The following is a 50,975-nucleotide window of genomic DNA, read 5'->3' as shown; positions in this document are numbered from 1 at the left end:
GGGAAACTAACCCCTGCTTAAATACTTCATGAAAGCATAGCCAGGTGGATACATACTTTGTCTAGGAAGAAGAATTGCTTTTGAATACCCATCATACGCAGCCTACAGGAAGCCCACACTCAAGCCATGAGAATTAGTACCAGACCGGCAGCAGGTTGCAGTATTGATGTCCATGTTTAAAAGGAAAAAAAACCCCAGCCAAATAAAAAACCCCAACCCCACAATGCAGAGCTCTTTGCTAGCCACCCTGGAAATGCAGATAACTTTAACTTGCACTCATTTGGTACTTAGGAAACCTCAGCACATTTCACAAGTGTAGGAGGGCATCTTTTGCTTGTCTTTTACAGAGGCCAAAGTGCAGATATTTCTTCATTACATCAGGTAATTGCTTCAGGCCAGACAGTCAAAGACTGCAAGTCACAGAAACTCAACTTGATTATCACAGCAGTAAGAAGATGCATGCTCAGTGCATGTAAATATGGAATTTGGATAGGGGATATTGGAAAAATACATCATATTCCAAGTTCAGGTAATCAGAAGTCATTGATGTCAAAATTTTCTGCCACTTCGATGATGCAGTAATGAATTTTTCCCCCTTAGACATACCAACCTCTTAGACACTTTGTAATTACTGACTTTAAAGTTGATTTTTTTTCAGGAATTTAAAATAGGAATGCACTTGCATTTCACATGTACTGGAGAAACTGTGAGATGCCTTCCCAAGAGCACAGAAATATCTTCCAGTGTCTTCTTTTAAGTTTGTGTCCTGTCTGCTTAAGTTGGGTCCCATGATAGAATCTTAGTAAGGCACAAAGAAGAGCAGATGTTCAAGCACACAAAATTATCCTTCTTCCCATCAGAGAAATAAAGGTTCTGATGACACCTGGTGGCTCCACAGGGACTAGGCCAACACCAACCGCCCCCTGCTGCAGCTCTTGTATTCTTGTATGTGAAAACACAGGACAAATAAATTTCTGAGAATGAAAACGTTCTGCTGCTGTGAATTAGACAATAACAGGAAACAAGGTTGGAAGTGATTTTAAAAGATCATTTACTCCATCCTGTGGAATAAAGTAGGATTCATGCTACTTCCATCATACCTCAGGCATGATTATTTTACCTGTTATCAAAAATTAATACTACTCCTCTGGACACACTTTTACAGTGTTTCATCATTTTTGCACTCACTATAAAAGCTTCCATAGTAAGATGTCCTATTAACACTCAATTATAATTTTGTGTGTTCAAGGACAATTAGACAGCAGTTGACTGTGAAGTTTAAAATATGAAGGAGGTATTTCAGCCCTGCATTATGAAATACTACAGCTTTACTGCTTTGTCCATCTTGTACAGTAACACACCCATGCAACCCCAGGTGAGACACAGGGATACATACCTTCCAAAGATGCCTTCACTACAGGAAGCCTCCCATATAAACACTTGCACAGGCCTAGTTCTCTACAAAAAGGGTCAGACTTACAAACAGTGTGGAGCCATCAGAGTGCTTGCATCCTGCTGATTTCAATTATAATGTGCAGTCTTTGAGTGGGAGAAGCAGCAGCCACCTTGATGAATCATCTCGTTAACAAACTAAGTATATTCAAGAGACTGTATATAGAGCTGGTTTATAACTGTTAGAGCATCTTAGTTTATGTCTTAGGAGTCATTTCACAGTGAAACTTCAGAAGAAATACACATCCTTCGAAATAATCTCTGTATATCTCCTGCACTACTCCTGGGACACTGGTATTTTGTTTAGTTTAAGAAATGTGGAAGAGGTTAGATTACATTCAATGCAAAAATTTTCCTAAATTAACACTTTTTACCTTAATGTTTCCTTTTCTCATCAGACTCCAGCCTAGACAGTATTTCTGACTGACCTCAACTAGCTCCATCAAGACAGGTGTAAATATCCTGTGTCTGCCCTTGAGAAATGAAATGGGTAGCCACCAGCAGGAAAAGAAATTCACAGGGCCTTGAGTGAAATACATCTTTTGGTTATTGCCTTGTTTGAGCAAGACAAGAAACTGAGTTCCTAAAAAATCTCTTACTGGGAACCTTGTACAGATACGCTTAATTAACCCACCAGTTTCCTTCCTGGAACCTGATTTCTTAGTGCTGCAACCATGCTCATCGTATCTCATAGCCTACTTTGAAGCTCAGCTGTGGTTGAGTTACAAACATTGCTAAAATGGGGCACGGCCTGTAAAACAGAGGTATTACGTAAGCAAGGACTATGGCTTTGCTAAGCAGCTTGTAATTGGAAGGAACTACAGAGAGCACAGAGAACCTGAGCCCAAAAGAAACCAGTTATTAAGATGACTGATTGCTCCATAGTCACTGAAGTTTTCCTGAATGAGACTGGGGAAAACAAGTAAGAGGAAAAACATCCAATCCATTGAAGCAGAGGTGTTGCCAGCCTCACAAGAACTGCAAAAGGAAGAAACCAGCCTGTAACACAAATCCTCTGAATTCTGGAACAAGCAGCTGAGCCTGCCCCTGCAGCATCCACCCCCACGTACTCAAGAGTCTCAGGGCCTTTTGACAGATTGCTGAGAACTTGGACTGCATAATCACTGTTGAGTTTTGCAGAGTTGTATATGCATACAAACCCACTTGTCTATTAGAGAATAGACAGTATTTAGCTCAACTGCTGACATACCAGTTGCCTATTGCCCAGTCTCAGCACTGTGATGGCACAGGTGCCCAGCAGAGATGCAACTGGGCAGCAACACGCCTGTATTCCCCTTCCTTGTTCTGGTCTCAGGGGTGGTTTAGTCTTAAATTTTGTCAGTGTGACACGCTGGCAGTCCTCTCCCAGTAAATCCCTCTGCGAATATGTATAGTTTAGCAGAGCGTTACCCATATGCTGTGTGGTGTTCTACTGCTCATAAAGCTGAATGCAAGGGGCAACCGACAATATAAACAGTAGTTGGTGGGAGGAATACGTTACTCCTAATAGTGTGTGGAGGGTACTCTAAGCAAGGTGTTACCCAGCATAAAAAACGTGCAAGGGCTTTGTGAGTAACTACAGAGAAAGACAATTCCCTCAGATCTCTGTACGCAGATAATACATTTCATAGCAGCCTCCTTATTCTTCCAGATGATGGACTTTTTGTAGTCCAGAAAAGATTTAACCGAGACATTCAAAGATTTTAAGATTTCTTCAAACCCTTATTTTCACTATTAACAAGTCATCTACAAACAACACTTTTTGAATATTAAATATCAATATTGTTGGATCTTAACTCAGGCAGGGCTTCCAGTGGTGACCATGCAAGCCAGGGTCCTGGTGCAAGGCCCAGGAAGAGGTTTGATTGCTATTGTCATTGAAAATAAAATTGCTAATTTTTGCTGAGCACAAAAAATGGATATGGTTTTGTATAGGTCAGGTTTTCTTTGTACTGTCTTCTTGGGCCACAACCACAGTACCACAGTCTCCAGAAGACACACAGATTGAGAACGACATCTTAGTAATGCACTTTCATTTAACCATATCAGATACAAATTTCTTCCCTATAATGAGAAAACATTTGAATTTCAAATCCAACTGAATTAACCACAAATAAATATAGCCTATGAAGTAGCAAAAAGAAATAAATGTCCAGTCATCTGGACAGAGAACCGAAGTTCTGGAACATTCACAGTAGAGCTTTGTATGTTTAGGGAATACAGTCCATGATGTTAGGGCAGAGCCTCCTAACTACTCGTAGTCTCATAAGACTAACTCTGACTTCCATTCATATGTTCTTTAACACAATACCTACACTTGGGGCTACCATGACCAGGCTTGTTTCTAAAAGGAAGAATATTTTAAAAGAATTTAAAACAAAGAAAAATTTAGGTACCTAGAGCCACTGTTCCCACTGCTGAACTTAAGAGCACAAGACCCACAGTTGCCCTCCAGTAATGTGTCCTTGCAATGGTGGATACAAACCTGATCAGACCACAGAGGGGTTATGTTCAGGTCTTAAGCACCTTCCAATCAAATCTTGCACTTTGTAAGCAAGCGGTGTTGTTACTTTTGTAGAAGCAATATTTATCACCAACAAACAAAAGCCTTTTTGCACTGAGTACTGGATACCCAAGTCCTTCATGGGCTTTTTAAAATGCCACCCTTTCCTCTCACAAAGCTTCCACTTAGACTGACTATAGTAATCTTTTTTTTTTTTTTCAGTTCAGTTGAAAAACAGAGACTCGTTCCCTTATCTCAAATTATAAGGCCAAATCATTTTTTTTTACAATCCAAATCAGAATTAAATGTCCTGTTTCATTTGGCAGTATTTTAAAAAGTGATTTAGGAGCACGAGGGTAATGTAGGGAGTTCCATGTTTATATTTTATTTGGAATTAGGCCAGTTATCAAAATAGTGAAGAGTTTAGATCATGCACACACTACAGAAATTGCTGAGTAAACTACCTGTCTTAGGGAATGTGCATTCCCAACTAATAGTGGGCATACTGATATGTTACTGAATAGCTGGTGTGTTCTTGAAACAGGGAGTGGAGCCCTGGTCTTTCCTCTAAAGAAATGGATGAATTGCAGAGCAAGGTAGCTGACAACATCCCTAAAAATGTTCTGTACCTTTTCCTTCCCTTCCTTGTGTTCCCCCCTGCCACAGTGAATAGTGACCTACTCTTTTACGAGAAAGGGCATTTTAAGCAGGATTGGATACTGCTTCCACCACTGAGTAGCTCAGAGCCTGTCTGTAAAATAATTCTCATGGGTGACCGAATGTGTGGGACCAAATCCTACTGGGGTGCCGAAGGGCTGGATGCAAAGAGTGTACTGTTCTCCCGTTTCTCATGAAAGACATAACATATTTACTGGAATATAACCCTCCCTCATTGTGCCATTTATGGGAAACACAATACTTCGTGTTTATAAAGCAGTTAATTTGTAACAGACAAAACCAGATTATCACTGTTTGGAAGAGCAAATATTTGTTGAAGAACTTCTATATGGGACAGACACCTTCATCTTGTTTTGAAACGTAGTTGATTGAGAAAAGTTGCAGAGCAGCTACCTAATAGGTAAGACAAGATTTATATTAAGCATTTAAATTGTAAAGGGATGGATTATTATATTTTTATGTATATATATTTACACAAAATGTTATATATTTATCAGCTGTTCTCTACATGCGATGTTTTAAATTATTCTAGATCTTAATCAGCATTTTAATATATTTTTTCTCTTGCTCTAATGCCTTTAAAAGAAAAACACATTTGAGCAAGAAACCTCTCTCCTTGATATCTGAGACTAGTAGAAACAAGCATTTCTTAAAATGGAATGTTCACTTTGCTCTAATACTTAGTATGTTTACTAATGAACTGTCTACACTATGCATAAAGTGAGTTCTCTAAAATTAGCTTCACTCAGGTCTAAAATACAAGTGTATAATGTGCAAAAATATCACTTTATTGTTTCCAGAACTGTTTTTCCTGGGCTTAAGGGACATGCTTTATTTCTAACTGTTAGAAAAAGTAAACAATAAAACTGCTGTAATGTTAACTTTAATTTTTCGTAATCTCAGATTCGCAGTGAATGCTTAATGCAATTGTGAGGTTCTTATTCCTGTGATGTCCATAAGACCCACATCAGTAGCATTTGTATATACCTGAAGATGCAGGACTCTTCTAAGTGCTGAATGGTCTGGAATGTGCCTGTAAACAAGGGCTTCTGCATTTCTCCCGTCCTCTCAGCATGAAACCTATTTGCTTTAGGAAGGCAGAGTCCTCTGGAAGGCAGCTCACTGCTTTCCACATTCAGTCCCTTCACATGTGCTGGGGGGATCTGGTGGTCTGCCTGAGCTGTGTACTGTCCCAGACCTCTCAGAGAGAGATGCAACAGTGATGTCTGCCAAACACAACACTGTCAGATGTGGCACAGGAATTGCACCATGCCCAGAAAAGATGATGAAGAGCTGGTGCTCTACAATGTCTCATGAGCAGAAAGGCCTGATGCTCTTTTAGAGAGACTGCTGCTGTTGCAGAAAGCCCTTTCTCCATGACTGAATATGATCAAAAGCAAAAATTTGCAATCCCTGCCTCTTTGATAGAGCTGACTCTGCAGTGTGCAAGGATACCTCTTTGAAGCAGGGATGACTCCCAGGGGAAAGAACTCCTTCTTGGCTGCCAGGGCAGGCACAGCACTGTGGCAGGAATAGTAGTCAGTGCCTGTGTTACTTCCCACAGAAGTGGGTCACTACATAAGGAGCAGAAATGCCTAGTAGTTACTGTAATAGCTCTTAACAGCAGTGCTTGCAGTTGGGAGAGTAAATATCCCAACCATGCAGAACTCACATGCATTGTTTGGCCAGCAAGGCAGCAGCTGAAGTCAAGTCATCCCCTTCTCTATTCCAGTCCTGTAAAATCGGGGTACTGGGAACCTCACTGAAAATCAAGCAAGAATTAACGGGAAAGAAAAATAAAGCAAAAAGCATTCACAACCACAGAACGCTGCATATTTTACTCTGTTTCCTGCCATGCACTCAAGGGGAGACATAACATTCAGGGATTTCAGTGCCTCCCGATTAAGTCATTACAGCCCATCTGTGTTGCACCAAGTACAGAACGTGATCTATTATCTCAAAAGAAAATAGCACACCACCTGACTGCCAAAAGCACCCTGTGACTTGGCACCCAAATGTCTTAGGGCTTACATCAACATACCTTTTCAGGACTAACTCCCACAGCCTGAATCAGGCAACTGTGAAATTCAGCTGAACTCAGAATAAACACCAATCAAATAAAACCAACTTTCGCATGCGCCAAGTCACAAATTATACAATGACTGTAATTTGCTGTTACAGATCCTTAAAGTAAAAGGAGTAGTTAATAGTTGCCATGTGTTTTCTAGATTATTGAATCACTTACTACTTTAATGATGGGCTGTATAATCCATCTTTTCATCTCATTTATCTATTTGCATGCCACTGCTAGACAAAAAGATTCTGTGCAGGCTTGGTGGTCTTGAACACCCTGTTTAATTTACAATGAGAAAATGCATTTTTGAAGATTAAGGCCATTCAAAATTTTTCCATAAGGTGCAATGCAACACTGCTGTGTGGGAGAGAAGTTCGTATGTTGCTTTGATGGAAAGATGAATTATAAGCATATTTGCATTTTGTGCTTGAAAAATGTATTTGTGTGCGCAAATTTACACAAGCGATGTCTCAAGGCCAGGCTGGATGAGGCCTTGAGCAACCTGGTCTAGTGGGAGGTGTGTCTGTGCATGGCAATGGGGTTGGAACTAGGTGATCTTAAGGTCCTTTCCAACCCTAACCATTCTATGATTCTATGATGCTAAAGTTTGCCCAAGGCCTTCTGTAAGATGTGTACAGTCCTCTCCAAACATTTTATTGAGATGAGAGACCCTGTATTAACGTTGCTCAGAAATCAAAATTTGTGTAAAATATTGTAATTTTAAGCACAGAACAACTGTTTCATCCTTGTGCTATTTGACAACGATACTTGGTATTTTCAGAGATGATACTGACAAACCCGCTCCAGCATTTGCTGGACAGTAAAGGACAAAAGCACAGGGAATCCTTTGGCATGTGATCAGGAGAATGATCTTAAGAGAGTCATAAACAACCTATAGTAGAAAGGTGAAAAGTGAAATGAAATGCTGAAAGGCAAGCATGTAATTTCACCACATGCTGCCTAGAATTCTTGTGCTTATAGATTACAACAATTTTACAGGAGCAAAAGATGAGAAAGAGGTCCAACAAACCAGTTTTTAATCTTTGAACTGCATATTGTGACTTGAAAACTGTGTTTCATTTTGTAGAGGATTTGCAAGTTGGCAAGGGAAAAATCAGTGAAATATTTCTTATGTGAACCACCAATACCAGAAGATCATGACATATCTCTGGATTCACTTAATGATATTGAAAAGTTCTCTCTATCACTGATCTAAATTTGAACTTTCAGGTAACTACCAGATCTTAGGTTTAGAGTAATACACTGAAGATGCAGAAAGACTACCTTGCTATATCTATGACCTTTTTTTGCATTTTGAATAGAACAAACTAAAAAGTCATTACGGTGCCTTTTTTTTTCCTTTTCTTACTCCATTTTCTTTACTTAGGAAAAGAAAAGAGCTCACTACCAAATGTCAACATGAAAACAGGAATTTACCTACTTCTCTTAAGTGAACTATGTGTTGAAATCATCAAGGCTGGCATCAAACCCAACATTCCACAGAAGGAAGAAGAGAGTAATTTCTTGCAAAGAAATAAAAATGTCACTATTTCTGAAGAGTGGCATCATCATAAGAATACCTCTAAGGCTTTTGAAGACCGAGGTCTCGAAGAATTCACACTTTACAACTTCACTGAAAAGACTGCAAATTTTGGATTTAACCTATACAGAAAAATTGCAATGACACATGATAACAATGTAATCATCTCTCCTGTTTCTGTATCAGCTCTCATGACTGCATATATGCTGGCAGCCAAAGGGGAAACACACAGACAAATAGTAAAAGGGCTAAACCTTCATGCTTTGAAGGACAGAGTGGATCACCGTCATTTACCAGCTTTGTTTAAACAACTGAAAGATAATATCACAATGAATGAAGAACTTCTCCTTGTGCAAGGTACTCTTTCTTTTATCCAAAAGGACTTCAGACTCAAGGAATCTTTTCTCAATTTATCCAAGCAGTACTTTGACATGGAATTCCTGAGAGTGGACTTTGAAAACTTTACACAGGCGAAATTTGTCATAAATCAAAACATTAACAAACGGACCAAAGGAAAAATCCCAGAGCTTTTTGAAGAGTTTGACCGCCATAATAAACTGCTACTTGTGGACTACATTGTCTTTAAAGGTAACTGGTTTTTTATTTTGCAAAATTTACTAAAAGAATCAGGACTCTAACTTCAGCTACATTAGGCAAATTTAGATGTCCTGTTTGCTCTATGTCTCCATCTAAATTTAGTTTCTTCTATTACATTTATTTAATAGGAAATTATTTTTCATGATAGGGAACCACAATTCTTCTTTGCTTTCTTATACATACATACATACATATGTATATGTATGCATGTACATACATAAACATACAACAGAATCTGAAAGAGAACAAAAAGCCCTGCAACAAACAATTTCAATCCACCTCCAAATGATCCCTCCTTATGACTGAAAAGGATGTTTAATGTTTATTCACTAAAATTAAAACGCCTTAATCATGATAGTCTTTTGAATGCTGAATACTGGACATAAAATAATTGACTGATTTTACATCGTACACAAAATCATGGGGGAAAAAATAATTATCTATTTCAGTCAAGAATCTTTTTCCCCAGATGAACCAAAGTATCCCATTATATTACCTTACAGGTCAAGGGAAAGAAATACCTGTATAGGATAGCGACTGTTCTGTGGAGAGGACCTCTACTTCCAAATATCTTATGCTCCTTTTCCTGTTGTTGGGGTTTTCCTGACCACTGGTTTAGAAGATAGATAAACAACTCCAAAAGGACATCCTGGTAATGACAGGGAGCCATAGCCCATCATTTACTCTGAAACAGCCATACAGAAGCCAGAGATACCCAGTTAGTAAAAAACAAAGAGAAAGAGCTACGGTGACAAAGGGGACAAGAGGAACCCACAGTCACAGCCACTACTCCAGTCCAAAGTACTCAGCAGATGCCATCCATGAAAACCCCACTAAAATAAATACACACATCAGAACAAAGAAAATTGCCATACAACCTCCCTATGGACTAAGTTTATTCTTTTGTATTTACAAAAGTGCAGTTTGTCCAGTGCCAAGGTTACTTTCCCTAGCAGAAAGTCAGAGAGAAGAGGTAGATGGCTATGGCTACATTTGAAAGCAACAGCAGAGATCAGAATCATTAGTATAGAAGAGGTCACATTTCCGTGCACCTTACAAGTCAGTGCACTACTGCATCCCCATCCAAAATATTGCATAATTAATTTAACGACAGGATGTTGAACAGCTGGTGGAGAATTTCGGAGAAGGTGACAAGTTAATAAAAGATGGACGATCATATGGCATTTAATAGACAAAAATGCTATCAGTTCTGAACTTGAGTGGCAACTAATCAACCTTAGGAAAAGATTTCTCTTATTTACCTGCAAATGAAAGAGCTTATTTTGTGTATTACTTCTTTTTCCTGCTGTAAAATAATTAAAGCACATACACTAAATATACTGCAGCTGTTACCCACTTATCCCAGACACAACTGACATCCACTTCAACTAGATAGAGAAAATATCCTCTACTTTTTTTTTAATTGTTTCTGAACATTTTTCTGAACAAGTCTGAATGCACAGAATTATTTATTTTTTTTCCCTAGGCAAGTGGGTTTATCCATTTAATTCAAAATTCACAGAAATGGAGACTTTCCACATAAACAAATATAGAAGTGTACAGGTACCCATGATGTTCAAGTCAGATAAACTTAATTCAACTTTTGATGAGAACTTAAGATGCACTGTGATAAAGATACCCTACAGAGGGAAAGCCCACATGCTGATTGTCATCCCAGAAAAGGAGGGAGACTACATTTCACTCGAAGACCATTTGACTATAGGGCTTGTGGAATCCTGGCTGGGAAACATGAAACCCAGGTATTGCTTTAAAACTCATTGCCCATAATATCTTTTACGTCTATCACAACAAAGCAACAAAGCACAACAAGGAACTTTTTTGGGTTTTTTTTTCCAAACAGGAAAATGGATATTTCATTTCCAAAGTTCAAACTGGAGCAAAAATACAAAATGAAGAAGTTACTTCATGCTCTTGGAATTAAAAATCTTTTTACACGTTCAGCAGATCTCAGTCATCTCACAGATCAAGGATATGTAGCAGTTTCACAGGTAAACCTTCCAAAATTATTTGCTATTTGGACTATAATAGCACATAAATGCCCCAGCCAAGAGACTATGTCATATACATTTACAGGGACACTAACACGAAAGGATCTCATCTGCCAAATATATGCAATCCACACACCTTAATCAGTATAGTTCTCGCTTCAAGCATGAGGTGTGCATAAGTGGCAGTTATATTTCATATGCATTCAATATAAAGTTAACCCATCACAGGAGAAATGCTCTGCCTCAAGAAGGTTGGCAAGGAATGAGTACAATTAAACAAAAACTGTGAGGCAGAAAGACATCGAAAATGACAGTCAAATAGGAAAAACCAGAGCGAGGGAGGGAGGGAGTGAGTGAAGGAAAGAAAGAAGAAAGTGAGGGAAGCAGGCAGGAAGGAAGGAAAGAAGGGAAAGAAGAAGGGAAAGAAGGAGGAAGGGAGGGAGGCACTGTCCTTTCAGGTATTTGTACCCTATCAAAAAGAAACCTTCTAAGCTACTGCCGACACTGTTGCAAGTCTCCCTACGCTAAATCCTTACAGAAGCCTTTGTGATCTGCCAAAACTGTTAGTAGGTGGTATGATAAAACTTCTATACAACTTTCAAAACACTAAACCCTGAACTTGAGTTTTTCAAAATTTTGCTGATTTAACAAAATAACCTTTCCGGTAAAACATAACATCCTAACAATAACTATTTAACAAATAAAATTGCAGAAAATTTCAGTTTGTATAAACTTTTTCACTTTTGGGAAACACAACAATCTGCAGCACTTGTCTCCCTTTCTCTTAATCATACAACTATTTCATGCTGATTGCCAGCAGTTAACTCTCTTAAGTTATGAAAAAATCACACCTGAAAAAGTACTTGCTGATATTCGAAGCAATGTATTCATCAGCTACAAAGTGCCAGAGGAGCATCCTGTCCCTGTGAACGATGTTATCCAGCTTCATTATTTAAGAATGTTTAGCAAAGAGCTCAACACTGGTGAAGTCCTTCAATCAATCGTTTTCACATAAGTCACTCCTAGAACTAGAAGACTGGATGTTGGGAATGCACTAGCTGCCTAAGCAGTTCACCAATTCTGATCCAAATATAGAGGCAGTACTCACAGACACATGCAAGCTGAAAGAACAAAAATGGAAAAGAATCACACTCTGCCAAGCTGCAATTTCAATGGGGAGGGAAGATCCTCAGGCCAATGCAGGATTGTAGCTCATTGCTTTATATATTTAGCTCATGCTATGAAATATACAAATTAAAAATATAGGGGGGAAAAGCCAAGATTGGTGAATTTGCCTAAGCTCTTACAAAATCAACTGTGAATGGCACATCCAGCCAGTCAGTTTATGTGACTGATGAAAACAGACTTCGCACTTTTGAGAAACTCTCCCTTGTTAGGTGTCAAAGAGGAACACTATACAAATGCAATGGTTGCTTCATGCTACCAGCTGCAAGAACAAAACCTCTATGCTGAGAAATGTAGAAAAGCACATTAGCATCCACACTGTAATTGTGGCCATGGTGGCTGTACTATCCCCTCAGCTGCTGAAGTAGTCTGCACAAGAGTCTACCAGTCTAGCAGACAGAGCTAGATTGCACAGGCCTGCTCCGTTTAATCCTTAATAAAAGGTGCCTTGCACTTGGAAAAACATTTGTCATGTTAATATTTCTTTCTGTCACATACCTTATTTCTAAATTGCATTTCAGGTTGTCCAAAAAGCAGTAATTGAAGTAGATGAAGAAGGAACTGAAGCCACAGCAGCTAGTGGGTCAGAAATAACCGCATTCACAGTGCCTCCTGTCATCAAAGTGGACCGGCCATTTCTTTTTATGATTTTTGAAGAAACTTTTAAAACATTACTGTTCATTGGCAGGTTAGTTGATCCAACAGAAATGTAAATAAAGGAAGCAGTTTCCTTACTGGGCTTTTTTCCATTTGTTGTGGTCTAACCCCCGCTGACAACTATGTACCATGCAGCAACTTGATCACTCCCTCTCGTCCCCCTAGTGTGACGAGGAGGAGAACTGGAAAAAAGTAAAACCCATGCACTGAGAGAAGAACAGTTTAATACTTGAAATAAAATATAATAATTTTAATGAAAAGGGAGGTAACAAAAAGAGAGCAAAAGGAATAAAACCCAAGAAAAGAAAGTGATGCACAATACAATTGCTCACCACCTGCTGACCAATGCACAGCCTGATCCAAGCAGCCCTTCCTGGCCACCCCTTGTATATATACTGGGCATGACGTGCTGTGCTATGGAATACCCCTTTGGCTACTTTGGGTCAGGTGTCTGTCTCTGCTCCCTCCCGGCTTCTTGTGCAAACCATGAGAGACTGAGAAGTCATTGACCAAGATAAGCGCTACTCAGCAGCAACTATACATCAGCGTGTTATCAGCACTGTTCACAGACTAAAGCCAAAACACAGCACTGCACCAGCTACTGGGAAGAAAATTAACTCCATCCCAGCTGAAACCAGGACAGTGTTTTATTAATTTACATTATTATTCTAAAAAGACAGTGAAATATGAAAATATGAAACCCTATTTTGTTTCTCCAGCTAGCAACAGGTCATCCTATTTATATTAATGCCCAAGCAACAAGCTAAATTCACTAACGCCCAAAGTGGCAAAAATGTGTTTTGTTAAATGCAAATAAAAAAAAAAAAAGTGAAATTAAAAAAAAACAAAAACAAAAGCCAAACACGAAACTGAACTTTCAAAATATTCAGGAAGCTCATTCCCAAACACTGCAGGCTTGATATTCCTGAATATTATTTTCTGTTTCAATGAGACTTAAGAACCTACTGACCTCAGTGTTAGCAGAATTTTGCCATTTACAAAAACGGAAGGAAGATCAAGCCCTAAAAGAGAATTTACAGCTTTTGCCCAGAGATTTTATTATTGCCGAAATTACAGTGAGTCTATCATGAAGCCTGCAGTGCCTTGGAGTCTGACCTCTTTCAAAGTGTTTATTCAGAGTACCAAAGCACCTCATTTTCCCAGGGTACATGATGTGCCTGCTTTTAAAATATGCTTTCTATTAAAGACAAAATAATTCTGAAAAATAGCTTAGCAATTCTGAACATGTAAAATCTGGATCTGGACTGCTTCATAACACCAAGCTGGACCTCTCCTAAAACCAGAATTTCTGCATGTATTACCGTCTAGATATCAGGGTGAACTACAAAACAGGACTCTATGCCTGAACTAAGACAGGCTTTAGTAGGAACAACCTCTGTGGAGTTCCAAAAAAAGTGGAATAGATTTATTCACAGAGTTGATCCTAAAATCCAAAAGGTGCTGCAAAAATGTTTCAGAAAAATATTTCTATGATCAAGATACAATTCACTCTATTCAAGTACTACAGTGATTCCAAACAAACAGCAAGATCTTTAACATTTAGTAAATTTTTATTAGCACCAGAATCGTATATATTAAGCATGGAAAAACAAAAGAAGCTGCTTCTAGCTAAATATAACTTATATATAACTTAAAGACCTAACCATTACTCTACTTGCTCATACAGCCTTCACAAATAGCTGCCCAAAAGGGGCATAGGAGTTTTCAGAATCATTTGACACAGAAGCTTTAAAGGTGTCTATCAGTAAACATACACAGAGAGATGCATCTGCAAGAGAAGATACAAAAGATACATTACAGGGTAAAGCTGATAAACATCTCTAAAAATCACATCAGTTACCACTAGAGGTCTACCCACAGCAACCCAGACACTGGTGCAAACCACTCGCGAAAGGATTTAGCAGGCAGATTCTGGTATCCGACTAAAACACAAAGGTGCATCTAACCTAACTCCACATTGCAGTATAAATGTACCAGGAAAGAAAAAGAATCACTCATTTCTGCCTCTAAGCCACCCAGTCAGCACTGTAGAGTTGACCTACAGCTGTTATCTGAGTTGCAGGAAAAAACAGTGCTACAAAGGGTTCAGAAGTATTGGTGCTGTCCAACAGAAGTAACCCAGAAGTAAGCAGCCCCAGAAAAGACTGCTGCGATGGAGGTTTGTAGTGTGACAGACTTAGGAAAGTATACAGAAGACACCGGGAGCATTGTGCAAGGAAGATGTGCAGACCAAAAGATGTCTAAATAAAGCAATTAGAGATTATATAGCAGGAATTTAATACACAATAGGGTTATTGAGTGGAGTATGTGTTATCAGCACTAAATGAATTAATCAGTTAAAAATGACAGACATGACAGCCAATAAGAAACAAAAGACAGACTGTATTAGAACTCATTACATGCTTATTAAGGGGAGAAATAGCTTGGATTCAAGTTTCTGAACTTACTGGATGTTCTGCATTGCTCTAGTAAAGGCATTGGAGGGTTAAGCACAGTCCTGTTCTGCAGCTGGGTACTGCTAATCTGAGTTTGTTCCCTGGCAGCAGTCAGACTGAACAGATTGAGCAGTCTCCTGCCGCCCATGGGTGAGCAGCTGTAGCTGGGATGTTAGTTGTCCCTGGGGAACTGGGAGTATCTGTTTTTATTAATGAAACAAAAGCAGAACCTAGGAGGAGCCAGTATAGGTCATCTGTGTATCTGTACCAATATTGAATGTTAAACATCACAGTACTTGAAGAAGCCTTTAAAGAAATCTGTGATTTACAAGATCCTATGCCAGGCTACAGAACAAACTGAAAACCTGAGTTTTTCTACAGAATCCAAACAATGTCTGTAACTTAACAGAGAATACTCCTATATCCAACTGCTGTCTAAGAAGCTTAGGAATTCAGACAGCGAAACACTGCTAAATCCAAAGACACATTTTGTACTTCACACAAGACAGCATACATCCAGTGCTGTTATTATTTAAAATAAATACCTTCTATAGGTAAATGTTTTTATTTTAATTATAAAAGATGCCCTGAGAGTTGGGATTTTTTTCAAGAACATGCATGTACAGCATTGTCCTAGGTTTTATTTTGAGTAAATCATCATTCATATTTTTACATTATAAAAAGTAATCACACACGCATATGCATTCACAGATCAGATCACCTTTATCATACACCAATACATTTTAAAAACCACGTATTTCTGATATCTATATATTTATGCTGCTTCCATTCTGAAATAGAGAAGCTGACAATAGCTTCATAGGCTCTCTCTTTAGTATTGGCATAAATAGAACTCTTCAAAATAGAATTGCATGTTTTCCCACAGGCAAATTTTGATAGAAACATTAGCATTAATACAAACAAATGCAGATGACATCACTGAAGCATGATAGCTTGCAATAGCAGCTGATTAAAAACTAGTTTCATCATTATAAATTATTCAAGTGAAAATACAATCTGAAATACTAAAAATTAAACCAGGTATTTATACAACAAAACTTATGAAATAGAACTTTTTTTATATCATCTGAAGACATCTGCTTTTAGATTGCTTTCAAACTTACACAGTATTTTTATGAACTTTACTTAGTACTTGTAAAAACATTACCTCCAAATTCACAGCATAATGCTACTAAAGCTTATGATATGGACGGATCAATGGTTCTGGACTTTGGTCTTAAATTAGGTTTGAATATTCCTTAAAATGCGGGATTACTTTTTCATATTTATTACAATTCCTTCTATTACTTGCATAAACCATGGGTGATAATAATTGCTAAAATTGTAAATAAGCCAATTAATTAATGGATATGTATATTCTAAATCCAAGAATTTGAACTACAAAGGCGTAATTGAAGAAAACAAAATCCTCTCTTTAGCTGCAGCAGATTAAGAGCACATAGCTGAAGTTATATTTCATAACATTTCACTACAACATTAGAATTCTGTAACCGTTACATTATTTACTGGAGCCTATTTTACATCTTGGGATTTTATTTCAAAGATAAAAAGTTTTAACATTGCAAGATGCATTTTATTCATTCCAGGCATTAGAGAGTCCGTCTGCTGCTCCCACCTTATCGCACCAGAATGCTGCTTCCATCACTCTCTGGTTCCCTTTCTTTTCTGTCAGAAGATCTTAAGAGTTTGATTTTCTGGATTTTCTTCATACAAAAGAAGAAACACACATAATATGTTTTTGCTATATTATTAAATAACATAACATAAACTGCTTTTGTGTGTAACATTTTACTATAACTCTTAGCTGCTATACTTTCAAAATTACTAGCTGCTCTCCTGTACCTACTGAAAAAGCCAAATGGACACATTCTGAGGGCTTTCTTCACAAGAAGGGTATAATTTTCTCCATTAAGCTTTCTACAGAAGGTTGTGCAGAGATCCTTCTAAGTAAGATGTTAAGATAGTCCAAGTAGTCTACTGGTGGCTACAAATAATGCCAGAAGTCTCCAGCTTAACCCAGAAAAGCCTGGGGAAAGTGGAGACGGGCAAGAGAAAGAAACTTCGACCTCATTACAGTGTTATTCCTAGATCTTCTGCTAACCATGTTAATTGGCAATTTCCAATTTTTCATAGACTCAATTTTTAATCTTTAAATATACTGTTCTCAACTTCACAGAATTGTAGCTATGTCAATTACCAACTTGTTTTTATTGGTCAGAAATATGTCAAAGAATGGGGCTTAATTTTTAGAACTCTATGGAAATATTAATTTGTATCAATATTTTACAGTATCATTTACAAACAACACAATATATTGTTCTGTTTCACATTTTTTAAATTGCTGATGAAACCTATCATGATAATGTATCAGTGTCAGAATACCTACTAGCTTCATCTGAGAAATGGGACCCAAATCACATGCCAGACCCACTGGACCTCGTAAATGTTAGCATCTTAAATAGCAGGATGAAAACATGATTAGAAGCTTTAAGTAACCAACTCAAAGTGTAGTAGATCAGTGGCAGAACTACTTCATTTTGTGCTCAACTTCCTAAGCAATCATATGATTGGATGAAAGACACTACTTTAAAATACTTATGCATATAATGCTTACTACATGGTCACACACCAGTGTGGATGTCTTGAAGGTCAGTTGTGGACAACTTAGAAAATACTGACTTCAATTAATTATTATGAAATTGATTTCTATGCAACAATAAATCTACTCCCACTTTTTACAGGATGGACAACTTGTACCCCTCATTCTTCAATGATACTGACTTTTTTATTAATATGTGTATATTTAGTACTAGGGCTGATTTTCTGAATGAAAGAAAGGTAAAAGAGGTAGAGATAAACATGCCTGTAGTCAACAAGGCTATGTGGATGAACGCATTGAACACCAACTATTCCTGTATCTGTATCTCTTTATATCTCCTTATAGAGCTGCTGCATTTTCTTATGAAAACAATTAAGTATTGGTCTACATTACAAAAGAGAAATTGAATCTACAGTGCAGCAGACATTCTGCTAACTTGAGAGACACATTTTTCCATAAGAACAAAGAACATTAAAACTCTTATTCAGAACTAAATGTAAGTCATCCTAAGCCTGCTCTTCTTTCTCCAGAAATGTTTTTCTTCCCCTAGTATGTTCTCTTGGATTTTGACACTATGCAGTTTAGGGACTTTGTGAACTAGAGCATCCAGTTCATGGTGTTTGATCAGATACCTACTTTCAAGTAGTCTGCTAAGGTATTCACCAATGTACCTTAACGGTACACTGAGACTTGAAGCCAGATCTCTTACATTCCACTCTTCTGCCTGAAGACAAAGGTACAAACTGCTCTGTGTGAGTTTTTTTCTGTCCCTTTGTATTCAAGCAAAAGATATCAGTTTTATTTAAGTGACAGACAGAAAAGTCTTTGCTTTGTGAGTATTAATCCATTTATTTTCCCCGAAATTTTGTGAGACAGATGTGTAATTGGAAATTCTGCAATGGCTGCTAAAAAATTTATAACATTAGAACTAATTTTCTGGTTTAAATAGAGGGAACAGAAGTATACACTGATTAGAGTGAAAGCACACGGGATTTTGACCACACCTAGTTTTTGAAAATATTTAGCACTGTATGTCATTTTATGTACTCAAGATACACGTCCCATTTACACTATGGATAGCTGAAAATGTAAGCATGTCTACTAATCTGTGGAGTTTGAAATCATGTGCTGCGAAATTAGTGACCACCTGTAACAAGTCTGAAGTACTGTGAGTTAATAAACACATTAGAGTCTGGCCAGGGCAGGGAGAGAGTGCTATTTTAATTGGCACTTTAAAGTACTTCTGCTGTGAAACCACTGGCTCAACAGAAACAGTCCACCTTCATTCACTACTTATCTTCCAACCTTTTCTACAAAGAAAATCCAGTTTTAAAAACAATAGGTCATTCTGCAAGCTTGATTTCATTCCAGAACACATTTATCTTGTACAGTGAAGGTGGTAAAATTGCAGCAGAAAATCACTATGTAATCACACATCAAAAGACTGTGTATCATAATATAATGTATACAAGTAGTTGAATGCAAGCTGTTCAAAGAACAACTCCTTATATTTGTTAAACTTTTGAGTGTTTTATTTTACAATTTGGGAATTTTATTAACTTGTATCTCTGAGTAAAAGTGGTGACAGGGGGAGTGTTTTGGTCTGTTTTTTAAAGGAACCTGAAAAGCCCAGAAAGGACCACTCGAGGTATCACTTTCACTATTGTTTTCTCTTTATACCTGGCAAACCAGTGTAAAGTGTTTCCTCTTTCCTGTCTGGTGTAGACTCAGTATTTCAGCTCCATTATCTTTGAGGCAAGTTATAACCTCACATCCTGGACTCTTCTTTCATTCTTGGTCTCTCATACCTACTCAGACTTCCAAGGCCCCTGCTTGAATTTCCCCATATTCTTCAGCTTCCAGTTCTAGTTCCTCTTACATTTAAGTCTACTTTCCCAAACAAACCTGCATTTCTTGAAATAGCTGGCTCCTTTCCACTCTCCATTCTGACTTGGCTAACAAATCAAATCTCCAATAGCAAAGAAAAATCTCAGTTTGAGCACCCAAAATTACAGCCAGTCCAATGACAGCAATTTAGAACTACAATTTATAGTGTAAAAGGAATATGAAGGGAACTCACTCCTAGAGTCTACAGATATTTGGCTAAGTAAGTACACATCACAGCGAACTTCTAGGACTTACAGTTTTATCACAGGAGCAAACAAATTCATCTTTGATTTTATTCTTGCAAAATGTTGAACAGTTTAGGGTGACATTTAAAGAAAACCAGCCTGAGGGACATGCGTAGCATCGAAATTTTTTTACCTAAATGATTAAGGTAAGGCAAAGGCAGCAGCCTTAATAACAAGTAGCAGTACCAGTTCAACATAACTCTCAAACACATAAAAATGTAGAAGTACATAATAAGGAAAAGGAAAAATTAAATCATCTAACAATTCATATATTCTATTTCTCCAACTACAGGCAGCTGAATCACTGTGAATGTAGTTACTACACATCAAATGCAATAGCCTCCACTTTGTCGCATTCCACCCTCCCTATAACGTTCCAGCTGAATGCAAACATGTGCAGATGAAACAATGTGAAAGACTAATTAAAAGGGAATGCAATCTTAAAAACTCTTGCAATTGCACACCTCACATTTCTACCCTGCTATTTTAGTATTTCAAAATCTGGGTGCAGAAGTATCATAAATACAGGTTTAATTTCACATGGGTCTCTTCAGTTTCCTTTGAAAAATGTTACCCAGTAAACTTGATTTAAACTCTTGTCAACCACTTACATGCTCATCTTTCGGGACTGACTCTCCTTATTTCCATTGCTCTTCTGGTCAGTTGAGTTAAATAAGTTGCGAGAAGAAGAACTGGAAGGGAAGGCAACATTCCCACTATTACCACTAGAATGAGTCCGGAATGAATCATCTGAAATAGAGAGTTGCAGTTCAGACAAAGGATTTTGTCTGAAAAACATACACAGAGAGTAAACAGAATGAGCTGTTTTTCCTGTGGCAATTGTGGCATATTTCCTATGGCAATAATGCAAAAGTTTAACTTTCTGGAACAGAATGGTTTCACCTTAACATTTCTTCTTCTTTTATGGAAAAATGCTAAATAAAAATAATTAGAAGACACAATTTGGAAGATAAGATTAATACATATCATGCATGAAAACAGTGGAATTTAATTGGCTAATCTTTAGGTGCTTAAAATGTATCTAATCCAAGCTAATTGTCTAGTGTCTATTGGTACTGAATGGAAAAAAGACAGGTTCCTCCAGGAAGACACTAATCTCATTCTATCCTTTAATGATCCATACTCTTAAACAGCAAATGCAGAGAGGGGCACTTCCAGACAGCAGTTTCTCTCCCCTAATTCAAGAGAAGGTACACATAATAACCCTTTCCTCGTGTAAAATGGATGGAGGCAAATTGCAAACCCAACCTTTTTACAACATCCAAAATATCAAGAAATGTACATCTCATTTACTTTTACTACATTTAAATACAACTTTATACCTACATGTAACAAAAACAAACGAAACAAAAACCAAGCAAACAAAAAAAAAAAAACAACCCAAAAAAAGCAAAGCAAAACTGCAACAAAAAACCCCAAAAAGTAGAGTAACTAGGCTAGCATTTAACTGGCCAAACGTATTGGATATCTATTATTCTATGTTCTTTAGCAGAATGGTATCTTACAGTATGCCTGGTAAATGGAGCATATGTGGGGCCCACATATTCAGCACCCCTACAAAAAAACTAATATAAAACATAATAGAATAACCTACTTACCAGTAAAGGATAACATACAATTCTTTCCCACTCCTGAAGATGTATATCCTGTAGCAGAGCTTTTACTTAAAAAAATAAAAAATAAAAAAAAATCAAAACCAAACTGCTTATTATAGAAAAATGTCTCTCTCAATTGTACCATCCCACTCTTTACATAATATTGGAGGTTATTTCAGAGTTTATATGAAAAACTTAAATGAGAAAGTGATGCTGAAATTTCTTTAGATTTAGCAGTTCATATCGAAACTTGTTTTAATATATGATAAAAGGTGACATATTAACTTGAAAGGAATACATAACAAATGAGTAGGATACAGCATGCCTTAAAGTGATATATCTTCCTTCAGTTCAAAACTGCATGCCTTAATTAAACAGGCTGAAAATTAAGGTCACAATTCAGTGAGCACATCACTATTTTCACAGAGTCATGGGCATATAATTTCAGAACAGTTGCCTATGGGGTAAGGAATGAAGTTAATAAAGATACTTAGGACACTTGTCTAAGGTGCTGTATTTTGGATGTAGCGCTTGAGTACTGAAAGACTGGCTTCGAACCAACTTCGATTTTTTGTCTTCTTTGCCTAAAATTATAAGTAGCAAAATTTTTTAACATAGATATAATTGCATTTCCCCAGTAATTAAAATCACTTTTTAATATAATTTTCTGTCAGCTTATGCTAACTGAAGGAACTGATTTAAATACTTCAATAACAATAAATAAACTTTATGTCATTTATACACTAAAGATTAAACTAAAACTAAAAAACATAGAAAACATTCAGTTCTAGGAATGGAATCATTTCCTACGTGTGGTAGATTAAACTAGCTCACAAATCCCAATAGCAGCTTTGCTGGGTTTTAACCTGCTGATGTGACACCAAAATATTCAAGAAGAGTTTTTAAGAGTTCTTACCTGCTGATGTAGCAGAAGAGCTTCCAGGAATAGACAGTGTGATACTTTTTGCCAAAACTGATGATGTTTTACTGTCTCTGCCTAAAAAAAATCCAAGTATAAATACCCCTCTCTTAAGCTTAACTTAAAAAAAGAAAGAGGACATAACATATCACAGCCCTGGGGTAAACAGCAATACCAAATCCATTGCTACTGCTACTTCAGAAATACCACAGAGAAGTACTTACATTACATGCCAAAATTAAAAATACCAGTGAACTACACCTGTCATGTGTTTTATTAATAAAGCCAGAAGTGTTCCCTCTAATATAATGAGGCCAGTGTTTATAAGTATCTTTAGAAATATACAGAAAAAAAGGTTTATTGCCACTTTCTAAAACTCTATTTACTGTATAAAATGTTTTTTCTCTGCACCTTTCTCTTACTTTTGCAGAAGAGCAATGCATGCACAAACAAAATGTACACAAATAAACAAACTTACGCTTCTTTTCAAATATTTTGTTATTAATATTTGTAGATCTTCCTTCATTTTGCTGCTTCTCTTTTTCTAATTGTTCCTAAAAAAACAGATAATTTTCTTAGATATTCCTCAAAAAAAAAAAATTGTGTTTCCAACTGGGAATTGCTTCCAAATCACCAAAATAACAGTCAATTCCTACTCTCTCCAACTTTTTCTACAGCCCCAAGTGAATATCTTGATAACCAATTAAATAGAACAAAATTAAATCAGGGTACATATCCTATATAAAAGTCACACCAAAAAAATGTTGACTGCAATTATGGAGGAACCTCAGAGTTGAGGTCCAGATTTATAACTTATTATTAAAATTATACCTGGCCTTTTTTTTTTTTTTAATTAAAAAGATACAGAAATCTGCTACCCAGATACTCTGATAATAGACCTAGCAATATTTTTAGGTTAAGCATACAATTCAATGAAAATGTTTTTCTCAAATGGTAAGGTGTTTCACATATGTTAAACTTTTCAAAGGTCTAAAATTAACATCTGCATTTGATAAGCCTTTATGAAAACAAAACCAAGTATTACAATTGTTCAGGTTTAAGGAATTTCTTTGCCTTTCTGTAATATTAGCTAGCCTTAGAACCTTTTGAGAGTACATTCATAGACAGAAGACAGTGTTAATACAGCTACATCAATAATTTCAAAAGCCAATACTTGCTTCAGGATTGTTGTTGAATAGATACCACTCCACCTTTAAAAAGCTATTCAATGTTAGCTTATTTTCTGTACTATGTTAATAATAAAAGTGCCAAGTGAACTGTAATTGTCCTACTCTATTTTTTTAATTTCATTCTAATTACTACCCAAGTTAAAAAAAGAAAAAAAAAATAATTCAGGTCAAGGTTGCTGGAATATAGTTTCTATTAAGTCAGTTACTAAAATTAAGAAAACATATTAACATATTCAGTATTAAAATCTGTAGCAGTCAGATATATTTATGTAGGTTCACTGGGTCCTTGTCTATTTGTGACTGCAACATAGAATCATAGAATAGTTAGGGTTGGAAAGGACCTTAAGATCACCTTGTTCCAAACCCCTGCAATGGGCCGAGACACCTCACACTAGAGCAAAACTCTGTCCAACCTGGCCTTGAACGCTGTCAGGATGTCACAATTTACTGTCTGCATCTCCAGTTACTCAAAAGCATAGGTCTCACAGACAATGCTTAATGAGACCTTTGTGATACAGAAGGTATGCCCATTTCAATGGGATGTATCATGAAAATACAGGTGCTCTTCTAAAGCCTAGCTGCAGAAATAGGGTAAAAATTGTTATTATACAATAAACAATAATGAAGAGCATACCAGAGGCTATTTTACCACGGCCCCAACTGCTTTCACTATGAAAACATTTATTTTATCTACCTAAAGACTGCTAAAGCTAAGTTCAAGTCTTTGAATATATGTATGCAGGTCCTGATAACAAAACTCGAAACTTTGCTACCGAAGAGAAGGCCTGCAGTACCTATTGACATCAAAGTGGGCCAGAAATGTAGGCTCTGTAGAATCACAAAGAGGAAAAAGTGGGTTTTGGACAGTCTTGAATCTGTTCTGGTTCACTACAGAGCAGCTTCATTACCTCAAGTCAGAGAAACCATGCGAATGAAACTCAGTTTCTTCTAAATCCTATCAGCTTGTTAGCTTCTCCCACCTCAGGCTGGAGAAGAGGTAGCAGAGCAGAGTACTGTAGTAATCTCATCTAGGCTTTGTGAAAACATAGTAGGCTATGTAGGGAAGTGCCTGCTGCAGCTTTCACTTACAGACATGACTAAGGATAAATAGTTTTGTAAGTTGCAAAACCGTTCTGCAGACATCTTTTCCAAATCCTAAGTAACTTGCAGCACCTTTCACTCTATATAACCTGCACTAAATCTCCCTCCTGACAGGCAGCAGATATCAGTGGCCTTTTTTCTGATTAACAGGAAAGCTTGCAACACACAGAGCCTTCTTCAGCTTCCTTGGCACAAAAGTTAGGACATTCATTGCTTTGCCTATTGAAGCTGTCTGTCAATTCTGAGGTGTTTCATTATTCGATTTATTATGTTATACATGCATAACAAATTGCTAAGCTCCCTCAAACAGATTTCAAAAAGGTGTGCTGAAGGGCTTGGATTTTAGAACTATCAAGGCATCACACATGAGTATTTTTCAAGAAATTACAGTTTTCCTTTCTAATTGATACAGCAAAATTTAGGTAGTACAGAAAAGGAAGTTACATGTTACTTATGTCTCAACCCTATTGTAAATTGTAAAATGAAACCACACACAGATTATGAACCTACAAGATGTCTCCATAATGTGCACTTCCACTACCTTAAAATTATTGCCTCATTAAAATTTAGCTACAAACTATTAAAAAAAGGACAGATTGTACTCATAAGATAATACCATTTCCAAAAGAAGATGTTCTTGTCTCTCTTTTTCTTGATCCAATAAATCATTTTCGTAAAATCTTTTCTGAAACTTCAAAATAAAATCAATAAAAATAAAAAATCACTACATGAAAATGGGAATTAAACGTACGTTGTAAGTATTAAAGTTACTAAGTACTTACAGCATCTACAGAGATCTCCATTCTGTCCAATTCTAACACTGTCTATAATGAAAATCAAAACATGATTGTTACTCAGCAGCATGCCACACTTTAAACTAAAAAACTGTCCAGCTAAGCAGCTTAGAATAGTCATATTCAAAATTAAACACACCTTTTCTTCATAAACATTTGAAGCCTATGCTTGCATTTTTTTTTATAAATGCAATTAAAAACTGTCAGAGCCCTGCTGAGACTCATGAAGAAGACTAATAATTGACAGACTATCTATTTAGAATTCAAAATACACTCAAGAAAAGCACAGAAGCATGAACGGCTGGAGCATGGAACTAGGAACCGAGACTATAAAAACAATTCAGGAATCTGTGAATAAGCCAGGATGCCCCATGCAGGTGTTCACCCAATCTCTCCTGCAGACTGGCCCTATAAGGAAGCCACCTACTTTAGCTACTTCGTGGCTCCCTTTAAACTATGCATGGGCATCCCTTTAAGATGTACTTTTTCATGACTATTCACATTACAAAGACATTTGTAACATTTCAAAATCACATGAATCCTTTATCTGTATATTGTAAATATATAGATCAACAAGATATCTCTACCTCGAAGACTTGATCATTTTTACTAGGGTCAATATTTAATCCTATCTTTAGTCATCTGTTGTTTTTTTCACAAACGGTCATTGAGCTAGTGCTGGATCCCAGTCACTACAAAATAACTGCAGTATTAGTAACCAAGGAAACAGCAACTCTCAAATTTGACAGAATGCATTACACTACATCTTCTCTTAATTGTCCAAAATTACATGACAGACAATAAAATTCTTTAGTCTCCTGTTCTTACATTAAGAGAATCAACAGAAAGAATAACGTTGATAATCTTTTAACAATAACCCCAAAACAAAATGCTGCTGGAAAATAAAAATGCTTACTCTTTTTACAATAGTCAAGACATCTTTGTCTTTCTCTTGACACAGAAGTTTCCTTATACATAACTCTAACTGCTGAAGTAAATGTTTATCAGCGGGTATCTTCAGAGTCGATTTAACTTTTGGCAACAAATAGCATAGCTTCATTCTAAAAAAAAAGAAAAAAGTATATATTCATCTTTTCATGCAGACGTTTAATAAACATTATTAATTTTTGTACTACATGCTAGCATTTGACATAAAATAGTTAGCAGGTTTGATTTTTCAGAAAATTATTGTTGCTTATGTATTGCTTCCAGATACACTATAACATTTTCAAAAACTCCATAGATCAGGAAAACAGTCCTGAAAGTCAATAAAGATTTCTTTTGGGGTTTCTTTCAGTTCTTATCATTTTTGGTTTGGCTGAGTTTTTGGTTGGGTTTTTTTTGTTGTTGTTTCAGGTTTGAGGGTTTTGGGGGTTGGGTTTTGTTAATTTGGTTGGTTGGGTTTTAACCCAGAATAATAAGCATACCTCTAGATTTTCAAAATTATCTACACATCTAACTCTATCAGGTACCTAAATACACTGGAAATCTGGTTCATCAGTACCAAGCAGCCAAAGTCTCACCAAAACTTACGTAACTGCAGCTCCATACAACTGCAAGGATGATGGTAACTTTGTGATCAATAACATTCAAAAAGATTTTCTTACAAAAATTCATGTTACTGTTTTCACACATTCGAAACATTTTAATCTTCACAACTTCCATTACAGAGTTACGCCACTCTGTGTTTGTTTTAAAATCATGAGCTAACAAATACGTCTGACTTCTAAACTTCTGTCCACTATAGATGGTGCATCCTTTCTGTAAAAAGTGTTAGGGAACAATCCAGAAAAGAATTATGAGAAAATTAATTTTCATGTCAGATAAGGGATGGCAAGTTATTTCAAGTTTCCATTAAATTTTAATATTGTATCAATAGCACTTTTAATTAAAATGTTTGTTAAAAGCAAAAAAATGCATAACATACCAAATTCCCTTATATTTTTCTATTCTTCAATTTAACAATGAAGTACAAAACTTTTACATAAGGTAAAACTATGCTAACTTGTTAAGCTCAGACTACTGAAAGAATTGCTCGTGTGATTTACTTTGCATATAAAGAGATTGAAATGGATGGAAAATAATGGAAACTGTGAAGTTATATTTCTCTCTCTATATCCATGAAACAGCAAATTATTTTCTTCTCACCTACTGTTGGCTTCTCTGCCTCACTGTTCCTTTCGCTCCCAAAACCTGACATTTTTGATGAGTCCCTCCAACACTCAGACTGACCTACTTACATGGTTTTCCAACATCATTCCCATAGTGCCCTACACCTTTAATATTGGTCACCGTGAAGGCTCTGTACATTTTTACTCAAGTCCCATTATTTAAGCAAGACATGAAACCTGTAGCAATATTTCTAAATATAGCATTTAAAGTTTTTATTTCCTGTCCACTGCTGCATACTTTTTGTACAGTACCTCACATTTGCCACTGGATCATGTGTAAGTTCAAGCACAGGTAGAAAGAAGTATTTACAGAAGAATGATTTTGAAAACAGTTCCATAATGAATTCACACGTATCTAAAAACCGAAGTCTGTTCCAATAACTTTTTCCTTGGCCCAGTTCTGAAAAACAACAATGCACAGATATTACCTATTAAGTTTTCAATGTCAGACAGGTAACATTTCAAAGGTTAACCTAACATTTCAAAGATGATAATCACACTCATCACAAGACACGCTTTCTCAGACTATCTCAATTCTTTATTTCAGTGAAAACCTAGCCTTCTGAATACTATGACCATACCTGTCAGTGAGCATTGTTTTTCAGAAATACAATTGGTCTCTCTAACAATTTGAAAAAGCAAAAATACTAACTGAACTGGCTACTGTGTTGAACAAAGCCCTGTATGACATTCAAACCATGTCACTGGTGTATCAAAATTACTGTGTAAACTTTAAGGATTGCTAATGGGACCTATTCAAACTTCTAACCTAGCTTTAAAACACATAGCATAGACCAGAAAGTCACCTTAGGTGACTAACTTGTTCATAAATTAATCTCTGAGAAGATTTATTCAGCACTTCTTATGCTGAAGCCTCTAGAGAATTTTATTTCTACAGAGGAACTCTGTTTTGTATATTGTAGAACTTTCAGCTAAGCAATTTTGCATTCAAGAAGTAGGGCTGGAGGGGTCCTGGCATATTATCAATTTCCCACATTGCCTCTTTCCCAATTCATTTGCACAAATTTCAGATATTCCTTGCATACGCGCAATATGTTTTGCCTGGTGATAATATGAGCAACTGAATGTCTTTTAAGTGTAATCCCTCCAGTGAAGGCAGGAAGTTACACTGAATAAATATAACTATATATAGAAATAGATCTTCAGTCAAGACTAACTGGCATCTCTAAGTAATCGTGGAAAAATTATCTTACGTTCAATCAGTTTCTGAATAACCTCATGCCTCTGTTCTTGTTTGCGATTATAACGCAAATAAACGCAGAGAGTTCGAGCAGCTGCTTTTTGGACTGGTAGGACATTCTTGAAAGAAATAAAGAGAACACAATTAAACATACCAAAGAAATATGAATAAAAATGTCTAAAAATTCTAGAAGTAGAAAAAAATAGCTTAAAAAGTGCCTAACTTCATAAATTTTTAAATAATTGGCATAATGTAATGGAGAATTAGGAAGTTTGGCCAGTTCATGGAACACCTACTTCTTTATCCCTTCTGCCTAAGCTGTTTATTCAACTATTTCTTAAATGCCTTGAAGTATTCCATGTTTGGAAGGTGCCTTCTATATTACAGGTGTTAGAAAATAAATCTCTTACAACGAACATTCACTTTCAGAATAAAGTGTTCTTTCATAAAGAATGAAACACAATGTGAAATAACATATGGAATCAGGAAAAGGTGTATCTGAGAGGAAAAAGTTTTGATTTACCCAGAAACAAATTGATAATGAGCACAAGGAGAGAAAAGAACTCTCAGGTGGGAGGAAAAACATGAAAACCTGTCAATCCAAATTTTGCTCCTCAAATTAGGGGCAAGTTCTCAAAGCAATTTCCCAGTCTTATATTAAAAAAACCACAGCCTGATATACCATATGCAATGAGAAACAGTACTTTAAGATAATTTAAAAAGTACTACACATAGCAAATATCTGGTGACTAAATAGCATAAACAAACAAAAAACAACGGGAAAGAGACAGGTGGGCTCACATTTGTCAAAATGATTGTCAACATTCTGTGAAGAAAACGGTAATAAATCTGATCACTTGATATGATATGAGGGAGACATGCATATTTTTGTAGTAACTTCTCATGAGTTCTCCATTTCAAAGAAGTTGCTGCTCTCTGTTCTGCTGTTGTTAATGCAGTAATCAAGTCAGGAATAGCCAATAACTAGAAATAAAAATATAAACATTAAAATAATTTTACATGTTCTAGCTGTATGTCATGTTACCATGCTTAAAAAGTACATCATATTAATGCAGCAGGTGAAAATATTTTTAAGAGGTCAGTTAATTCCTCTCCCCAGACAGGATCAGCTACACTGTGTCCACTTCCAGCAGCTGTTAGTCTAACTTGGTTTTATAATAATGTAATGATTGGGTTTATATAATCTCCCCTCAGCAGTAAATTCCATTTTACTACTCAAAAAGCTATTCTAGTACTTAACTAAATTAACTTTCATTTCCAGCCCCTTCTCCTGACAAAGAAAAACTGATAACTGTACCCTTTTACAGGTATGAAAGACCATCTTTTTCAAACCAAATAAATCCCTTTTTCCTTCTAGCCTCTTGATCTTTGTAGTTATTGTTCTCAGCTCCCTAACTGATTTTAGTAGGAGTTATACACCTTTTCTCAGTGGGAAGCAAAGACTTTGTAGCAGCCAAGCTAAAGTCTCTTTAGCACTAAGCAACATGAAACAGAGTGCCACATTTGACATTGCACTTGTTATATGTTATATAGATTTACAGCAGTAAACATTTGAAAAGTTCACATTTTAAATTCCACTCTCAACTCTTCTCCACACAAGAAAATAAATTTATTCATTTCTTATATTGTTGGAATATCTCAATTTCTCCATATATTTAGGAAGTATGCTCAAAACAGCATCTTGAAGCAGGAGATGATCTTTTATGTTCCATTTTACAGGTGAGGATTGACTGAATAAACCATCATCCAGAGCCACACACAATTAAATTAGTGAAGTTGGGAGCTGACTATAGATCTCCTAAATCCTATTTCAGTGCCTTTCTTCAGCAAATAGGCTTTCTTCTAGCAGAAACTGTGTCTGAAAATGCAACCACTGGCAGTTGCCACATAAATATTAAAAAAATTATAATAATAAAAGTTCTGTGCTAGCTGTCATTCCTTTAGCATGAAACCAACTTATGTTTTAACTTAATTATTGTATTTCAAAATTTTATTTATTTCAGCAAATCTGTGGCTAATTAGAAAAAGAACATGGATGAACATTATGATATCAAGTCTTTCACAATTATTTTTATTATTAAGTTTATAAAGTCAAAGAACAATCAAAAAACTACAGAAACTTTATATCTCACCAAAGCAGAAACTAATAACAAAATCATATTCATACCATTTATGTCTGAACAACTTTGCTACTACCTTCATTTAGAAATCAAATTAAAAAAACATGAGAATACTCACCTTGTTCTCTGATCCACTGTTTTCTCCTACATTAGTCATTAGTTCAAGGATTTCAGGGAGGTGACCTGCCAGGGCATCTAGCACCTATTTAAAAAAGGCTGCATAAATGAGTTCTGTAAATTAACTTGACTCAATTTTTATCTCTCACCAACATACCCCCAGTGACATCTCTTATGGTATTTTTCTTTCATATCCATCTTAACAAAAAAGAATGAGATGCAACATATTTGCTTTGATGAGGACTGGGATTTAAAATTGATGTTTTAATGTAGTTAAATAATGTTTTAATGTAGTAAGTAATACAAGTACTATAAGTTAAAAGTTTAGGAAAACAAGCTGTAGTTTTGATTTATATGAATACCACAGTCAATACTTTCTACGCTATTCACAGCACACAATATTTTAAAACCAACATTCATTCTTAAACAAAAGAGCCTTGACAAAAACAAAGAAATGGGGTTTTTTTATATTTGTTAGCTGAATCTTAAAAGCAACTTTTCCTGCTATAAGAAAAACTGCAGTTGATAAATTAAAACAGAATGTATACCCTATATTAATAGAATAGCCCTACTTTCAAATGTTGTAATGCTTAAAAATAGACTAGGGAAGTACATAATTAAATATTTTTGTCACCAATTCTGACTGAGGTAGTAAATAAGATAAAGCACCAAATATTTTTTATTATAGGTATCAAAACATGGAATTTTTCAGAATCACCAGCTGCTTCTGAGTCTCAACTTTCAGGTGTTCAACTTGAGAAATCTTTAAAGATGGGTCAGAATTTCATAAACTGTAAGTAGATGTCCTATGAGCACTATTAATTCCCTTGAAAATGTCTAAAAAGGGTACCAAAAGAGAACCTGAAAGCAAAAGAAAATGATGATTTTATCTCAATAAATTTTTGTCTTTTTTCTAGTCCTAAAAGGTCTCTCTATGTCATCTGTAATCAAGCTATGTGATTCACGTTTATGCAGGTTGAAACTGAGGTACACTAAGCTATCCCGTAAATACTCACAGATTCTGTACCAGAGCTTGGACTGAAACTCTTTCTATAAATCTTTATCTTTGAACCATACACAACTTCTTAATCTCCCCTTCAACTGGAGAAATTAAAATAAAACAAAGCAAAAACCTTGAACACTATCAAGGATTATTTTAACACAGTATCAAATCCAAATATTTCCATAGAATTTATAAGGTAATAAATAATATAGCAATTAAAACAATTTAGAATATTTTTAAAAGCTAATAAATTCAGTGTGGGTTTAACAAATTCAAACACCTTCCTATTTTCATCCTTTTTTATTCACAGAACGCTGTCATCTTTATGAAGCATCTCTGAAACAGAAGTAAAAGCTGTCGATCCTTTCAAACTGCTACTCTACTGTCTTATTGAAGAGTTATTAAACATCAAGATAATCTGCCTCATTGTAACAAGGAAAATAAAATTCCAATAAAAGTATGTTACCTCCAGTGACTCATCTTGCAATAGTGTAACCAGTTCTTTATGTATTGTATACACACCAGAATTTAAAAGCTTAGCCACCTAAAAATGACAGTAAAATAGCAAGGTGAAACATTCTCTAGTTTCATGCCACTACAACAATATGTGCTTACTCTACAGCAAGTATGAAGAAGGGATGAGGAACAATTATCAGACTACTAAAGTTGTGTGCTTTCCCACTTATCACATTAAAATATGCTAATATAAAGAATATGTGTCAAGAAACTGGCCTATTATCTAACCATCAAACATGCTTTTAAATTTAACACTATTTTACATCTACCAAAAAATTTTAAGACCACAAGGCTAGGAAAAAATCCTTCTGGCATATTCAAATGTTGTAGATCATGCTCCTTAGGAGAACTAACATTTCAGACTGCTACATAACTTACAGAAGATAAAACATAAAAACTGGTTTAGCCTATGCTGGATTTTAAGTTTCCCTAAACTTTCCATCTGAAGTTTTCAGTCCTCCTTTGGTTTTTTTGACTGTGATTCATAAACCACATATGAAATTCTAAAAACCACCCCCAGTCCATCTCCAGACTGTTAAAAGAGTTTTAACCCTTTTAACATAAGAAAACCTCGAGGAATAAGATTTTTGCGATACTGAATATTTAGATGATTATTTTTAATGATTTTATTTATATAAGCCAAGTGTAAATAAGAGCTTGCTCCTAATCAAGATGAAGCTTTAAGGAAATGTCTACAGTTTATTCATTTAAAAAAAAAAAAAAAAAGTCCACCTAGCAGTGAATATCATAAATTACCCATTTTTGGCTGTCACATGGTTGCCTAGTTATGGTGTTAAATTAAATCAACAAGCACCAAATGTACATTCAGACCAAGGTATAGTTTCACAGGCTTTTTAAAATCAGCTAACATACTGCATATTCAAGCAGTACCTTAAAAGTACTATACATCTAACACAAAATATTATGTAGAATTAGACGTTAATTTTACAATTTCAACAATTACCTTGGATTATCATTCCCTAAGACAAAGCATCAGTAGGTAACAAGAACTGGAAATATATCCATCTTTCTTATAATGGTGGGAAAAAAAAACTTTTAGGCATGTAGTAGTGATTTGAATGCTTTCAGCAAGCTTCTTAACTTACCAGTTTCCACAGGAACAGAATGGGATAAAAGGCTAGCTCAAAGACTGAAACACAAGGATTCTCAGTAAAACACTATGAAAACCTTGAAGATCTCCCTATATATGTTACTACAATCTGGAGAAAGTGCATTTTCTTTTCTGGAATCCACCCCACATAGCTAATAAAATCTATGCAGTTGTACGGTTTTTAACTTTCATGAAAATAATACAGTGTAACTTACACAAACTGAATGGAGTAATAAGAATACACATTCATTTATATCTGCATAGATTTCCAAGTAGTTTCATATTAAATTGAGCATTTAATTTAGATTTGACCCATATAAATATTCTCCACAGAATACTAGAATACACCAGCAAGCTCCACCATTTTAAAGGACGTTTTCAGGACCAGAAATGGCAAGTGCCTTTCTCTCATTTGTCTCATTGTTTTCTAATAGCATTGAAAAGCTTCAAATACTGTAATTGCTACAATTGCTTATGTTTGTAGTACTAGACCATTTTAAGTTCCTTTTAGGTTTTACTCCTTAAAAGTTCACCTAACAGGAGGCTCTTGTAGCCAAATGTCACACAACTTAGACTAATGTGTGTATATGGGCTATATATAGAGGTTAGAAGGGACTGCACAACTTTGATAAACCGAACCTTTCAAAAAGTTATCTCAAGTCTTTTTATTTTGGTTGAACAGTTATAAATGTAAGCTTAAAGAAGAAAACAACTTAAAATAAAAATATGTAGCTACTAACAAAGAACCATTGTAGACTTACTTCATAGAAGCTTAAGGCCATAGTATATCTGACGGGAACTTCAGGGTCATGACAAAGGCAGAAGAATATAGAATATAGTTCTAAATGGAAATTCTTTGGGTCCACAAAAACAATCATGGCCTGTGAAAAGATAAAGTCTTCTATTAACTGCATAACTAAAGGGCCACACTATCAGATCAAAACACTGCGCTACAACCAGAAAAACACTTGCGAGGTAACAGGTTGTGATTTTATAAGAAGTGTAGCATTTTTGATGGCTGTGCCAAAACACAGGCACCAGACAAACTCTGGAGTTGAGAACTAAACTGGATTTACATATCTTCCAGACATGCTGCAGGCTTTATTTCTGATGACACAGATTAAAACCACAAGATACAGAACATTAGTTCTATAAGTATTGCTAACTTTTCCATACACTAGCCGAAGGTGCAACTGGAGACTTCAAAAACAACAAACATTTTAGCAAGCAGCAAAGCAAGCATCTGAATTTCAACATAGTTTTTTGTGAACATACATCGGTTTTGCTCAAATAAACCAACAGATGTCTACCTACATAAAAGGTGCTTGTCTTTAAAAGGCAGAATAAAAATAAATGTCTACTGGCTCATTACAAACATATTTTCTTTTAATATAAATACAGAATGTCACAATACAAAGTAGATTTACAGAAACACAAGTAGTATGTTTAAAGACCTCACTTTAACTTGAAAAGACTTTCTGTATTCAGGCAGAAACATGACTGAAATATTAATCTAACCATTCAGATTCAACCTTCAACTCCCTAGAATGCCATGACATACAGCAAATGTGAAAACGTAGCTTTGAATTGTTTGAAATGGGGGACTTCTGTTTCACAGCCAGCCTTTGTGCTAAAGGTTTGAAGAAAATGTATAAGAAAGAGTGAGACCAGTAACTTCTTAGAACAGCAACACTCAGTCAAAACTTGTCGATAATTTTCTGAGGCTGTGTAAAAAGGAACCTTTCCTGGTAACTCTTTTGGACAACCTCTACTTTAAGCCATTAACTTGAACCTTCCAGGAAAGAGCTAGAATCTAGCTAAAAATGTACTATTTGAAAATAACTTCTCTATCACTCATGCAGTCCCTATTTAGTAAACTATATGCACAACACAAATTATTTAACTTTAATGACACTTACTGGAAAATTGTAAGCACAGTTCTTCCTGACCAAAATATGCTTCTTTTCCTGTTCCAGATTTTGAAGTTGTAGTTGATTATCACTGTGCCCATTTTCTTGCTGTAAACCCAGTGTGGAAAGCTTCTTATAAAATTCAAAAAACCGTAAGTGCTGTTCAGGAGTAAAAATGCCTCCAAAAAAAAAACCAACAAAAAAAACTTTACTTTTCTCATTAAAAATGCTATTAATAACATCCCAAAACAAAACTCATTTACAAATCTATCAAATATGTAAATTCTTATTCCTCCTCCCCCCACCTTGAGTCTACCAGAGTATCACCAGTACACATTATACAGAAAAAGTGATTACAGAAAAAACACAGCTAACTATAACAGTGAATCTTCATTTCTGTTTACGTAATTCTTGTAATACTCAGAACTTTATGGAACTCAGTCACAGGAAGAATGCCTGCAGAAAGTTGAAAAATTAGGCCATTTTGCAACAGATAATAGAGATATAAAAGTAGAAAACACTGAACAAACCAGAATGCAACTAGAAAAATTACTTCAAAAATTACAGTTAATTTTATTAGTACATTAGTAATAAGAGAACAATCAAGGAAAGGATCAGTACAATTAACTGTGACAAAGATTCAAGCTTTAAGCAGAGAAAGAGTAGGTCAGTGAATACTTGAGAGGTTTTCAAAATGTGCAGGGTCAGACATGCTTCATTCCAGTGTTCAGAAGTATTTAAAGTACTAGCTGCTGTAATCTTAACTAAGTGAGATACCAGAATGGACAAAGGCTGAAGTGGTACTGACATTTAATCATTGGAGAGGGGAAGGACAAGCCATATCATTACAGATCAGTCAGATTACTTTCATTTTTTTTAAAAAATTGGAATAAAAAAATCAAAAATCTACTGGTAAATACTGAAAAGAAAACAAGTAAATGAGTAGCAGCCAACATGGCAAAAGCAAAACTTGTCAAAATAATTCCATTTCCTTTTATGACTGGACAGCTGGACCTGTGAATACAAAGAGGCAGCAAAGGTCATGTTTTTCACAAGCAATATTAGGGATTGGTAAAGAGAGATGGAAAATTATAAAGATGCTGCAAAATTGTTTGGAAAAACAGTTAATAGAAAGTTACCTACGGTTCATTGACAAGAACTGGCAACTGTATAAAGAAAAGTCTATCCTTGTTCTGCTACTATTCAGTATTTTCATTCGGTTTCTTGGATGCTGGATCAGAAACTTATTCAATATCCTGACAACACCTAGGAGGGAGACTGATTGTTCTTCAAAAGGTAGAGATCAAACTGATCTCCAAACATTGGACATATGGTCTTAAAAATTTAGACTATTATTCCAGTAGGACAGAGACAAGGTACCATGCTTGGGCAGATCTACATCACCTGCATGAGGCCAGGAAAGAGAAAGAGTAACTAGATATCAGATATATTAAGGTAAAAGTCTTCATAGGCTGCATTTGAACAAATACTGTCAAACTATTGCAAACTGTTAAAACAAGAAAAAGGCAGTTTTTCACACTGAAAAACTTAAACAGCAATATAGCCTCAAGACACATGAAGCAAGCCTTTCACTTTGTTCAGTTCTCCTAAGGCATAATACTTCAAGAAAAATACGAACTTGCCAGACAGAGATCAGAGGTGAAGAGAGATCAGTAATTAAAGTCCTTAAACTCAGAGAAAATAAAACTGGGAAGACACAATAAAACCAGGATGGACTGTCTTAGCTCTGTGTTTCTGTAAATAAGTTTGACACTGTGGAACAACCCTTTCGAGTCATTTGTAGTGAAGCAACAGTCACTTTGATAGTCTAACATATCAGAAAGGATCATTATAAAGATCTGTAAGAAGGCTCAAAGGGTTTAATAGTCTAGGGTGATAATGTAGAATGTAAAACCATAATTCTGTGCTGTCCCGCTCCAGGTAAGCTCTGTGTAGAGGGTACGCGGTGAGCAGAATGATCAAGGAAAGATCTGCCATGCTCAAGTAAAAACCACAGAAATTATGGACACAAATTTGGTCTCAGCTGCAGCTAGGAATCCACAAGCCATTAGGTCTTCTTTCTCCCCTGAAGTTCCTTAAGGGCCATGCTCTCTACTATGCCTCAAAAAGGTTATCAATCACAGATGTAACTATACACATTTTACATCACACCATGTTTTCAAAGGTTTCTAGTTTCAAAAATTCAGTCATCCAAAAAGGGATTAAAATAATCAGTCAAACCAATAAACACAAACCACTGTGTTACCATCTCTGACCTTGTCTGGTAAAAAAACCCTCTGCCCCTGTCTAAACATACATGCACAAAACCCCCCAAACAATGAAGAAATGGACACCCAAAGAGGAAATTCATAAAATCCAGTATTTATGCAATAGATGATTTCAGACTTTACTTTTGTATTTCCTTTTAGAACTATAATTTCATTTGAAATATTCAAATCTGGGTATTTTCCAAGTCTTCCAATTCTCCAATCTTTACTCATTTTTAAGATTTAGAAATAAACAAATAAATAAATCAATCGTACCATATAATCCATTACATAGTTTCCCTAAATGGAAAGATAAAGAAACTAGGATAGATTCATCTGCTTTGAAGGATTTTTCACAGAATGATTTCACTAAGGGAAGCACAGTTTGACTCCTATCATCTGGAAAAAAAAAAAAATTATGTTAGTCATTTGTCGACATCTAAAAAAAGAGCACAGAGAGAGGACTTCCACAATAAGTTACAAAATATCTCATTCAGTATTTCAGGATTATTTTTGGCAGACACACATTGGAAGTAGAAAGCAAGCAGTGAGAAGAATGATGAACATATTACTATAATGCAGGGCCTAAATTTTAATACTTACCTGTTTTATTTTTTGTTCGTTTGGATTTTAGGGAAAAGGCATCACTCAGTAAAGGATGAGACAGAGAATAAATGAACAGTCACTAACTTCACCATTCACCAAGAATACAGGGAGAGAAACAATACTTCAGTACTTCAACAGGAAGATTTCCTACAGTAGTAGGAATTCAGGGAGATCAAGACCAAACATGACTGTAAAATAAAAATCTGGATACATCAGAAGTGATTTTTTTCAATCTACTGAGAAGAGGAGGTTGAAAGTCTTTTGGTAAACAATACATTCACAGAGAAACAAAATAATTAAGGATGGAGGAAAGAAGTAAAATAATTTAGAAATTAAAGTCAAATCCAGGTACTCTGTGTCCTTCCTTACAAAATAGGCAGGTAAATATTCAAAGAAATTTATGTGGTTTGACTTGTTTTAAATAAGACCTTTGAATTTGTGTACAAATACATTTTAAAAGTTTTAAAGGGATTAGTATTTTTTTTAATGGAAAGATCAGCACCGACGTTCAGCACATAATTATGGCCAAACAAAATATTTACACTGACCTGAAGAAATATTTTGATATTGTGGGAAAGAAATTCTAGGATACAATTTTGGGTCATCTGCCTTCAAAATGTTCATTTTCTAGTTCAACCATGAAACCAAAAACTGCACAAAACAAAATTCTAGAAACACATTCATTATAAACCTGTAAATAAATAATCCCCAATTGCTTTCTCAAAGCTTTTTTCAATGGCTAAAAGCATCAGTCACAGTAATTGGGGCATGCAGAGGAAGGAGTGAAGACTGAGAGGTGCAAAGAGAAGCACAAACTTGATAGCACCAATGAAAAGGCTCAATAATTTGAAAATTAACCTACTATCATACTATTAATACAAGCAGTAACTGCTAAAACTTCATTTTTGGTGATGCTCCCCAAACCTATCTTATTTCTTTATGTACTTCTCCATATGGTTTATATGTAATCATGTTTTTTAGTAGTTCATCACCACGTTCCTCTACAGTAAATATTTGTTCCTCATTTATGTATCAGGAAGGAGTAGTAGTCAGTAAGACAGGAGTGGGAGTGGTGCAAAAGACAGAGTTAGTAATGAAGACAAACAACTGAAGTATTTAGAAAAAGACAATATAAAAGGCAAAGTGACAAATAATGAGCAGTGATCAACAATATAAAATATTTTTTTCATATACATTATAGCAGTGATCTATCATGTACTCTGCTGCTTTGGTACATTTCCAGTTGTAAAAAAACCCAGCAGAGAATACAACTGAAACTGAGCCAGAAAACGTGGCTGTTATTGTCTTTTACATCCCCCTGAAAAAATCTAGACAGAGCAGTCGAGTTGATTGGAGGACAAGGTACAGTGGTTACCCAGACCACTCCTATACTGCAGCAGCCACAATAGCTCTACTTAAAGTTTGTCCCAATCAGTGCTGAACTCAGCTTATGATGAGAACCTGAGAATCGTGTGTAGGTAACCACCACCACTATGCCAAAAGAACTGGATACAACAAAGAATTTCTCCTTCCTCACATGAAGACACAGACACTCACCCCTAGACCTGGAGAAGTATGAAATAGGCATGGTGATCACAGGAAAGATACAGAGCACTGAGAAAAAGACAAGCATTTACATTTTCTATTTTAAATAAAGAAGAGCATTAGAAGATACACACACTTCCTCATTGCAAAGGAGAGAGCTTTCAGTGCCCCATAGCCACAAGTTTAAAGGGATTTAAATAGTAACTGCTGACACTTAGTACCTCTAAAATTTATCAGTTCTGCACGCTACAGTTTATGAAACATAAGGAAATATTTTCTGTTCCAAAATTGACAAACGTATTTTACATATAACACTGGATGTTAAAACCTGCAAGGTTTACTGATACACACACAAATATCATATCATTGCCTACTCCAGGTTCTTCAACTCAGCAGACAGGCTGCAGTCTGTAGTTAGTTTTAGCTTTGCTTCAGTTAAGAGGCAAAAACAGCAAAAAAACTACAAGAAACAGCATCTGTTGAGCTAACATTTTGTATTGTGTATTGATAGTATTAACTAAATACTAACAACCCAATATTCCTATCAATTATACATTAATTTTACTTATTCCATTTAGTCACATTACATTAGAAACCTGGAATAAGGTAATGGATTTCATGGACAACTGGTTCACCTTCTTTAAAACTTACTATGTATAAAGCACTGCAAGACACTAAATACATGAAGCATAAAACAATAAACAACATAAAATCAGAAATGCCTGAAAAATGCAGACAGAAAAGAAAAACATTTAAATAAATTTGTAAGATGCATTAAAGCATTAAGAACTGGGCTAATAAGCCTATATTAAGTTCTTACCTGCATCAAACATATCAAGCAGGTTCACTAACGTCTCAAAAGCTGCAAGACGTACACTGCTACCCTCATCTCTTGCAAGTTCTACTAACTCAGGAAGCACCACAGTTTTTGTTAGTTCTGTCCTGCAAAGTGAGGCAAGAAGTCAAGAGAAAATTTCTAATGAAACAATATTGCCACAGCAAAACAGAATTCTATCTTGAAATAATCATTTAGGTATTTTTTGGGTAGTCAAGGAGGAAAAATTGACAAATTTGAAAGGAAATAAAAATGAAATAAAAACCTCCAGTCAATCTCAGGACATTTTTCTTTGTCAACCAAAGAAACGCGCAAATTTAAAATGCAAAACTTCACCATTATAAAGCATTCAAATTAGCTCAAAACAAATCAGAGAAAATGCAGTCTGAAAAAAAATCAATGGAGTCCAGCTACTTCACCATGTCACTAAAAAAACTATTCTGATCAAATATGCAGAAACTGCTCAGTGCAATGGTCCAAAGCCAAAAATTATTAAATATAATGCTGAAGTGTCTGGAAATCTTACTCTTCAAAGATGAGCCTGCTTTACAGAGGGTAAGCAACTACTGCTCAGAGAAAACATGGTTTCCCAACTAGTCCAAACACTGCCTCTTGGGCTTGTTTTGAAGTAGTAAAGAAAGGGTTCTGCTTGTCTGGTTTTGCCTTGGTAATTACTGCCACTGCCTGTGTGTGATGGTCCTGGCAACTTGAATCTACACACTGGCAGCAGATTATTGTTCCATAAACTCTGACTTAGAAATCAGAGTTTAATGAGAGAAATGATCAAGGAGGAGTGAAATACGCTTGACACAGAAACATTTACACAGTAAGGTGACTGGCATAATAAGTTCAAAAGAGATTTGCTTCTTGGAATAAAAGTATAGCTGTTGTAGAAGCTGCCAACCAGCATAATTTCCCATGTCTCAGCCTACAACCAATTCTTGATTGCTTTAAGAGATCAGAAAGATCTTTTTTGCAGACCTACTATCAACAAGAACTGGGAAGACATATCCAGTATTTCCACCTTTTTTCCATGGAAATGCAGACAGTACCTCAAATAAGATACCAAAGAAAATATAATGGGATTGAGCAATAATAAATAAGAAAAGAGGAAGGAAGGTGATTGAGACAGACAAGAACATACGGCCTAGGAATGGTCAGAGGAGAGAAGAATAAGAATACCTCCTGTTTTCACACCCAGAAATCGAGCTGGTGGGGGGAAATGACTACGGACATGACAAGAAATGAGGAGGAGGGAAGAAATGCTTATGCAAATATGTTTCTGGGGATTTCTGTTTTGGTGGCAACAAAAATCTTCAAACTAATATGACAGTTAGAACTACCCCTCCATTCAAAATTTGGTAGTTATGGCAAAAAAACCCTCACTCCCTGAAGTTAAACAGAACCCTTTCACTCATCTTTAATCTCCCATTAAACAGAAGTCAACTTTAAGATACATAAGGATACATGCATACAGTAAAAATAAATGCAAGCTCAAATTATTCAGTAATTCAATGTAGAAAAATGCGTGTTAAACTACCAGTTTTACAAATATCAACAATATTGACAAAAACTACCTTTATTCTCTACAGTCACAAGTTCTTTTAAATTCAAAGCCATTCAATACGGAAAATGTTAAAATTATTTACCATTCTAACCTATGCTTTGTTATAAAATTAAATAAGCACAAAACCAAATGAGTAACTTTACTGAGATGAGTAATATTGTGATTTCACATTATTCACATCCTCTGAACTTTCACAGGAGAAAGACATTGCAGAAGAGATGCCTACAGCATATATAAAAAATTATTTTGCATGCAATAAATACAAGTTTATCTAGGAACCTAGAAATTACTCTCCTGCATGACCTTACCACACCAAAGCTCAATTAAGAATACGCAGTAATGCTTAGTTCTTAGCATGAATATTCATTCCCTATATCTGAGTATGCTAAAACACTGCCTGAACATACATTTTTTCAGTATTACATGGCTGAGAGGTAAATCACATTGCTTCAAGAACTTCTGGTGGTTTCTTTTTTTCTTTTTTTTTGTTTGGGTTTTGGTTTGTTTTTTTTTAATAACTCAGAATCTAAATCACAACATAACTCTCCATTAAATAAATAAATAAATAAATAAACTGTTCCACAGCAACAGGAAAACATCTTTTCCATAAGCACCGGTACCAACAAGCTACAGTGCATATTTACCTTATCTTTCAAATTACATTTCAGTTTCAGCCTTATCTTGTATTTGTTCATAAATTCACATTTTAAAAAGCTAGAGGGACTCTTAAGATCTAATCTACCCCCGCTGTGTAACACAGGGCAGGGAAGCTTACTTGATCATTTCTTTAAGTCTGTAAGAGAAGTTACTGCTTTTTTTCTTCCTGACACAATAACAGGTAGAGACCTGGAATTCTAATATATTTGTTCATTCAGAGACCACCCCTGTGTGGGTAGTTAACATGTACCACTTATTAAAATAAAAGTTCCAGACTTTTTCTGTTCCTACATGTGCAATATTGAAACTCTTCCATTTTAGAGTAAAAGTTGACACTGAACTGAAATTCACTTACTAAACACATTCAGCATCTTTTCACAAATAACCACACACTAATTATTAGAAACTGCTAATACTTGCCATAATCCTCTTCCATTTTTAAGCAAGCACAATGACTTCAATGGATAATGACATGATTTCAAGAAGTGTAGATTAACTCATTATTTACAAAGAAAAATTGTTTGTATAGTTCAGCAATTTTGCTATCACAGAGAAATAAAACTTTGAAAATAGAAAAGAGCCAACCGCCAACTACTAATTCCTCAGAAAATATCTGTACACTCCAAATCCACTACCGAGTACACATGAATTAAGTTAGAAATCTTAAAAGGACCTTTTAGGTTACCATTAAATATTTTAAAGAAAGATTTTGCATTTAGAAGCTGTTACGAAGATTATACTCACCCTATTCCTTGAGCTATATGTTCCAGTTGCCGACATATGCAAGTTCTAACTTCATATTCCACGTCCTGGCACAATGATTTTACCAATGGAAGAATGTCTCTTTTAATACTAAAAATGTGAACACTTTTTATTAATTTATAGAACAAGAATATATAAATTTCACTCTGTAGTACTCAAATTTTACCCATATATTACTTCTGAAGAAAATTATATGGTACATCAGACATGTTTCTATACAGAAACAGCAAAAGGATTATTTATAGTCATCATAATTTGCTCACGTTCCATCTTTTTTTTTTAACTACAAAAATAGCAGGTGGGCTTAGAGATGCTGTCCTCATTTAATAACAATCTTCAGTAACATTTCTGAACAGCCACTGCAAGAATACAAAGAATTATACAAATGGAAGTGTAAATACCAATTAGTCTCTAATACCTCATCTTTGGTATACATGTATCACCAAGGAGATATTTGGGGGGAAAAAAATATAAAAAGAATTTAAGATTAAAAGCTTCAGTGCTGCAATGCCTTTATGGAAGTAGACCCAAGTATTCAATGGCAGATGCAAAATAACTATTTTGAACCTATTTAAGTAAGAACACATACTAAAACTTGGCAGAATCAGCCATTGGGTTTCCTTTCAGTGCCCAAGATGCTGTCATGAGTATTCATAAAATATCTCTATCCAAATCCTTACATTGTTGCAAAACTCAAGAGAAATATGAAGACACAGACAAGAAATTTTCGAGCCAGCTTGCACAGCCTCCCCTCATTCCAGTAAAAATTAACTTAACTTACTTCTTACAGCAAAATTTGGCCTCAAGTTTTAAAAACTGTACAAGGTGTTGGGAATTTGGCATTGTAAGAGTATTCTGAAGTAGGGACTACTTCCAAAAAAAGACTTGTTTTTAACTAACTGTTGGAACAGAAGCTAGAAAAACTGATGTTCTATTCCAAGATTGGGATTTTTTTAATACTCTAAAAAAAATAACCTGGGAGTCATGTGAAATATAAAAGAAAAATTTTAAATTGTAGTATAAATCACTACATCCCAGAAAATTCTCAGCTGCCTTCTTAATATGTAGCTTCTGTACAGAAATGGTGCTACTACCTGTTCACTGAAATGAGGGGTTTCCTACTTCTAACAGCAAGGAATCATATTAAAGAAACCCAGCAAAAGAAGGTATGATAATTTGAACTTATAATGGCTAACACTATTAAAATTTCTCATAAGATTCCAAGTAATCTGGAAAGTCACTTGATTTTCATAAGAATGTAACATCGATTAAATAAAAGCAATTCCACCAGAATTCTACAAATTTTGAAAATAAAGATTTGAAAGCTTTGGTAATATTATCAAAAAATACTACTTTACCATGCTCATTAACTTTTGTGTGTCCAACAAGCGTATTCTACACAGCAAATGAAGGTGTGGACAGCTTCATTTTGGCTGCTTCTAGTTCTTTTTATTGAAGAAAAAAAATCATAATTTAAAGACATTTATTCCTAAATGTCTTGTCATATGGTCCTGTTGTTCACCTTTTCTGTTATGCTGAATTTTTGCATTTTAGGGCAAATCAAAATCATTATTAGAGAGGAAATCCTCAGCTAGACATGGTTTCTATGCATTCAGTAGCCCTTAGTGGATTTCTTTTGTAATTCAAAATCACATGTGGCCAACTACCTGGTCAAAAAACACGTTTGGTGAAATGCTCTCACTATCGTAAGACTGGATAAACTGTCCAAGGAATGTACCAAACCAACTTTGCACAGATTTACTTTCACCATTGCTTCCCTCTTCTGCACCACTGCCCAAACCCACAGGCACTGAATCTAAGAGTTGGATAATATCAGATAACAGTGGCTCCTGATACATCTCCATACAATTAGGGATAGAAAATATATATATATCTCTACATGTTAAATTTAGTTAGACAAATCAAAAGTTAGGAACAGGATTCTTCCCTTTATGACAAGAAAGTCTAAGGTGATGTTGTTCGTCCCTGTAAATTGCAGACAAATTCACTGTTTGGCTTACTTCCTAGTAAGAAAAACAATATGGAAGAATGGCATGAAAATGGTCCCATTTGAACCTCTGGAAGAACATACAAACTGAAGTTATAAACTGACAAACATCATCAAGTTTGAATAGCCTAGTTACATAGTGAACATATTTTTATTATTAATATCCAGATAAAGAGATATGTAAAAAGAAAGCATTTAATTTTTGCAGTAAAATCTACTTTTCTTGTAGTAATTTTTGCCCACTAGCAAAAAAATACCAGTATATACTGTAGAATGACAATATATGTACAGTCTACTTACATATGAGCTTCAAATTTGTTAGCTAATTTTCCCATGATTTTACAACTAACTAGGCGGGACTGAAGTGTTTGAGAAAGCTGTGCTTTGGAAACTAGTGGATTCAGGATCTATGTGAAAGAAAAAAGAAGAAGTATGAACAGAATAAATGTGAGCGGTAAATAATGTATTCCTCTTTAAAAAAAAAAAAAAAAGGTCTAGAAAAACATTAGAAAAACATATCCCAAGTGTCTTCTACCCCTTTCATGGAATTAATCAGTACTAACAATAATGACGCCTATGTACTATGTCTTAATTGCCTATTGGAAACCCATATTCAATATTCAGTGCTAATTATAGCATATTAAACCCAAATCTTGGCCCAAACAGCAGTTTATGATTCACATCACAGACACAGTTTTACATCTGTCTACTTCTGTCTTCATTTTGAGGCTATGGTGTATATGAATATTTATAGATATTAGCTGGTAATTTTCATGGAATTTGTAAATATATTCCTGCACAAGAAAATGAAATATGCAGAGAAACGTCAAGGAAGCCTCTCTGAGGTTCTTTCTATAAGTTTTCCCAGGAAACACCTCCTCAAATGTAAAGTTTTGAGGCAATGATCCCTCTCATTATGCATACTTCGGGGATTTGTAGGGAAGAGGTTTCATTTCCATACAGATGCACAAAAACTGCATCTTTATGAAAGCTCTGCCATCAATTGTTGAATCACATCTATGGTGCCAGAAACAATTTAAGAAAGGCCTTTAGATATATTATTTTTTGTGCAGAAATAATCACAGAAATCCAGGTGGACCAAGAGACCAAGAGGAATGTTACAGAAATGTGTCTTGTTGTCTGCCACAGTTCCTCATTCAACCTCTTTTGCAGAGCTTCACAAAAGAATAATATACAGGAAGTCCACCAATATTCTAAAACACAGGCTGAAATTTTGAGGTGTGAGAATCTTGCCACTCTAAGGACAAACAGATCACCCAAACTAGAATTAGTACATAAGATAGGCTTCTACCTACAATACTGCATAAAGAAACATGCCATTGGTTATCTAAAAACTGTGTATTACTTATTTGGTGTTTGAACTATGACAGCAAACACACCATGTTTAGTAACACTAACTCCCATCACTGACCTAGACACAGTCCCTCCCATGAAGTGGCTATTGCCAGAGACAGGATACTAGGTCAGGCTGACCTCTGGTTTGAGACACACACCTTCCTTTATAACCCTGGTGTCTATGATAGTCCTATGGTTTTTACTTACCAAAAAAATCAAAAAACAAAACAAAACAAAACAAAAATCTAGAATATTCTATGTTTTCTGATACAAAATCACAGAATGGTTTGGGTTGAAAGGGGCTTTAAAGATCATCTAGTTCCAACTCCCTGCCACGCGCAAAGATTTTTCAAGTAACACGAAAGGCTCCTTTTCAGATTTAGGTTTCTGTATAGCTCCTGAATCAACACTTTCATCAGCTGTGATCTCCCCAAAGCAAATCTTCGTGGAAACTTACACATGTGTTCCCAGAGACAAATCAGGGGAGAAACTCCACCATCTTTAAATGGCATCTGTAAAACTGTGTTACATTTAGATTTTGGAGGTGACTAGAATAATTAATCTTTTTTTTATTTTCCACCTAACTTTTCACCCTTTAGAAGTTTGTTTTTTAAAGAGTACTGGATTTCAATTAGCCACTAATTTTAATGAATATTTTTATACCACACAATCATATATTTAAATCTCCATATTGTTTTAAATTATAAACACAGTACAATGTGCCTGTTGCAAAGCTTTTAAACTTAACAATGAAATATGAATACTTAAACCAAAACTGAATAAATTAGCTGAGTAAAGGGGAGTGATATTATGAATTAGTCACAGATTTCCTTCCTCTTTCTTGAGCTACATGGTGAAAAATTGTTTCCAGGGCATTAGGTGTTTGGTGTATCACAAACAACTGAAATACACAAAGAAACAGATCTTCAGCATTCAGTTCCATTTAACAGAAATCAGAATTTCAGTCCAGTAGCAAACAAAATGCAGTTTCTTCGTGAAGACAGAGAGTGAAATACTAACCTGTAAACTAAAACTGGATACATAAAAACACGTTACTGAGAATACGAAGTGCAGTGGAAGTGTTACAGTCTTATTTGCTGAAGAACACTAAAATTGTTTATTGTCACCCTCCTGTTCCACCTTCTAGCACATTCCTCTCTTAGAGTATGTTCCACAATCATTATTGTTTTCATAGTCATAGAACTTCCACAAATCTTAATGAAGTTGCAGGGGGGTTGGAACTAAATGATCCTTAAGGTCCCTTCCAACCCAAATCATTCTGTAATTCTACGATCCAATGGATAAGTGACTAACATTGCCAGAGTTTAAATGTTCAGAGAAAGATGACAAAAAATAGCCTTGCTCATTTTATGACTCGATATCTCCTTTTGCCTCTTCCCTTAACCAATCCACCTCCTAGATGCTATTTAGGTTTAACTTAAGAATGAAATTTGCAGGGAAATACAATCTTACAAAATGTTATTGATTTGTTGTTAGCATAAGCTTGAAAATATTGTTACCTCATGTCTGATAGTCTCTTTTGGTAAAGCTTCTATTACAGCAAGAAGAGTTTCTAGCCATGCATTGCTGACACCTGTTAAAATGAAATGGGTTAAATGTTACGTTGTACATACAATGAGTATAACAAAACACACATCAGTTTTACAAAATTAGTTATTACTTTTTACGTGCACCTCTTCAAGGACCTATGTATCTAAAGGCTACTAAATTAAGCATTTAAAACCTCAGACTAAGAAGCAGGATAGGTTAGAAGCAAATTCTGTCCTCATTTCTTTTCTCTTTTTTGATTCCTGTACAAAAATTATCATTCTCTTTGTTTTGAAAAGACTATTTCCCTCATATAGAAGCACATTCTTTTCTTATGCCCACTGAAACTTTCTAGTTTTCTAAGAGGCTTTTTTTCCCTTTGTTTCCTCAAAATAGTGTAAAAGACATTAAGTAAAACCAATCATCACAGAAGAAACTTCAAACATCCTTCCTCCATTTTCTCAGCTGCAAAATCCTGGTACTTCAGTAGAAGCTTGGACACAATACCAACTAGGATTTAGTCCTCCAGACAAAGGATTTTTGTTTGCTTCAATCAGAATTACATTTAAATAACAGTATGCAAGCAGCCAGCATGCAAAAATCTTTTCATTCATGCAAGTCTAGATACAAAGTGACAGTGACTGCACTCACTGCTTTACACAGGATTGTATGGTCACTAAGGAAACAAAACATACAGAAGAGATCAGTCATCAGTATACTGTACAGCCCTGACCTGCATCTCTGTGTTCCACGTTTTGGAGAATGATGTGTAGGAAGGAGTGGGAGTATGTGTGAATGGACACTGACTCCTCTTGTAGAACAGTCAAAAATGAAACAGCAGCTGTTAACTGCATTTCCACTCCTGCAACATGCAGCACCTCCTGTATAATTCAAAATTATATCAGTTTAGAACATAAGGCAAAAATGTATTGAAAGAACATTCAAATTTGCACATTCGGTTGTAAGAGCTAACATACAACAACCTGCGTAACCTACAAAACTGGCTGTAAAAGTATTTCCTCCTAACAGTAATTACTTGGAGATATTAAAATCTCTTACAGAAACTTTAAAGAAAAATAAATTATAGTATTTTTTGTGACTTTCAGCTTCAACAATGCATAATTGTGGGGTTTTCTACTGTACAAAATGAGAGGTAAAAATAGACCAGCTAACAACTGCAATTCTGCTGTCTCTGCACATTAAAAGAATTAAAAAGAAAGGATTAAAAAGAAATATTTTATTCATCCAGTGAGAGATACTGAAGTAGTAGAAGGAAATTTAAATTTTGTCCCTTGCCAACTGATACAGAACACAAAAATGTGGGTTTTGTGTGTATATATATACATACGTATATACATATGTAGTCTTAAGAATAAAGCAGTATGTACCAGAATACTTATCTAGACAACTCAGCTTGTACTAGTACTTAGCTTTAACCATATAAGAATATAATTAATCAGGCTGTCTTTAAAGTTCAGAAGCAAAACAAATACAGTAACAGAATGAAATATTTCTAAATTTTTGAATGAAACAAAAAGGAAATTAAAATTTCAGATCTATGTACACACTAAAAAGCTTGCAGGATGCAATCTATGACATAGCATTCATTTTAAGCATGTACATACCTATGGGCTAGGTGAACGTTTATTTACTTGTCTAAAGGTGTCTCACTCATGGAAAAATAAATTGCATTATTCTACTACTAAAGCATTACATTCATTTTACAACTGATTCCAAACTCAGTAAGAGTTTAAAGCCCATACTTCCTATATAGCACTTTATATACGTGGGTTTGTTTCTGTTTTTAATGTGCTGAGATGAACAGTTTTCTCAGATCACATATCAAAAATCAAAGATAAACTGATTTTTTTTTTAAATAACCTAGACCAGATTGAGAAAACATTCATTGTGAACCTAAGTATTACAAATCAGAGGAATTTTGTTGAGAAAACAGTTTGCAGAGAACATCTGAGAAATGTAGTAGACTTCACTTCAAAATAAAACAAAAAAGTTTTCACTACAGAAATGTCAACCAGTTTGTGTGCACAAATGTATAACTTTTAGATTATCTGATTTCAGAGAGCCATTACTTATCTCTCAACAGCTGTCTTTATGTACAGCCACGTTTGTT

General features: G+C 35.4%; 2 protein-coding genes across 2 annotated transcripts; one reads left to right on the top strand and one right to left on the bottom strand.

Moving 5' to 3' along the window:
* The first annotated feature begins 8,126 nt into the window (after positions 1-8,126).
* Positions 8,127-12,751, top strand: SERPINA10 (serpin peptidase inhibitor, clade A (alpha-1 antiproteinase, antitrypsin), member 10). Its single transcript, XM_010012003.1, has 4 exons — positions 8,127-8,835; positions 10,331-10,604; positions 10,706-10,853; positions 12,560-12,751. The coding sequence occupies exons 1-4, from the start codon at positions 8,127-8,129 to the stop codon at positions 12,749-12,751; spliced, it is 1,323 nt and encodes a 440-aa protein (XP_010010305.1).
* Positions 12,752-16,850: 4,099 nt separating this feature from the next.
* PPP4R4 (protein phosphatase 4, regulatory subunit 4) lies at positions 16,851-49,725 on the bottom strand (the record flags this gene model as incomplete). Its single annotated transcript, XM_010012007.1, has 22 exons — positions 16,851-16,875; positions 20,515-20,653; positions 21,523-21,587; positions 22,010-22,103; positions 22,436-22,516; positions 22,917-22,992; positions 25,346-25,420; positions 25,512-25,553; positions 26,440-26,584; positions 27,947-28,094; positions 28,909-29,014; positions 29,697-29,879; positions 31,155-31,238; positions 32,623-32,700; positions 34,545-34,664; positions 35,703-35,872; positions 38,237-38,359; positions 40,932-41,053; positions 43,915-44,022; positions 46,241-46,347; positions 48,817-48,890; positions 49,578-49,725. Coding segments are annotated over 22 exons (2,313 nt in total), but the record flags the coding sequence as incomplete, so codon positions are not given.
* Positions 49,726-50,975: the final 1,250 nt, after the last annotated feature.

This window comes from Nestor notabilis, unplaced genomic scaffold (assembly GCF_000696875.1).
Source record: "Nestor notabilis isolate BGI_N333 unplaced genomic scaffold, ASM69687v1 scaffold3483, whole genome shotgun sequence".
NCBI classification, from domain to species: Eukaryota; Metazoa; Chordata; class Aves; order Psittaciformes; family Psittacidae; genus Nestor; species Nestor notabilis.
The sequence above is the reverse complement of the archived record's forward strand: the minus strand, read 5'-3'. Positions and strand labels throughout refer to the sequence as shown.

Bases quoted from the DNA above. Each gene is read 5' to 3' on its own strand.
- SERPINA10 (XM_010012003.1), top strand. From the start codon at position 8,127: ATGAAAACAGGAATTTACCTACTTCTCTTAAGTGAACTATGTGTTGAA. The intron at 10,605-10,705 runs GTATTGCTTTAA...TTTTCCAAACAG, and splicing joins CTGGGAAACATGAAACCCAG to GAAAATGGATATTTCATTTC. The intron at 10,854-12,559 runs GTAAACCTTCCA...ATTGCATTTCAG, and splicing joins GATATGTAGCAGTTTCACAG to GTTGTCCAAAAAGCAGTAAT.